The sequence below is a fragment of the Mytilus californianus genome, unplaced genomic scaffold (assembly GCF_021869535.1).
Source record: "Mytilus californianus isolate M0D057914Y unplaced genomic scaffold, xbMytCali1.0.p SCAF_4, whole genome shotgun sequence".
Classification (NCBI taxonomy): domain Eukaryota; kingdom Metazoa; phylum Mollusca; class Bivalvia; order Mytilida; family Mytilidae; genus Mytilus; species Mytilus californianus.
Genome location: NW_026262690.1, coordinates 106,782,627 through 106,843,574, shown reverse-complemented (window position 1 = coordinate 106,843,574; position 60,948 = coordinate 106,782,627). Strand labels below are relative to the sequence as shown.

The following is a 60,948-nucleotide window of genomic DNA, read 5'->3' as shown; positions in this document are numbered from 1 at the left end:
ATAAATCCAAATTGGGTTTAAGAAAAACTCCAACATGGCTATTTTGGGATTCCAGACATTAGATTCGTGGTCGCAATTCTTTTGGTATCACTCAGGGGTAGTGGGTGGAAAATTAGCCAAGGATCTTATTTTCATTTCTCTTTATTATTCGTAGGACCAGCTTCAATTAATTTCGATAAATAAATTTAACAGTTAGAAAATGTAAGATAGCTTGGGCACACTATAATGTCTGAACATTGTAACATTTGGTACAAGGAACTTAAAAGTCCTTCATTTTTTTCTTGCCAGTGGTCTCATGGAAGTATGCTGGCTTCAGGCGTGAGAAGTAACAAGTTTGATTCATTTCAAGGATTTTCAGTAAAATGAACCCCAATATATCCATCCATTTATGACTAATTTACCCTCGAGCATAAGAGGTAAAAAGGTTGATTCATTTCAAGGATTTTAAATCTGGTGTTTTCTGCTTCTCTACTATGCACACTACTAGTAATCTCAGGAAGAAAAGATGCATGGTATTTGTCTGTGAACTATTACCTTGAATACTAGTTGTTAATATTCAGCTAAGACTTCTGCATAATACAAAAGTGTTCACTATATTGCTGGGTAACTGTCACTGATGTATACCCAACATCTGCTTCCACCCATGTTCATGTCAAATTTTGAATTTAATTGATCGAAAGACTGATAGATGGACTTTTTACATATAAAAATATATACTGGTACATGTACTAGTATATATTTACACAAAAGTGTATATGCTCAACACCTGAAGTAATTTTATAGCATATTGATTTACAATCATTAATCGTTATCCAACCAAGTGTTAGTCACAAATCCTCTTACCATATACAGACACTTATTGAAATTAAGGGTGTTCAAACAACAGTTTTAAATATTGTTTGTTTACTTTGCTTTGACATTATAAGATCTGGTTTAGTTATTTACTGTTGGATTTTTTATCCTACATCTAACAACTTTTTGCTATCAGATTTCCTCCCTTGATACACTAAAAATCGATTTGCTAGTGAAAGAAGGAATATGAATTGAGTGTATACAAGAAAAATAGCCTAATAAAATACTACTTAACAACTATTTAGACATGTCAATTTAGAGCTTGACACATTGTACAAACACTTGTCTATTGTTGAAGACCATAGTTGACCACTAAATATCTTTTTTGTTTTTATTGTGTCCATGGTTTGCTATACCCTACTTCTCCCGTTAATCATTGCCAAAGATACAGCACCTCTATGTTGTTTTCGGTCATTACACTTCAACCATTATTTTGAAAGTTCAAAGCCCTTACCTTGATCAACAAATTATGAAATTCAATTTGACAATCATTGATAAATGTTACCTATGTCCAGGGTAAATTAATCATGAGTGGATGGATGGATTGGGGTTCATTTTTCTAAATCTTCAATTTTCTGTGTATGTAGTCTTCTTCTTGTTCAATCTTCAGTTTTGTGTGTAGTGTTTATGGACTGCTTTTTTGTTTGTCTTTTTTTCACGTTATTGTAACTCTTATCTTCAATTTATGGTTCTTGATTGCAAATTGGTATCTTTTCCCCTTCAACTTGAGAACAAATTTTCATTTTATTTTTCAGTATATGTGTTCTGATTTCTGAATACATGTAGGTATAAGATTTTGTGCATATATTTACTCATAAACACCATATTTTCATTCAAGTTCATTCCCCTTCTGTAAATCTTTCTCCAGTTTAAAATACCATGAAGGTTTTCAATTTCTTGATAACATTACAAGGATACAGAAAAATTTGAAGTCTAGTAAAAAAAAAAATTGTTCATTAGTCTATAATTGACATATATTTGTAATTATTATTTCTTGTTCTGATAATGCGTGTCATTATTTAGTACTGGTGCATGTATTTTCAACACTAGAAATCAATTTTTTTCTGTGCAGAAAAATTAATCAATGAATGATTGTTTCTTCAAGGAGAAATTAAGTTCCCATTGAAAGAACTCCATAGAATGAGGGAAATGCTCTTGTATTTATTCAACAGAACAGTTCACTTTCCAAGAATTTAAATACCCTGACCAACACCAACTAATTCTCGTGAAAGGTTTTATTTCCTTCACAATAATGGTAACAAATCACACAGATGCTATCCGACCAATATACAATCTAAAGCATACTGGTATATAAAACTATAAATAAAGTTTGCGAATTAACTACAAAAACAAAAAATGAGCTGTGAAATTGTCATGGTTTTTTGTATTTTGTAGGCACTTTCTGGTTTGTTTGACCTGTCATGTTCTGTTCCTATTTCCCAATCTATCAAGGACCTAGGTCCTGAACAGCAGAAGTAAAAATCATCAATAACAACATATCAAAATTTGGAAAGCATTGGTTGAATGGTTCATAATTTATTACACAGAAACAAAAAAGTGACGTTTCAAAATCTATCAAGGACCAAAACTCCTGAGCAGTTAAAACTGTTGAGGTAAATCCTAAATATACTTCTACCATTGGCCTTTAACTAGCCAGTGGCTTTTGTAAAGAGATCAACTACAACGAAATAGGCCACAACTACCAACAAAACAGAAAACTTAAGCTAATAAAAGATCTGAGTAAGATTGTAAAAATGATAATTTTATTGTACAATGAAGTAAAATCAAGATCATGATTTAATGTTTTTGCTGATTGTTTGTAATTTTATCTATTCCCTTCTCTTCTGTTTACTTTTACTTCCGTCATAGTCTCTACTCGATCGTGAATCTTCTCCCGCCCGCTTCTCACCACGTTTAGCTGTTTTCAAGAACTCAGTCAAATTGAAAGGATCTTCTTCATCAGCCTGTTCAAATTGAACTGGTCCTTCACGTCTACGGTTCCTATCTGTACCGGCAAACTCCCGGTCAGGAACAAACCTGAAAAAAAAAGAAAAAGCCACTATAAACAGATGATAAGGTTAGCAAGTCAAGTAGTTACTTAGAACATTTATAATTTTTACTGACCACTGAAAAAAAGCAAGATAAAACAGGAAGTCAATGAGTCATGGACGTGAAAATACATCACAAGGTATTGTATGCTCTGATTTGTAAGTTCTGAGTAAAATGAAACAACAGTTTCATGGGATATATGGACAAATAAATGTAAAGCACTTTATCTGGCCTCCTTTACATTTCTAGGAACATCATTGGTTAAAAGCTACCACGTGGAGACCGTGTATATTTCATATGGGGTTAGTAGGCAGGGCTTATTCTAATACATGGTTAGTACCGGTAGTGGTTTTACGTCCCTTTATAAAAACAACACAGTGTTGAGGAAAAATCTGAAACGTTTCAACAAACAAAGAAATTGATGATGAACGATTGAAATGAATGCAGAAAACACATTAAAAACTAACAAGTTGTTATTGTTGGCATTTGTTTTTGTATAGATCAATGGAAGTAAGTTCTTTATATTGAAGACTTGATCACTTTGATTGGCCACTAGTCTAAATACCACATGTTAAGATAGTCGGTAAGATAAATTTGTTACACAGTGTGCTAATGTGCTTCGCTCTCACCCCATATGGAATTTACTGACTCCATACCCCATATATATCGTATTAGGTCACTACCACACTATGTAACTAATAATACCCCCTTCCTCCTAGGCAGGGTACAAGAATGAGAATGCTATCTATTTCTTAAACAATTTTATTGCAACTTTCATTTTCTGAAATCATTGTGAAATAGCTTTAAATTTCATGCATCCTCTATATCCACTTAATATTATTGTTTTTAAAATTTTGTTTGCCATATTTCGATTCAAACTGCCATGTACTCTGAAGTCTTCAACTTGGTAGTATGAGTAAAAGCAAGGGTCCGGAAACGGTCATATTTGCCAGTCATGTCCTAAGATGAAACTATTTGTCCTAAACGAGTAATTGGGATTTAGGACAAATTTTATTTTTTTACAGAAGTAATTTCAGTCATTTCATTGACTCAATGTTTGAAATCGGATTTCTTAATCACCATTTTGCACTTGTGATCACTTGTTTTTGTGTATAATCCCTTTCCTTTAACAAAACTGCCACTACATTAGTTTGATAATCCTGAGGGCCCTCCTAATATCTATATCAATGCCTCCGGGAAACATTGGCTAATGATCGCTAATCACTTTTTACCTGTGGTTTTAATTCACACCTGACAGTGATCACAAGCTCAGAATAATATCTTTAAAACATTAGTTCCCTGACAAGTGTAATCATTATTTATTTACTTTTCATCAAAGACAGTCATCAATTCTGATTTAAAAATTAAATCTAAATTTACGTAGAAAAAAGTATTTTTTCATGAGTAACACATGTGCTTTATTTACTATGTAATACGCATGCGTGAAATTGTCTTCAGCAAATATAATATTTAAATCGTAGAATGCAAATTGATTTCATGCTAAATTAAACCAGTGCAACTATTATCTGTTATATTCAAACACTTTTAAAGGTAATAAAATAAAAAAGCCATAAAAAGCCGGTGATTTCCTGTCAATTTGATAAACAAAACAAATCCCGGAAATGAATCCTGAATTATTCGTACTTTAAAATATCGCAAACTTCCGGTTTTAACTTTTGTCAAATCGAAAGAAACGTAAGCAATGTCTGAGAAATTAACCATTTTGAGCCATTAAAATCATTTCAATTTTAGACTGTTGCCTTCCCTAAACTGTCCTTCATGGTAATGGTTAGACATTTACTTAGTAAATGCGATGAAACAGCAATACAAGTTCGTCATGTTCGTTGATGCTATGAATATAGTCAAGTTGATATCGAAAATTTGAAAAGGGGCACCAACTTTTCAAACATCTCAAAATGACCGAAATTGTCTGGAAAAATTTCCGGATCCTTGAGTAAAAGTTAATTTTACTTTATTGATTTTTCAGCATTTTACATTATCAAAACCCTCTAAATAACCCAGTTTATTTCAATCTTTGACAAGCAACAAACTACCACACAGCATCGCAGAAAAATATCATCTAACCTGTTTGTTTTCATTAATGAATCAAAGTCGTCTCCGTATATGTCTTTGTCCACATTCTTTGATGGTCTGTAAATGTTGTTGGCTATGGAACTCTCCTGTCTGAAGGGTTTGTCATACACATTATATGCATCATCTTCATTGAAACCACTATCCATGCCCTGGAATAAATAGAAAATTACTGAGTGAAAACAAATATGTTAAAGTAGTACACTTCAAAATATACAAATTAAGTATAGGGTAGATAACTTTGGGTTTTATGACGGTGTGATCTTTTTATACTGGGTGACAACTACTTGTACAGATCTTTGAAGCCCAGTATCTTTATATATTGATCATCAAGTACCTGTACAGTTCTTTGTAGCCCAGTATTTCTATAGTAAAGGTTTTATACTTACCACAATTATTTACAACAAGCATTCTGAGAGTATTGCATGGCAATACATAGTCCCCTACCAGGTAAAAATTCATTATACAGGAACAAAATGCTAACTTGTTCTATAACTTGTCATGGTGTAAACAAAAAGAAAATATCAAGTCAATATCTTCAAGCATGACTAAAAACAGTTTGGAAAACTGAATATATTAGTGAATTTTTTTAAGTCCAAGGACCATAACTCTGCACAAAATTATCAGACCGAAACAAAAATTTGAACTTGATCTGTAACTTGTCATGATAAAACTATATACCAATTGTCAATCAATATCTTCAAGCATGATGAAAAAAAGTGTGGAAAACCTATAACACTGTAACATTAGATATGATTAATAGTTCTCTAAAATTAGATATGATGTAATACAATGTATATCTATTTTCAAATTACAATCAAATATTTTTTCTTTCATTTGTCACAAACTAATATAGATTTGTAACTTATCTATAAAATGTCAACAACTTTTATCTACACAATGTAATGTAATGAAATATATACCTTAATAAAAATAGATTATTATCTAATTAAAGGATTTCACTTAATAAAAAAAATATATATATATATGTAGCATTCAGAAAATTAGTTTATACAAAATAACATATAAACCTGCCACAAAATTCCTCAAACAATTTACCATTGAATGTCTCTTCAAAAATAAGTTATCTCCCTTTGTACAGATTATATGGTTTAACATAGTACTCTAACATTAGTTATGGAGTTTTTTTATGGACCATAACTCTGGACTAAATCATCAGACCGGAACAAAATTCGAACTTGATCTATAACTTATCATGATAAAACTATATACCAAATATTAAATCAATATCTTCAAGAACGAAGAAAAAAAGTGTGGAAAGCTGAGTTGCCGGACTGACGGATGGACAGACGGACAGAGTGCAAACCTAAAGTCCCCTTCGACTTCGTCGGTAGGGGACTAAAAAGGAAAAAATTACATGGTAAAGATATGTAAATAGGTAATTATTTTTGCAGGTTTGTGGTTTCAGTTATTCCAACAATATAACTGAATACTTCAAAACAAAGCATATGACCCTGAACTCTGACCTTGATATAAATAAAGTTCATCCTTTTTTCTTAAAAAATATTGTTTCATATTTCCCGAGGTCTGGTTCAAGAGTTAAAAGGTAAAGTGTCCCTAAGGTGTAATACAGATTAACAAATGTGTTTAACTATATACCTTTGTTGCATGGTAAAAATCCAGTTTCAAACATCAAACTCATGTATATATATTACATTACCTTAGTTGTATTAAATAATCTTTGATCAAACATGGTTTCCTGGTTACCAGCACCAGTGTTGGGCATGCCCAGAGCTATCTTTTCACTAATATCCCTTTCTCTTTCTCTCTGTAGTCTAGATCTGGAAATATAATTTATGTATAATTAATGTCAATCAAAACTGATCGAATACATTGCACTATACCATATGATGAAACATAAATCCATCCTGGAATGGGGACATGACTTTACATTAAGTGAATGTATATCAACTTGATAAATTCTGACAGAGCAGTAACAATTGTCCACACAGAGAGTAACTTCAGACTCTCCTGTTGTGAGTGAGTTTCAATAGTTCTCCACTTACCATAGTAAAATTTAAGTTTTTCAATATGCAAGCTTTAGCAAGCGTTAAAATCTAAAATTCAACTAGAACTGTTTTTGAGCAGAACAAATATCCCCCTTTCCAAAATATCGATTTTAAAAAATATATTTTCAAAGTAATAATAGGCATGCTAATATGTATTTCTATTCTAATCTAATCATCAATAAGAAACCCATATTTTTGCTTTTGGATTCATAGAAAATAATTTAATATAATGATGTTTAGTTTGAAATTTCTTGGCAGGTGTAATTCTTTTAAAAGGTAATGATACTTATGCTGAAACCAATGACTTCAAGGGTGAATTTCATAAATACTTTTTTTTAAATACTTTAAAAATTTCTAAGTACAAAAGTGCATAACTCCAGGGAAATGTCATCCTCATATTAAGATCTTCCAATGTACAAAGTTTTATGACTATCTGATGAAGTATAAAATGAGGAGTTGCATCCCAATATTGCAAACTGAATGATATAGAAAATTTCTTTGTTCAAAGGGGCAATACTCTGGAATTTGTCAACAAACCAGAATACACTGCTAATATGTTCATTTTCAGGTCAGGATTTTACAATGCAAAATGTTTCATGAACATCTGATGATTGTTAAGTTCGGAGGGAATAATTCTGAAATATTTTAATGGCAAAAAAAACCTTTGTGCAGCAAAGTTGCCACATAAACTGTAATTGTAAAAAGTTTGGTTAAAATTGGACAAAGGACTCAAAATTTAGTTTGGACAGACAGATTCCTATAAATCCCCCCAAAACTTTGTTTGTAGACCTCTTGAACTCTTTGTTTTTTTTGTGTTATTAGGTTGCCGTCTCATTGATGTATTAGCCTCATCTCTTTCTATTATTATTTTCCTACCAATTAAATTTCTTCAGAAATATAACTTTGGTGGGTATCAAAGTGTTCTTAAGATTTACCTTTTATCTGGAGCTGCTCTCGATAAATTTCTATCTCTTTGTCTTTCTCTCTGTCTATCTCTTCTTAAATCATCTCTTTCTCCAAGATCTTCGTTCTTATCTTTGTCTGCAAATAGATTAATTAACTTAAATCCAAAGGGAATATACCTATGCGTTCATGATAGTTCTAATATGGCATCCTGTTTTCAATGTTTAAATAATACAGACAGAAACTGTTAGCAATTTACTGTCGTGACTTTCGCTAGTAGAAATTAATGTTTAACCCCGCTGCATTTTTGCGCCTGTCCCAAGTCAGGAGCCTCTGGCCTTTGTTAGTCTTGTATCATTTTTAATTTTAGTTTCTTGTGTATAGTTTGGAGTTCAGTATGACGTCCATTATCACTGAACTAGTATACATATTTGATTAGGGGCCAGCTGAAGGACGCCTCCGGGTGCGGGAGTTTCTTGCTGCATTGAAGACCCATTGGTGGCCTTCGGCTGTTGTCTGCTCTATGGTCGGGTTGTTGTCTCTTTGACATTCCCCTTTTCCATTCTCAATTTTACATATAAATTAACCGATTATGTCATACTAGGATCTCATATATAAATTGACAATCAAAGTTACATATCACAAAATGGTTGCCTAGTCAGCTAGAAAGGTTTAAACGTATATAAAGTGTCTGCGAAAGTTTTACAGTAACTTTTTTTGTTTCAGTAAAATCACTTATAGCCATCCTATATCATGTGCATATTAAAAGTCCCCTGTTTAAGTTCTTCTGATTCATATGTACATTTCTACCATCGTACTTAATGAAAAACATGGCTTCTTCATTTGATTAAAGATTATTTTAGGCTAATTTAAAACTCTCTAATAAAGTTTGATAGATTCACAAGTTTTCATTATTCATTTTCTTGCAAAATAGAAAAGTGTTACACAGCAAATACATGCCAGGCTCAAACCTACAACCTGTGATCACAGAAGAAAAAGTAAAGTAACTATTTATAAAATATTCAAAACAAGGAATTAAACATACGATCTCTACTCCTAATGCCAGCTCTCTCTTCCCTAGCTTCCTGGGCCAACTGTCTTAATTTTTCTTCCTTCTTTTTCTTTTCTTCCTGAGCTACCATTTCATCAATTTTTACTCTCATCTCTACTTCTTCTCTGGCCTAAGAGTAAAAAATATCAAAAGAATGAGTTCTCATTTTGAAAAGGTGTTAAATTTAGTCTGTTAAACTTAACTTCACAGTATTTGCAATTCAAATGATAATAAACTGCTTCGCTGAGCGCAGCTGGATACGCCCGTAGAGGTCTAACCCTGAACAGTTGGGGCAAAAATGGACACAATATTCAAGCTTGATACAGGTCTGAATTTGGATTGTAATTAAATATTTGACATACATCTATTATAGGTTTCTGAATAAATGTAGTCAAAGAACTTGAAATTGGTTATATGAATTGAATTTATATTCAATTAAAGATTTCTTGCTGTTGTGCAATACACTGTGCTGTTGCGCAATACTTAGTAAATCTGTTGTCAGACTATAAACAAATAAAATTTATAAAATTCTAAAGGGAGCTTACATCAATAGATATAAACAGTTCACCAAAGTTTCATACGAATTGCTGAAAGCATTTTTGAGTTTTTGTCTGAAAACAGGAAAATCCCCCCTTTTTTAATGAATAAACCCCATAATTCGGAAATGTAAAATCTAAAATTTATAAAAATCTAAAGGGAGCTTACATCAATAGATATCAACAATTAACCAAAATTTCTTGCAAGTTGGTGAAAGCATTCTTGAGTTATTGTCCGAAAACTGGAAAATCCCCCTTTTTTTAATGAATAAAATCCCATAACTCGGAAACGTTAAATCTAAAATTTATAAAAAAGAAAGGGAGCTCACGTCAATAGATATAAACAATTCACCAAAGTTTTAAGCAAATTGGTTAAAGCGTTTTTGAGTTAATGTCCGACATGTTGAGGACGGACGGACGGACAGACGGACGTACAACGGTATACCATAATACGTCCCGTAAACGGGCGTATAAAAAAGAATTGAACATAAAATATCAAGTTGCTAGGAACAAATTTTCAAAGGGCTTAACTAATATGTTTCATGGAACCTTTCTAACGATTAAATTACATAATAATTTTTTGTTTGCTGAAAAAGGTAAACAATTCATCAGTCTTTTGTTTTTTATGTTGTGTTTTGTATACTGTTGTTTGCAATGGTGTTTTCAGTTTGTTTTCGACTTATGAGTTTGATTGCTCATTTGGTATCTTTCACAACTCTTTTGCACTAAATTTTGTAATAATTTCCATATGAAAAATAAGGTACCTGATTTATGAAATATGTATAACTTATAAGACGTTTTTATAGCAGAAAGAAACTTTGACTTCTGTCTGTAAAAATGCAAAAAATTATTCAGAAACAGGTGAAAATGCCACACATTGTTCTGAAACGAGTAATAATGCTAGATAACTCAGAAACTGGTTAGAAAATATTTCATATACATATAAATGTTATTTTAGGATTACCTTTCTATCTGCTATATACAAAGCTTCTGCTAACTTGGCGAAGTTTTCATTGATATGTACACCTTGTAACCCTCTTCCATCAGCTGCCAATCTTTTATCTAGAGGTATTGTGTATCCCTACAATTAATACAATACAATATATACCTGTACTTATTTTTGGCAGTCTGGTTAGGAATTGAGTTTTAAATTTCTATCACCAGCTTATACTAGCACTATAAATGCAGGAATCAGTATTAATTATGTATTTTATAATTTACTAAAATATACTATAGTCAACATTCAGAATTAATGTAAATTCTATATTTTTCAAAACTGCTAAAATTATCAGATCATGTGATTTTTGGCAAAAAAAAACCCATAATATTTACATGCTAGAACAGTGAAATCTGCCTAACTGAACCCTTATGGGAATGCAGACTTTATTCAATTAAACAGGTGTTTGGAATACACAGGTAAAATGTTTTATTGCATGTCTTCATACAAGAGTTCAGTAAAGAATATTTTCTGATATACAAAGGGTTCCATTAACTATTTCACTGTATTCACATATTTAAAATCATGCAATAATGATCAGATTATTTTATATTCGTAAGCAAAATCGGGTGTTTTGTTTCCCATTTCTAAGCAATCCAATAAAACAACTTTCATAGAATATTTTCAGCCACATATTTTTTCGATCATGAACACTGAAATGAATTTGAAAGAAAAAAACAATGTTTGCATCGTGATCAAGCTTACCTTTGCGTTTTTCCAGTTAGATATACATGGTGGGATTTTCCACTCCTGTTGTTCTTTAACTGTCACCTAAAATGAAAAAAAATATAGAATTTATAACATCATTTCATATCATGAGTTGTCACAAACTATAGTGTGATTAGAGATGACCTACAACGTTTATTTACATCGCATATAAGAGTTCCAACATTATCATGATTATGGAGTTCATAACTCTAAAATATTTCTGTAAGTTGCAGATAAAAATGTAATGGTGTTTCGTGAGGAAGGAAAACCAACACCATCTTGAGAGCTATATAAAATTCTATATAGTTTATGGTCAAAACCCCCTAAAAATTTGATTCCTGTCTTGAGATTAGCACACCATACCCTTATTCAAAGATCAGTGTCAAGGTTACATCACAATATAATTCTTTAATCAACACTTCATCTTGTGGCTCTGGCAACTGTACCAAACATATCACAATTCTGAATCTATTTTCACACTAATAATTATTTCAGAATCTTTAACTGACAACCTTTCATGAAGGATTATTAAGTGCAAAATGTAAATAAATAGTGTAAGATGGTGGACAAAAACAATGGACCAATCAGAAATGGGGTTGTACTATGGAAAGTTACTGTTTTAGACATTTAGATCGGTGCAGGCATCATTTATGAGGACACTTAGAGTGCAAAGTGAAATTTCAATACAAGAACAGAAATTGACTTTCTGCTGAATGGTAAATTTAAAAATAAAACATTGTGGTTAATATTCTGAAAGTGGAGAAAAATTAAAAACATGTCAGTTTTTCCTCTTATGGGGCCTGTAATACTTATAACAACTTACCTTTCTATTTGGCGAATGCATAACAGGTGCTGGCGGTGATGGTGGACCTCTGGGAATTTTTTTATTTGTTCTGCAAAACAAATGTTTTAAATGCTACAATAATGTATTATATAAATATTTAATCATATTGCAATTTTATTTGTTTTTAAATATTTAAACATGAAAGGCTAATATTAAAAGAAAGTAAGCATTCAAACATTTATACAAATGGATATTCATATTTTTTTTCAACTAGATTTTGAATTTTAAAACATTCATACAATGTTAATTAACTTTATGAATATGAATTTATTTAAGATCTTATTGAAAACATATTCCTTTAAAATATAAAAGTTTAGATATGTTATATCATTATGTCATTTCAACATGCAAAGTATCTAAAACAGCTATTGTTCAAATCTATGATAATTTATTTTGGGAACATTTCTGTTTTTCAAATGGTTGACCTTGAGACCATACACACATATTGAACTAAAAATGAAGTAGTTATTAGAATGGACATGGTATTCAGTTTGACTCTTTCTCATATTAAACTTACTTAAATTTTGGAGGTTCCATTGGATCCTTTTGTACTTCCACCATTCTGATGACTCTTTGTTTAGCTCCTGAATTGAATGCCATACCTTGCTGTGAAGGGGTGTATCTAAAATTAAACAAACAAAAAAATGACTAAAAACAATTTCATACATATTTATATAACGTCTTTCTCATCTTTTCTTCATGCCTATTGGTAGAGAAATAGTCTCAAGAAAGACACATCACCTTACCATGTTTATCATTATTTGGACATCTTTTGCCATCAGCCAATAGTCGTCTCACTCTTAAATGCTCCATAAATTGCACAAGAAAAAAAGAAACAAATATCAGTTTTTAAGTCTTTGGTCTACTAAGCCATAGATTCCAAAATTAAAGATCTAATTACCTTTAATATGTTCTCATATAACCTTTTTATCTTTTTGTTTAACATAGTGTATGTTTCTGGACCAGGTCATGTTCTCCTTGTGTACATCCCCCTGGATTTGGTGGGTGATGTGTTGCTCAGTTTTTAGTTTTTATGTAGTGTATTGTAGACTGTTGTTTGTCTTTTTGTCTTTGTTTTTTTTTACCTTGATTATGTTGGTCTTTCTTCGACTTACGAGTTTTGATTCTCTCTTTGTATCTTCCGCCTCCTTTTTGAAATTTTCCTGTGTTGTGTTTTTGCTGACATTTGTGTGTCTGTAAGTGATTTTTTTTATTAGGCCATAGGGTTGTGTGTCTTTTTTCAATAATTTTTTGTATTGCCCCTTCAGTATCCTCTTCCATCTTTTATTTGACAGCCATGTTTTGGTACAAAATAGTTTTCTCTTTTTCTACTTTTTAAGCTTTTTATACTTTCCATACCTAATGTATTGTGCTGGTGCCTGTTTGTCAGCAGCTTTTACAGGCATGGCTGCTGATATTTTGGTATTAACAAGTTTCTCCAGAGCCTGTCTAGTAGCTTCTGTTGTGTCTTGTATCTGCTCCTCGTCTGGTTTCTGTATTTCTGGATCATCCTCATCATATGCTTTGGGTACCAGGTCTTGGAATTTGGAATGTACTACCTACAGACAGAAAAAGAGACTAAAAAACAAACAGAGATAGTCTTGATATTTTCGTCCAAAAACACTATGTTATGTTGAAAATGTCTCTGGCAGTAAGAAGAGTACTTAAGCTCCATTTAAAGATAGAACATTTCGAGGTTAACAGAAAATATAATTTTACTTTTTTGCTGTTTGTAAATCTGTAAATATGGTAGACTATGACACAATACTTTTCACATTTCCTATTAAAGGGTGTGGCATTACATATTTCTGCAATAAACATGGGCTCTATATCAGTATGACATTTTTCTTTACTTCAAAACTTAAACGTAATGTTTCGCTTCTATGTATTGGAATGGCCTTTATTAAGATTTTTTCTCATTAAAAGATTTAGTTCTCCTTTGTTTACTGACTGTGCTAGACCCTCATGGTTTGTCAATTTAACACCACCCTAGTTTTTTTTTACCAATGATACATGCTATTCATTGCACTAGCAATCTGTAAAACCAAGGACAGATTACACAGAATCAAACCTACCTTATCTTTAGCATGACCATATTTGGCTATAGCATCATATTTAATCTTCCCGTCATTTCCAAGCTGAACCTGTAGTGCGTTAGATGTACTTTTCTTCATTCCCATACTTAATGGATACTGGGCTACGTGGATCTCTGGAAACGCTCCTCCATCTCCGAAATCCTGTTAAAATAAAATTTACTTTCAAAAATATTTTTTTTTATTTCTGGCAAACTGTAAACATGGTAAATGAACAGTGCATGTAAAATTATTAGTTTAACAAAAAATAAATTTGAAGAGTAGGGATGAAAATCTCACAAAATTTGCTGCTTTGACATACATGTATCTCTGTATTCCCTAAACACTCTTTATTCAAGTAAACTTCATTGTTTTCACAACTTTATATTCTGAGTTGAAATAGGAATATTTAGACTACAAATGTGTTGTGATGGTATAAATAAGATAAAGGAAAATATATGCTGTTGTGTTGGTATATAGTACACACAATGTGATTCAATAGAAAAACATGGTGATGATTAATTTTTCACAGAAAATGCTGATTGTGCATATATCACCCTGAAAAATATATCTGTATATTCATTAGGAATCTAGGATTATTCATATTATGCCAGGCCTAATATCAAATATTAGAAATATTCATATGTAAATATTTTTTTAGTCCCTACATCTTGTGTTCTGGGAATCCATCCTTTCCTGTGACCATATGGTGGCGCTGTTCTTTTTGTAACTGGTGCAATCTAAAAATGAAATGAAACAATTAATAATATACAAAATGTTAGGTTTGGAACTTTTGAACATCATTCGGATAATTCAACACAATGTTACTGGGATGTTACTTGAATTTTACTTTTTCCACTAACAGTGAAAATGAGCAAAGGGCGGAAAATAGTTTTAGCTTCAGCACCCTATGATAGGAACAGTTTGAATCATTTGCTCTTTCAGAAGACTTTCAAGTAAAATTCATTCAAAGAAAATCAGATGAGCATTTGCAATGATTTTTTACAAATTAAAAAAAGAGAAAAACTTGATTAAATGAGTGGATTTTTTTCCCCAGCTGAAACATGGACTCAATAGTATTGTTTTATATTTCATCTGAATAAGATATAGGAATCTCAAATGTCAATTTGTATCCTGCAGTAATTACTACCTGTAGCATTACCACAACACCTGACATAAAGAACATTTAAACTCAATATATGTATACTGTCTTAATAAAAGAAAAAATGTTACAAATTTTCCCACACCAAAACTTCCAACAAAAGTGATAGACTGACCAAGCAGCCAGAATCTGATTTTCTACAATAAATATGTTCCTTGTTTTTACCTGCATTTGTTGTCTAAATGACCTATCTTCATCTTCTCTGTCATATCTTTGCACCGGTGTTGGCAATATACTGAAATTAAAAAACAATTATAATAAAGATTGACTTGTTATTGTTATAGAAAGAAGCAACAATTGTAGGGAAAAGAAAGGCTACATCCCATTTATTTTTTAACCATTTGTAAATGTTTTGCTGAAAACAAATGAATTTAAACCTGTTTCTGTTGGGAAAGCTGTTTTTATGAATTAAATAAATTAATAGGGTAAATAAACTTTAACAGTCACTAGGATATTTGTTATGTGTGGTTCAATCAGAAATCTGAAATCACCATAGGACCACAGCTAAGATTCAACAGCTAGCTTGTGCCACTAGGGCATCTTACAATTGATTAATAGGTCATCTGAGATTAATGTGTCCCTTATCTTTAATACTACAGTAATACCCTAGGGCGCTGTCATGTTTGATCTACATCATATCATCAATGACCTCCCAGAAGCAACAACATTAACGTGAGGGTACCCAAATTGCACCTATTTTGACAGTTTTTTCACCTACATTTTTTTATAATCTAGACATAAGTTTCCATTCTGTGTTTATTTTGTAGACATATCCTTATTTACAATGTAGTTACACCAATTTAATTTTGAATCCATATTGAATCATAGAAAAATGGGTTTGAACCGACCTCCAAACGATCCATGATTCTGTAATGAGTACCCAAATTGCATCCATGCTTAAATTCACATCCTTAAAAATCGAATTACAGATGTTTTGTTTTATTTCTTCAAATATTTAGAACAATTTGACATTAGTCCATGCTTACTATTCTTTTTTTAAGAAATGGATGCTCGTAACATATTTTAATTTGCTCATTATTTAAAAGATGACTTTTCATGCTTTTTGTGAACATAGCATGGCGATGTTTCCAAAGATTTTACTTTTTCCAGTGTATGCTTCATCTGCTGATACATGAATATAAGTGCGAACGTTTTGTGTATATTTAAATATATTTACATATGTCGAAAGAAGTGTATAATGTCAAATCATAAAAATACAAATTGTTTAGTCTCAAGGAAAACTTGTAAGGTTTCCGCAGCTATTTTTGTTGAATAGGTGCAATTTGGGTACTGTGACGTTAAGCACTCAAAAGATGACTGATCAATCTCCATTTTCAACACATCAAGAAAACTGAAGATGCTGACTTGTTGCAGAAAGATCTTGCCTCGTTGGAAGAATGGGAAAAGAACCTTTGGAATTTCAAATGTGTTTCCATCCGGATAAAAATGTAGTCAACCAGTCAGTGGATGGCCAAATCAGGAAATTGCTTGGACAAAGAATTACAAAAAGTTATTAAGGGTTACATGTAATTGTATATAGTGAATGTTGACCTCCATAATCTGATCATCATGATAATGCAACCCAGGGAAGTAATTCTAACTCAAATTTCGTTTACAATGAAAAGTTTAGATTTTGACTGTACACACTTACAAAAATTATGGGTAATGGAAGCTTTAAGGTCTGGATGGGGTTTAAAGATAGAGAATAATATTAGCCAAAAAAAAACTGAATAGTGAAAAATAGAAAATAATAGCCAAAAAGTACTGAATAGAACATGTAGAATAAAATAGAGAATAATAGCCGAAAAAAGAACTGAATAGAGAAAAATTAGCCAAAAGATTCAGGGGTTTTTCTGGGTATTTTGGGAAAAAGGAACCTGGCCCCTTTTGAGAATTTTTTTACGCGATTTTCAATGAAATTGGGAAAACAACAAAAATACCAGATGCGAGTTTTAGTGTGTTTAGTTCATTAAAAATTATATTTTTTTGTGAAAATAAAGGAAGAAACTACATGATTGCAATTTATAATTTCATTTTCTGTTCTTTTTATTTTTAAACTTCACAACAAGGCACTCAAGATTATTTTAGTATCAAAATAATGAGTTCTTAAAGCATACATGTGATTAAAATTTACCGCCTTTTTTATCTTCAAAGACAGTTACAGTTAACATGGTTAATATAATAAATAATTTAGGGATAGAAATAAGATGTTTTTTAACTGGCCAAGCAGGCTAACACTTTTTGAAATTCACTTGCTCTTCCCAATCTTTACTGGCCCTTCAAAATTGAGAAGAAATTACCTCTTGGATCTGTAGTTATATGTTTACATTATAAAATCATCTAATATCAACATTTTTCTTCGATAAAGAAAAGTACAATTTAATGTCACATTTTATTGGATTTTGACATGAAAATTTGTGAACTAAAATCAAAATAATTTTGAGTTTCTGTATAAAATATTTCCTGTTTCTTCTTTCTTTTTCATATATCTTTTAGTTTTCAATTCTAGTGTTATATTTCATAGCTGTATTTTGTGACCTGCTTGGATTTTTTTTTATTTATTTATTGTATTTGATCGGCAAACCCTGAATTAGTCTTATCCGTTCCCGGAAACTGATCCGGTATTGTAATTGACCTACATTTCCGGTTTAAGGCAGCCATTGTTGTCAATGTTGTTTTTGTCAATTACATGTAGATATGTTTTTACTCGGATTTACACACCACTTGTTGGCGATTTTCGGCATAAAGCTAGCAGTTGAACAACATAAACATCACTGTCGTGAATAATAAAGATGAAAATGAACTTTGAGATCGATTGGGAATTTTGCTCCCAAAATTGTGAAAAATGTAGGGTTTTTGCCATTGGGAATGTGTCCAAATATCGGACCCTGTGCAATGCTAGAAAAATCCATGAGATTATAGAATAGGTAATAATGGGGTGCAAAAAGAAAAAGAATACATGTGGAAAATTAGTGGGGTACCACGATTTCCAGAGAACTCCCAAGAACTGAATGTTGACAGCTAACCGATCTATGTTGGCTGAAGACTTTATTTTATATGGTGTTATAATGCATGGTACCGAAATTTAAGTATTTTGTAATAAAATTCTGATAATTCACAGAAATGAATACACGAATAATGACTTTAATGCACAGAATAAAGAAATCATATAATTACAGAAAAAATAAAAGTACAGTGCAGTCCGCTGTATCCGCGCACCTAAGACTTATGACTTCACTTCATTCCACTGATAAAACCAATAATTGGATAATATTGTGTGAACACATTCATAACATACTTTCATTTCACAAAATCTTCTGTTTGTATGGTTTCACCCTCAGGTTTTGTGTAATGCGTGTCCAAAATTAGCTTACTTTGAATAAAGGAAAGATTTTATACTATGAAATATACATGTAGCTGAATTTAAACCAAACACACTGCCAAGGATGCAGAGCAAAAAATATTTCAATCTGATTTAAATTTGACTAAATTAAAACAAATTTAATCTGATGATGTAACTTTTTTAATGGAAATTGGCCAAATATTGTAAATCCTGAGATTGCAGTAATTAATTAACTCTTGAACTTAACAATTTTATTCTTTTTTTATCCCTTCGGCTTCGGAAGGCTAAAACAATAACAAGAACGATTTTATTTGTGTTACTGTGTTGATATGACGAAAATTATCAGCTAATGCGCGATATCACCAGCCGCGCGGACACCGGGGACTCCACTGTACTATCATTTACATGTGGATTTTACGAAATAAGCGTAATTTTAAAGATAAAGAGAAAAGCCGTAAATTTAAAGAATACAAAAATAAAGAACCACTCAACACCCATCCAGACCCTCATAATGGTCTATAAGACCGGTTGTAACGCGTATTTTATTAAGTTTGCCGGTGAGAAGGGCCTTAGATTCAAGATTTTTACAAACTTCGGTAAACTTATCATGTTCCTGACATTTTGCGATAATTGTATTGACCATTATATGATCTGTTTTGTAAAAACAATTTGGAACTTACTCCACAAGTTTCATCGCCATCTTGTTTGTCGATATTACGTATTTTTTCCCTCCCTTTGTCCGATTTTCGAAAAACAACGAAAAAGTCAGTCAGTCATTCGGAATTCACTATGACTTTTCATTCGCTGTGTGATAATGTTCATGATGATTATGAAACAGACGAACTAGAATTGCCAAAGACAAGGGTATTGACACTGGCGTTTATTTTGTCACTTCAAAATTTACATATTCCAATTCTGTATCATACTAGAAACCTATTTCACCCATTTCAGTAGATATTTCCATGAGAATTTCAAGACAGTGGTTGAATCTGTTTCAGATTTGACCTTTGGCTTTGACATATTGCCTATTATTGGCTTTGAAATCTGATTTTATTTGTAATTTTCAGCTTTTATGATCATTCATTGCATAAAAAGTAGGTGCCTAAAAAGTAAGTCTCCATGTAGATGAAAAAAGCTCACTGTTGTATTTCTTAAACTATTTGCATCAAAACGATTTTTAGCAATAAATGATTTAGTTTGTCAAAACAATGTTAATAAAATTGAGAATGGAAATTGGGAATATGTCAAAGAGACAACAACCCGACCAAAGAGCAGACAACAGCAGAAGGCCACCAATGGGTCCTCAGTGTAGTGAGAAAATCCCGCACACGGAGGTGCCTGAGGTGGTCCTCAGCTGGCCCCTAAATAAAATTGTGTGCTAGTTCAGTGAAAATGGATGTCACACTAAACTCCAAAACATATAAATGAACTAAAATTAAAAAAACATGCAAGACTAACAAAGGCAAGAGGCTCCTGACTTGGGACAGGCTCAAAAATGCGGCGGGGTTAAACATGTTTTGTGAGATCTCAACCCTCCCCCTATACCTCTAGTCAATGTAGAAAAAAGAAACACATAGCAATACGCATAGTAAAACTGATTTATGGTCAGATCATATGTTTTCGTACGTCATATGAATTTGAATTCATACTATGCATGCTTTTTCAATGGAAATTGTGATGTAGCAATGCATTCTTAAAAGCAGGAAAATCCATGAGACGAGGATAGTACGTGTTACTATTAGCGAAAAAATCTAAACCAAATTTGTTTACATTTTTGTTTCACCCTGATTCCTGCTTCCAACAAGTAGCTATGATCCAGGTCATTTCAAACTGAGTCGCTTCACTCTAGGTCAGTTTGCACAAGTTGCTTTGTTCCAGGACAGTTCACACTAGGAACTGAGTTGGTTTGCCCTGGCTGATGGCCTAGGCCCCCATTTAAAGCGTAGATATATATCATGTATAGACGATTTTTAAATTCATGAACTTTTCCGTAAATTTCCTATGTCACAATCTTATGTTTTTTAAGTCACAGTAAGAACTGATTGTTCGATGAAGTTGTTTATGTTGCTTAACCTCAAGTCAATTGATGTAACTCATTCATAAAAAACAACTTGAGATTTGTGTATATATGAAGAAGTAAATCACATTTATTTTTTATTAAAAAAGATAGAAAAAATAAAGAATTTTAAAGCAGTTGATTTTTCGTTTTGAAAACTGTAAAAAAAGATTTTGTTTCTGCCTACTCAACCAAATATATCAGTATATTACCCCTGAAAAGTAAATGAAAATATCTGCAGAGTAGATTTAATTTTATATTTGAGTTTTTATTTACCTTTTATATCCAGGACTTTTAATTAACATGTTTTGATATGTTAGTTTGAAATTCTCAGTTTGGTTATTGAGTGACATGTTTAATCTGTTACCTAATTAGTGACAATATGCCTTTAAACATCAACTCAGCACAAAGCAGTGCATGAAGACACAAAATACGGACTGAGAGTACTCTCAGTTACCGAAAGCTAGTTCAAAGCCAATAACAACTAACAAAAAAAACATGTATCTAAGACCACAAAGACTAAAAATGTTCACACTATATTATCATTCTGAGTGATTGATTATATATTCTAGATTGGTAATTGATTCAATTACCTGTAACTTTTATTAAATTGGAACTGATCAAATATGTGTCAACAATAAAACAATAATCAACAATTTGATAGCTAAACTAATCACTTGTTTATTTTCCTTGATGTCAGAATAATCAAAATACCTTATTCTTGTCCAAAAACCCATAAAAACTTAACAATTCATAATCTTGCCCAACAATATATATTGATTCAGAAAGTCAGAATGAAATCACTCAGGACGAAAGGGAATCGGGACAAAATGACTTTGGTAGCGAGCAGGAATCGTGGTGAAACAACCCAAATTTGTTTACATTACATGGAGTTAAAGTTAGCATACATGTGTAAAGCTTGTTAATTAATTCTTCCCAAAGCTTTAAAAAATATGAAGTGATCCATTTTTGTACCAGTTATCCGATGGTAGTCTAACACATCTACTTGTAGAACTATCTTGGAGAAAACTACTTTAACTCGAAGATTCTTTGCCATTAAATGTACACATATTACACATAGTACACATATTACACATATGCTACTGTCAAGTCAACATCTGGTTTTAGAAAAGGTGTCCATTTAAACAAAACTAGTTTCTTGGAGTTCCGTAATTTTGTTATTTTACTTTTTATCAGATTATTATTGCATACATTTACATTATAAAGAATAAAGCTGAAAGTTAAGTCTGCTGATGTTCCACACATAAAATGATGCACTGTCAGTTAATTGAACCATCCATGTAAAAAATTTAACGATCAGTTCTTGAAAGTAATATATCGAAAGTACATAGTTATCATTTCAATGTGTTGTTACCAAATTCATGAAGGTATGGATGGGGTTTACAGAATAGAGAATAATGGGCCAAGTCTACAGAAAAATGGACCAAAAAATATTACGAATGAGAAAAATAGGGCAAAAAAATAAAGAATATAGAATAATGGGGTGCTAAAATATAAAAGAATAGAGAATAATGGCCAAAAGAGGTAAATAATACAGAAAAATGACCTAATAAATTTAAGAATACAGATATGAAAGACCCATATATCTAGACCCTCATTCATTGCCTTGATTGTCTTGAATTCCAAATTCCAAATTATAAAGGGATTGTTTAACTTTGGCTCATCTGAGGTGCGTTTGAACAAAAAAATATCTAATTGACCATTGTGTTCATATGAAATTTTATTATCTAATGCATTATAAAAATAAGAAGATGAGGAATGATTACTGATGAGACAACTATCCAACAGAAACCAAAAGATGTAGATGTAGGCAACTAAGTTTGGTTTCTGTTCAGAACTATAGATCACTGTATGGCCTTCAACAATGAGCAAACCTATAACTTATAGCGTAAAAAGTATAAAAGCCCTGACATGGCAAAATGTAAAAACTAATTCAAATGGGAACAGCCTGATTTATGTACAAAACAATATACAAAAAAACAATATAATAGACAGCAACCAACTACAACCACTGAATTACAGGCTTTTGACTTGGGATTTATTTTTTTCAGTTGTGTAGAATGAGTAGACACCTCCTCAAACGAACCTTGAAATATCTGACTGTTGGAGGCCTGGGAACAGGATCAGGCTATTTTCTGTATAAAAATGATTGGGAGGTTTCTACCATTGGAGTAGTAAGATTTGGACGTGCAGCTTTTACAGTAGGTATTTTAATCAATTTTGTAAACTGTATTGAAGTTTTCTGATCTCAACATGCTTGATTTAAGAAATAACAAGTATACATATAAATGCCATATAAAGAAGGTCAAATGAATTGATATAAAAGTGGGCCGACACAAGCAAACTCAAAACATGAATACTATGAATAAAGGAGATGTGTTAGAATTAAAATTACAGTTCTTTAACTTAGATTGAGATAAAATTTGCTTCAACTTTTTAAACACTTAGTTAGAGATCAATGGAAATTTGAAATATTACCTCTTTTTTGAAGATTTATGATGACTATATTTGAGCTTCATTTTGGTTACAACAGATCTGTATACTTATGCTATGCTGCGTTCACACGTAATTCGAATTCGATTCGCATTAACTAATTTGAATTAGTTTAATTCGCATTCGAAACGTTTAACGTCCAAACGTAAATTCTAATTCGAATTGCAATGCACGTCAAATTCCCTTTAATGTCCTAACGACGTTAACTTTTAATTTGTATTAACAAAAACGCATTTCTAATGCGAATTGGATAATGCAATTTAGCCAATTCGAATCAATTCGAATTATAAAAGAAGAGTGTGTGAACGCGATTAGCGAATTCGATTCACATTCGATTTGAATTCAATTCGAATTAAATGTACGCGTGAACGAGGCATTATTCAATTTCATAAATTTTGTTGTATTTTTATTCATCGGCCAATGTTGCAAAGGAATGTACAACACAAACAAATGTAGATTGAAAAAAAAAATTATTCCACCAAGAATTGAAATTTGTGGCTTGAGAAGATGTATTATATTTTGAAAATAATATTTGCATTATTTGATTTTGTAGGCATTCTGGATTGTAGCTGATTATAAAATACATTTACGAGGAATTGATAATGAAAGTCCAGAGTATGAGAAAGTGAAATCAGAGGTAATATTTAATTGATGTAGTTGCTTTAAAATATAATAGTGTAAAAGTATATTGCTTTTGAGGCAAATGATTTTCACGGTTTTAATTGTAATGTCTTTTACATATTTCTGATAATTATTTTACTGGGAAATTACAGTTTTTCTCAAATATTTTATTTCATGCTTTTTTTATACTACGAAAAAGTAAACAATTGTTACTTTCATACTAATAAATCACTTAGTACTATAAATAACTATTTAGAAATATAGAATTTGATAGAATGTATTGTTTACATCTATATCAGAAGTCATACTTTTTGTATTAAACAGTCTAATTCTTGTAAGAAATCACACTAAATTTGTAATTATCTCCCTTTTACATATCTTACAGAGAGGACTATATTTAGAAATGTATTTTTGAAAATGTTATGAAATTAACTCTGGATGCATGACATAAGAAATATAGATACTGCCATAAAACATTTAAAACATTCAAGCCAGTACTATCAGAAATTTAGATATTTTAAACTTTTCATAAATTATTGCTTTTTCCTAAAATTTCTTAGATCTTAAAAAGTTTATTTTCTGAAAAATACGAATGTACTGCAAAGCAACAATTTTGGCCATTTTCAAAGTAATTATAGAATATAAAAATAAATGCGTATGTAATGAAATACATGTTTGTACATGTGATATTATTATAAAAAGCTTTGACAAACAAAATTGTGTTTGTAGAAGATATTTTTGCTGTGACATGTCTCTAAATAATGAAACTTAATCAAGCTACTGACTTGGTAAAAACTTGACGATGGAATTTTTTTGTTTTCAGATTCATTGCAGATCTGCATTACGTCTGCGTGAACTTTGCTGTTCCAATGGAGGAGGATATATAAAAGTCGGACAACATGTAGGATCACTGGAATATCTATTACCAATGGAATACGTAGAGACAATGAAAGTTCTACACAACCAGGCGCCACAAACACCTGTTACAGAATTATTTAAAGTATTGGAAGAAGATCTTGGACAAAAGGTGTTAGTTTTTTCTTTAACTGGTACCGGTACTCTAATAGTTATATTTATGTGTTGTCCTATATTATTACATTTTTTTTATTGAAAATATTTCTTCTGAACTTCTTGTGACATCAAATTTCCATGATGTTTTCTGGTTTTACCATTGTGGGTCGACCCCAAACCATTAGGGGCTGAATAAGAAGCTCATGTTCATGTCTTGTTTTTTTTAGGTACAGGACATATTCGTACAGATAGACCCTGAAGCGTTAGGTGCTGAATCATTAGCTCAGGTTCATGCCTTGTTTATTTTAGGTACATGACATGAATGTACAGATAGACCCCAAACCATTAGGTGCTGCATCATTAGCTCAGGTTCAAGTCTTTATTATTGTAGTATCAGGACATGTTCGTACAGATAGATCCTGAACCATTAGGTGCTGAATCATAAGCTCAAGTTCATGTCATGCTTATTTTAGGTACAGGACATGTTCGTACAGATAGACCCTGAACTATTAGGTGCTCCATCATTAGATCAGGTTCATGCCTTGCTTATTTTAGGTACAGGACATGTTCATACAGATAGACCCTGAACCATTAGGTACTGCTTCATTAGCTCAGGTTCATGTCTTGTTTATTTTAGGTACATGACATGTTCGTACAGATAGACCCTGAACCATTAGGTGCTGCGTCATTAATAGCTCAAGTTCATGTCTTGCTTATTTTAGGTACAGGACATGTTCGTACAGATAGACCCTGAACCATTAGGTGCTGCATCTTTAGCTCAGGTTCATAAAGCAACTCTTAAAGATGGAACAGTTGTTGCTGTAAAGATTCAGCATCCCAAAGTGAAGAAACATTCATTTGTAGATATAAAGACCATGGAGGTAAGATCTGGTTTGGACAGAACAGGTTCATTTTTTATTCATCACGATTTAACGAAGATTTTGGGAAACATCTATGAGACAGCAATCCAACAATTTTTGTACACAAAAATAAACATCACATATTCTAAGGCCGTTATCGCTCTGATTTCACTAATGTATTCAACAAAAATGATAAGAGATCAGGGCTTCTGGTCATAAAACTTTACTCAGTTCTCATAGTACAAAATTTGTGCTCAAAACACCAAATCCAGTAATTTGATTGGTTGATTTCTGAGTCTGAGTACCATAATCATACACAATAGTGTTATGACCACAAGTATGCAATACACATATTAGTCTTTTCTTTGTTGTACAAGTGGTGCAATGATTTGAAAGGGAGATAATGTTGCAGCAATGTAACAATGTTTAGAACAAACTACCAGTAATTATAAAATGTAATTATGATATAATTTTAAAAATATTTACTCTGGTACTATGACTTGTTATTAGCTATTTCATTTTTCCAATTTTTTGTTTAAAACAGACAGTCGTTAGAATTGTATTGTGACAATAATTTTGATTCTACATCCGCTTTATATAAATTACAACCTGTCTTTTGCCATGGGCTGATATTTTTCACTCGTTGATCAGTATGAAGAATTCATAATGCAACTTAAATTTTTATTTAGCAATTTGGTATTCTAGAGAGCCTAAGCCTCTTGCAAATGCACAGTAATTCTGTTTTTTTTGTTTTTATAGCTTTTAGTACACGGTGTGGCTTTTGTATTCCCTGGTTTTCAGTATAAGTGGTTAGCTGAAGAAACTAAAAGGAACTTACCTCTAGAGTTAGACTTTCTACACGAAGGAAGAAATTGTGAAAGAGTACAAAGGCTATTCAAACATTTTAAATTTCTGAAGGTTATTATATATTGTGCTTTTGTTTTATATCCTCTTGAAACAGTAAGAGTCACACAGGCAACACTGTGACTTAAATTGTTATTAATCAATGTTTTCGAAAGCTCTAAGATAAATTCCATAGAATTAAGAAATAAGTTTTGGCAACACCCTGGTTTTGTTTTAAATTCTACCATTGACAACATGGTAGAAGCAGAACCAGACCTCAATATCTGAAAATATAGGGCCTACTGATGGTAAAATCAAAATAAACCTCAGGATTCAAAACATTATTTTGATTTTTTTAGGAAAATGTACAAAAAGTCAATTAGAATTAATGTTGCATTAGACAACATTATTTGAATATGACATTTTCTTCACAGAATGTTTTTTTGAGTTGTTCAGGTTCTGTTTGTCATGGTTTATTGAGTATTTTGACATTAAACAAACCACAGAGTGAAAACAGGATGTCATGTTAGAATATATGAAATGCTGATCTTACTTTAGAACAAACATAATATTAAGGAAATTTTTCAAGGTCGAATTTGGTTCTTTTGTATAAATTATATTTTAAAGTTTTTTTTTCTCTACATATGACCTATCCTTTTCCGTGTGACAAGTATGCAGGTTATGAAGAAAGATGAGGATATGTCAATAAGACAGCAATCCAAGAATGTGAATTCACAAAAAAAGACTCTTAAATGTTTTTATATATTTCAACAATGGACAAGAGTCTATACTATACCTTATATGGCCCCAAGTCTAAGCAAGTTTTTAACAAATTCAAAGTGGTTTGTTATCAATTCAAAGTGGCAATTGTTCAAACAGACTGAATTAGGGTTCTTGGAATAGAGTTGTAATGAAAATCCAAGAATTGCTATGGTTTTATTGATAGATTCCAAAGATTTACTGGGACTTGTCATCAGAGAGAGTCCTTACAATGGAGTTCTGTGAAGGAGGCAAGGTGGATAACAGGGAATATATGAAACAGCATAAGATATCTGTTGATGAGGTTGGTAGTTAAAAGTACTGAGAAAGTACTTATGAATTTGGATGCCAAATTTTGTTGAAAAATCTTTTGTAAGTGTTCACAAATGTGGATCTTAAAGGAGGTATATATGCAAGAAAGAAAATAAGATAAAAGTTTTACTTTCATGGTGAATGCAATAATTAAAATAATTAGTAGTGCATTTATGTACTTTTGCACCTCCTATTTCATTTCTTCATCTGAATGATTGTTGGGATTTTCTTTGGGATGACATGTACTTTGTCATGTCTGCACGGAATTATTTTGGGGGCTTCTTTAGCAAATCATGGATTTTGCAAGGGTGTCATTTTGTGAGCTTTGCTAGCAGTAACTCTAGTTTTCTGTACCTTAATAATTCTAATACATGCAATGCAACAGGTCTCTAGAGATTTAGGCATGTTGAACTCTGAGACAGTATTTGTAGATGGTTACCCAGTGAGTTTGTGCTTTCAGATTCACATACAGGTAATGTTTAATGTGTATTACAGGTTTCCAGAGATTAATGCAAGTTTTTCTCTTGGGATAATATTTGTTATGTCCATTCCATTCAAATCCAGTTTTATATGCATTACAGGTGTTAAGAGATTTAGGCAAGTTGTATAGTGAGATGATATTTGTACATGTTCATTGTTATCCACATCACAGAGTTCTCACACTCTTTTTTCCTTGATGGTCCTTGAAGAAAATCTGCTGGTTATCAGTGCACACTATTATTTCTATTGAAAAATACCTAAATTACGTCGGTTCTTTACAAAATTTTGGTGGTCAAAACCTTCGGGCCACCACTTTTTAAGAACTCTGCATTATGTGTATTACAGTTATCAAAGAGATTTAGGCAAGTTGTACAGGGAGATGATATTTGTACATGAATGTGTATTACAGGTGAAAAGAGATTTAGGCAAATTGTACAGTGAGATGTTACATGTATTTTTACATGGATATTTTCATTCTGATCCACATTATATGTATTACAGGTGTCAAGAGATTTAGGCAAGTTGTACAGTGAGATGATATTTGAACATGGATATGTACATTGTGATCCACATTATTTGTATTACAGGTGTCAAGAGATTTAGGCAAGTTGTACAGTGAGATGATATTTGAACATGGATATGTACATTGTGATCCACATTATTTGTATTACAGGTGTCAAAAGATTTAGGCAAGTTGTACAGTGAGATGATATTTGAACATGGTTATGTTCATTGTGATCCACATTATATGTATTACAGGTATCAAGAGATTTAGGCAAGTTGTACAGTAAGATGATATTTGTACATGGTTTATGTACATTGTGATCCACATATGTATTACAGGTGTCAAGAGATTTAGGCAAGTTGTACAGTGAGATGATATTTGAACATGGTTATGTACATTGTGATCCACATATGTATTTCAGGTATCAAGAGATTTAGGCAAGTTGTACAGTAAGATGATATTTGTACATGGTTATGTACATTGTGATCCACATATGTATTTCAGGTGTCAAGAGATTTAGGCAAGTTGTACAGTGAGATGATATTTGTACATGGATATGTACATTGTGATCCACATTATGTGTATTTCAGGTGTCAAGAGATTTAGGCAAGTTGTACAGTGAGATGATATTTGTACATGGATATGTACATTGTGATCCTCATCCAGGTAATGTTTTAGTCAATAAAACAGCTGAAGGAAACACAGAAATAGTCCTGTTAGACCATGGCATTTATCAGGTAATTTGGAAATTTAATACTGAAAATTCAGAAATTATTGCAAGGTTTTTATTAATGCGAATTATACGACTGGGTTAGTATTGCAATAATAAGAACTCACATTCTGAAATCTGACACATACATATGTTTCCACGTTTCCTGTAATCCAAAGGATTATTCTCCCATTTTGGTCTGTCATGTAGAAATCACAATAATAAATGCACCCAATAATTTCTGAATTTACAGTAGTTGAATAAATACTCTACATACACACAAATGTTAGTAATTTGGAAATAGTAATGAAAATTTGCTACACATATGATTTAGAAATCTTATATACATAAAGAGACAATTGATAAATCATTCTTGACCATGTTAAAGACATAATCTTTCAATCAGTTTAATTGAGGTCTGGTACTGTCATGTCAGTAACTGCTAGTAGTCCTTTTTAGCTCACCTGGCCCAAAGGGCCAAGTGAGCTTTTCTCATCACTTGGCGTCCGTCGTCCTGCGTCCGTCGTCCGTCGTCCGTAAACTTTTACAAAAATCTTCTACTCTGAAACTACTGGGCCAAATTTGACCAAACTTGGCGACAATCATCATTGGGGTATCTAGTTTAAAAAATGTGTCCGATGACCTGGCCAACCAACCAAGATGGCCGCCATGGCTAAAAATAGAACAAAGGGGTAAAATGTAGATTTTGGCTTATATCTCTGAAACCAAAGCATTTAGAGCAAATCTGACAGGGTGTAAAATTGTTTATCAGGTCAAGATCTATCTGCCCTGAAATTTTCAGATGAATCTGACAACCCGTTGTTGGGTTGCTGCCCCTGAATTGGTAATTTTAAGGAAATTTTGCCGTTTTTGGTTATTATCTTGAATATTATTATAGATTGAGATAAACTGTAAACAGCAATAATGTTCAGCAAAGTAAGATCTACAAAAAAGTCAACTTGACCAAAATGGTCAGTTGACCCCTTAAGGAGTTATTGCCCTTTATAGTCAATTTTTAACCATTTTTCGTAAAGTTTTGTAATCTTTTACAAAAATCTTCTCCTCTGAAACTACTAAGACAAATTTAACCAAACTTGTCCACAATCATCATTAGGGTATCATGTTTAAAAATTGTGTCAGATGACCCCGCCCGCAAACCAAGATGGCCGACATGGCTAAAAAATAGTACATAGGGTAAAATAAAGCTTTTGGCTCATATCTCTGAAACCAAAGCATTTAGAGCAAATCTGACAAGGATAAAATTGTTCATTAGGTCCAGATCTATCTGCCCTGAAATTTTCAGACCAATCAGGCAACACGTTGTTGGGTTGATGCCCCTGAATTGGTAATTTTAAGAAAATTTTGCAGCTTTTGGTTATTATCTTGAATATTATTATAGATAGAGATAAACTGTAAACAGCAATAATGTACAGCAAAGTAAGATCTACAAATAAGTCAACATGACCAAAATTGTCAATTGACCCCTTAAGGAGTTATTGCACTTTATAGTCAATTTTTTACAATTTTAATAAATTTTGTAAATTTTTGTAAATTTTTACAAAATATTTTCCACTGTAACTACTGGGCCAAGTTCATTATAGATAGAGATAATTGTAAGCAGCAAGAATGTTCAGTAAAGTAAGATCTACAAACACATCACCATCACCAAAACACAATTTTGTCATGAATCCATCTGTGTCCTTTGTTTAATATGCACATAGACCAAGGTGAGCGACACAGGCTCTTTAGAGCCTCTAGTTGGTTATTATCTTGAATATTATTATAGATAGAGATAAACTGTTTACAGCAATAATGTTCAGCAAAGTAAGATCTACAAATATGTCAACTTGACCAAAATGGTCAGTTGACCCCTTAAGGAGTTATTGCCCTTTATAGTCAATTTTTAACCATTTTTCGTAAATTTTTGTAATCTTTTACAAAAATCTTCTCCTCTGAAACAACTAAGACAAATTTAACCAATCTTGTCCACAATCATCATTAGGGTATTTAGTTTAAAAAATGTGTCCGATGACCCCGCCCGAGAACCAAGATGGCCGACATGGCTAAAAAATAGTACATAGGGTAAAATGCAGTTTTTGGCTCATATCTCTGAAACCAAAGCATTTAGAGCAAATCAGATGAGGATAAAATTGTTCATTAGGTCAAGATCTATCTGCCCTGAAATTTTCAGACCAATCAGGCAACACGTTGTTGGGTTGCTGCCCCTGAATTGGTAATTTTAAGGAAATTTTGCTGTTTTGGTTATTATCTTGAATACTATTATAGATAGAGATAAACTGTAAACAGCAATAATGTTCAGCAAAGTAAGATCTACAAATAAGTTCACATGACCAAAATGGCCAGTTGCCCCCTTAAGGAGTTATTGCCCTTTATAGTAAATTTTTTACCATTTTTCGTAAATTTTTGTAATTTTTTACAAAAATCTTCTCCTCTGAAACTACTAAGACAAATTTAACCAAACTTGTCCACAATCATCATTAGGGTATCTAGTTTAAAAAATGTGTCCGATGACCCCGCCCGAGAACCAAGATGGCCGACATGGCTAAAAAATAGTACATAGGGTAAAATGCAGTTTTTGGCTCATATCTCTGAAACCAAAGCATTTAGAGCAAATCTGATGAGTATAAAATTGTTCATTAGGTCCAGATCTATCTGCCCTGAAATTTTCAGACCAATCAGGCAACACGTTGTTGGGTTGCTGCCCCTGAATTGGTAATTTCAAGAAAATTTTGCAGCTTTTGGTTATTATCTTGAATATTATTATAGATAGAGATAAACTGTAAACAGCAATAATGTACAGCAAAGTTAGATCTACAAATAAGGCAACATGACCAAAATTGTCAATTGATCCCTTAAGGAGTTATTGCCCTTTATAGTCAGTTTTTTACAATTTTCATAAATTTTGTAAATTTTTGTAAATTTTTACAAAGTATTTTCCACTGTAACTACCGGGCCAAGTTCATTATAGATAGAGATTATAGTAAGGAGCAAGAATGTTCATTAAAGTAAGATCTACAAACACATCACCATCACCAAAACACAATTTTGTCATGAATCCATATGTGTCCTTTGTTTAATATGCACATAGACCAAGGTGTGCGACACAGGATCTAAAAGAGCCTCTAGTTAATTTATGTTAATTAATGTTGATTATTGTCATTTTGCATAGTTTCTTCTGTTACCTATTCTAACATCAGACTCGGACTTCCTTCAAACTGAATTTTATGGTGAGTTTGCTGTGTGTTTGTTTATTACACATTGGATAGAGGTATAGGGGAAGGGTTGAGAACTCACAAAACATGTTTAACCCAGCCACATTTTTTCGCCTGTCCCAAGTCAGGAACCTCTGGCCTTTGATTAGTCTTGTATTTTTTTTGTTTTAATTTTGGTTCTTTTATATGTTTCGGAGTTTAGTGTGATCTCCATTTTCGCTGAACTAGTATACTGTGGATTCATTTATTTTCGTAGGTACCAATTTTCGTGCTTTGAGTAAAACTTGCATATTCGTGGATATTTAATTTCGTGGTTTTGGCAAAGTCTGCATACATTCCTTTAGAAAATTTGCAATTCGTTGAATATTTAAATTCGTGGTTCCCTTGTACCCACGAAATCCACGAAAATTGGTATCCGACGAATATTAAGGAATCCACAGTACATTATTATTTAGGGGCAAGCTGAAGCCTACCTCTGGTTGCTGGATGTTCTCGCTGTGTTGAAGACCCATTGGTGGCCTTGGGCTGTTTTCTGCTCTTTGGTCTGGTTGTTGTTTCTTTGAAGCATTCCCCATTTCCATTTTCCATTATATTTATTGTTAAATATAAACATAGAATCTTATTAATTCAACAAAAGTATTTTGAACAGAACTTTTTGCTTTTATTGTCTCGACTGTTAGAAAGCTGCAGAATGCGAGGCATAGGGTTCACCTGACATCGACCTCATTTTATGGTTCAGTGATCATGGTTAAGTTTACTAGTCAAGTTCATATCTCAGATACTATAAGCAGTAGGACCTCTATATTTGGTGTATGGAATGATTGTAAGGTGTACACTTCCGACTGGCAGATTTATCTTACCTTGATCTCATTACCATGGTTCATTGGAAAATGTTTAGTTTTGTGGTTTGGTCTATATCTCAGATTCTATAAGCAATAGGGCCACTATATTTTGTGTATGAAATGATTGTAAGGTAAACATGTCTGTCTGGCAGGTTTCATATGACCTTTACCTAACTTTCATGGTTCATTGGTCAATGTGAATTTTCATGGTTTTTGTCAGTTTTTCAGATACCATAAGCAATAGGTCAACTATATTTGGTGTATAGAATGATTGTAAGGGGTACATGTCTGTCTGGCAGGGTTTATATGACCTTGAACTCATTTTTATGGTTCATTGGTCAATGTTATGTTTATGTGGTTTGGTCTGTTTTCAGGGACTAGAAGAAGAAAAAGGACCACTATATTTGGTGTATGGAATGATTGTTAGGTGTACATGTATGTCTGGTATGGGTCATCTGACATTGACCTCATTTTTTCATGAATCATTGATAATGTTAAGTTTATGTGAAACTTATAGTAAAACCTTCATATTACAGACTTTCAATCATATCAATTTAAAGCAGGCGAGACATAATCTTGTATATTCCTGAAATTAGAACATTCACTCAACCATTTTTTATAAATAAAAAAAAAAATTTGGAAAGAAATTTCTCCAAAAAGAAGTACAATAGTAAAACCTGTTCACTAGTTCACCAAGTCTCACTTGGATGTGTTTAGCTTTAGCTGTCTTGTATTTCACTTACTTTTGATTATGTTCATTTTTTTTATTTCAGTCATTGACAGATGAGTTTCGTGTAAACTACTGTAAGCTATGGACATCTTTGATAAAGGCTGATTTAGAAGGTATAAAAAAGTATTCTACTGCTATGAATGCTGGAGATATGTATCCATTGTTTGCCTGTATGTTGACTGCCAGGTCATGGAAAGCTATATCATCTGGAATAGATAAACAACAGTACACCAAGTCAGAAGTAAGTTGTGTACAGAATGAAAATTATATCAGCAGAACCTGTCATCTATTACAGCATAGCTAGTGTTGATTAATTTATCATTAGGTACATTGTACCAATTACATATGATTTAATTGGTAAAGGTAAACCGTGAATTCAAATATTCAAAGAAGTATAAATTTCTATTGGCTTGTATGCAAACTTTGGCAAATTAATGAGTACACCTTTTCCCCCATCAATCCACAAATTGGTACCCACAAAATCAAGTAATCCACAATTTTTTGAGTGTGTTCTTAACACATACAATTTAAGCTGCTCATCATTACCACACAACAAAACCATGAACAATAAAATTGAGAATGGAAATGGGGAATGTGTCAAAAAGACAACAACCCGACCATAGAGCAGACAACAGCCGAAGGCCACCAATGGGTCTTCAATGCAGCGAGAAACTCCCGCACCCGGAGGCATCCTTCAGCTGGCCCCTAAACAAATATGTATACTAGTTCAGTGATAATGGACGTCATACTAAACTCCAAATTATACACAAGAAACTAAAATTAAAAACGACACAAGACTAACAAAGGCCAGAGGCTCCTGACTTGGGACAGGCGCAAAAATGCGGCGGGGTTAAACATGTTTTTTGAGATCTCAACCCTTCCCTATACCTCTAGCCAATGCAGAAAAAACAAACGTACAACAGTACGCACAGTAAAACTCAGTTCAAGAGAAGTCCGAGTCCGATGTCAGAATAGGAAACAAAAGAAAATAAACAAAATGACAATAATACATAAATAACAACAGACTACTAGCAGTTCCATAATCAGAAAAATGGGAATAGTTTTTTGTCGAGCCTGCAACTTTTGTCGCAGAAAGCTCGACATAGGGATAGTGTTCGGCCGCGGCGTTAACTAACTTCTTACAAGCTTTATATTTTAGAAGGTGGAAGACCTGGATGCTTCATACTTTGTATATAGATGCCTTATGTTACGAAGTTTCATTGCCCATTGTCCTTGACCTCATTTTCATGGTTCAGTGACTACTTGAAAAAAAAGTTAAGATTTTTTGTAATGTTAATTTCTCTCTTATTATGAATATTAGGATAACTATATTTGGTATGTGCGTACCTTGCAAGGTCCTCATGCCTGTCAGACAGTTTTCACTTGACCTCGACCTCATTTCATGGATCAGTGAACAAGGTTAAGTTTTGGTGGTCAAGTCCATATCTCAGATACTATAAGCAATAGTTCTAGTATATTTGGTGTATAGAAGGATTGTAAGGTGTACATGTCCAACTGGCAGGTGTCATCTGACCTTGACCTCATTTTCATGGTTCAGTGGTCAAAGTTAAGTTTTTGAGTTTTGGTCTTTTTTTTCTAATGCTATATGCAAAAGGTCAACTATATTTGGTGTATGGAAATATTTTATGACGCACATGTCAGTCTCGCAGGCTTTATTTGACCTTGACCTCATTTTCACGGTTCATTGCTCAGTGTTAAGTTTTTGTGTTTTGGTCTGTTTTTCTTATACTGTATGCAATAGGTCTACTATATTTGGTGTATGGAATGATTGTAAGGTGTACATGTCCAACTGGCAGGTGTCATCTGACCTTGACCACATTTTCATGGTTCAGTGGTCAAAGTTAAGTTTTTGAGTTTTGGTCTTTTTTCTAATACTATATGCAATAGGTCAACTATTTTTGGTGTATGGAAATATTTTATGATGCACATGTCAGTCTCGCAGGCTTTATTTGACCTTGACCTCATTTTCACGGTTCATTGCTCAGTGTTAAGTTTTTGTGTTTTGGTCTGTTTTTCTTAAACTATAAGCAATTGGTCAACTATATTTTTTGTATAGAAGGATTGTAAGCTGTATATGTCTGTCTGGCAGGTATTATCTGACCTTGACCTCATTTTGTTGGTTCATTGGTCACTGTTAAGTTTTCATGGTTAAGTTTGTTTCTTAGATACTATAAGCAATAGGTCAACTATATTTAATGCATAGGTTGATTGTAAGGTGTACCTTTCTGCCTGGTATGGTTCATTTGACCTTGACCTCATTTACATGGTTCATTGGTCAATGTTTAGTTTTCTTGGTTAAGTCTGTTTCTTAGAAACTATAAGCAATAGGTCAACTATATTTAGTGTATTGAATGATTGTAAGGTTGATAGTTGTAGTAAAGCTTTATATTTAGGACTATCAAAATAATATCAATGGTTAGTAAGGAAGGCGAGACATTTCAGCGTGTGCACTCTTGTTTTATAAGAAGTGAGGTAATACTGGTATATAATACTTCTTTGTGTGAATATAACTTTTATATAATATTTTGATTTGTTCCATTCATTATTTCTTATATCACATTCTAATTTTCAAAAGATGCCTGTATGATATTTAATAGAAATTCATTTTTTTTAGCCTTGCCACTTTGTATTGACACTTTATTTTCAGTCAAATTTGATAATGCTCTTTGATGTTGCAACAATTGTGCATGTTTATTTGACCTTTCACACATATACCTGTTAAAAATGAGCTGATTTCATTTTATTCAATGCATCGAATTTTAGAGTACATTACAAGAAATTCCATTTATTTCTTTTTTAGGATGATGAAATAAAATCAAACGCTGCCAATTACCTCATACAGATCTCTGAAATTCTGAACCGTGTACCACGACAGTTACTTCTCATCCTTAAAACAAACGATGTGTTACGAAGCATTGAGTATACGCTACAGACAAGAGCAAGTTCAACATCATTTATAAACATGTCACGGTGTTGTATTCGTGCTGTGGCTATGGACAGTGAGAGGAAATGTAACACTTGGACAGGGTGGCTTCAAATTAGATTAGCCAAACAGTGGCAATTATTTAAAATTAATATATATGAGTTTTTTTTATGGGTACAGACTTCTTCAGTTGTTCGGTTTATGAGTAGAAAAAATAATGTCATAGCTTTATGATGAAAGCTTTTTCTTAGGTTTTTAAAATATTGTTCTGTGATACCAGTATTCTTAATGTGTCTATAAAACCTCAAAAATGATTTTGATGAAAAATTAACATTGAATTTATGATTGCTTTTAAGATTAGAAATTTCATACAAAACTTTAAAAAAGCAAAGAAAATTTAGCAACAACTTGTGAGGTGACATCATTTGTTTCAATGATATATAACAAAAATTCTGAGGCTGCCACTTTATAGAAATGCAAATTGTATTTGAATATTACCGAAGACAGTTATAAGCTATTAAAGGTGCATTAGATGTCAAATTCATGTACACCGATTTTACCCAAATTTTCATATTTTATTTATAACATAATAAATCGAATATCCTAATTATAAAAATTCCAAAAGAAACAATGCATGGGCTCGCTATAATGTATCAACATTTAGTACGTTTTTTAGACAAGACACCATCTATTTATCCATCGAGATGACCTCCGATGACTACATACGGTCATTAAAATCAATATTTACATAAATATCAATATAAGTAGATAGCGAGCAAGTGCAATCAGATTTTTCTAGGTCTGTTTGATTTCATGTTAAGGTTAAAAATATATGTAAATGATTGTTTTACCTGGATATGATTGATTTTTTGTGGGCCAGATCGGTCATAGAAATGGTTATTCCTGGTGGCTCCCTTGTTTCACTTTTCAATGTTGACATTCTTTCTTTTCAATGAATGAGCCACATTATGAACAAATAGCACCCATCTCCAAATTCAAGTTAAAAGGTTCATGCATACGAATTCAAATGAGTTGAATTATTAACTTGCAAGTCAATAATACACCAGTGATGTTTTTTAAGCTTATTTTGGCGAAATTGGACCAAACTGACTGCTAATAGCAAATTATTATTTCATTTTTCCGCTCTCATAAATGTTTTTATTATTTTGTCGAATTCATAGCTAATGCCCCTTTAATGTAGATAAGTATTTAGGACTTACAGAAAATTGAAGGTATATAACATTTGCTAACTGCTGTATGTTGTTAGTAAGGAAATTATTACACAGTAGAAAATGATGAACACTACTTTTTACTGAATTGCATTGTAAGAAATGTTTGAAATTGTTTTAATAAATCTGTAAATTTTTTATTTTCAATATGAATTTATAATTTTTATTACTTGTTTACTCTTTTTATGCCCTGCCTTCAATAGAAGGGGTCATGTTGTTTTAAGGTCAGTGTGTTTGTCATGTTGTCCCTTTGTCTGTTTAATATCAGGCTATAGTTTTTTGGTCATTGATTCATCATGGATGTTATTAAAGAATTGTATTAATACATACAAATTTTTTACCAGTTTTAAAGGAAATGAGTCTTCAAATCATAATTGTTTTATGACGTAAGAGGAGTGAAAATACAGGATTCATTTCACATGGAAAACATTGTTTCTTATTGTCCCTGGCAATCTGTTTAGGGGACATAGAAATACTGAGTGTCCGCTGTGTGTCCATCAAGTCTTGTAAGTGTATTCTCACTTGTACAATTATTTTCAGATTTTTATGAAATATATAATGAAGGTTTATATTAGCAATGTTGGACAAATTCGAAAATCAGTACAGGTTTAAAGGAGTTTTGCCACTTGGTAATATAAATTATATGGACAATTGATTGTAAGTGCTTTCAAGCCTACATTGCTTGTAGGATTGTTATGAAATTGTCTTGATATCAAAGTTGAGTATGAATATTAATGCTGATCAACTATTTTTTTACAGGAATTATGTCCCTTTTAAATTTAATGTATATTAAAAATGTCTTATTAGCTCTCTCACATGCCTACATTTCTTGTAGGGTATTTACAGGAAAATTTAAAAGAATCCAAAAATACTTTTTTAGAGTTGTTGCACTTGGACAGAGAAAATATATATGCATCGGCATCAATATGTATTTATTGAACATGTTGGTTTAAAATTTTAAACATGCCAGCTCCTTCAAAGTGAATTAGTTAATAACTCCTGAGCTGTGAATTTAAGGGGATAAAATACAAAACAGATTTTAAAGGTAAGTTATATTTACCTTGAAATTTTTTTCGAAAAAAAATTGATATGTGGTCTCTAGTTTTACTCACTTTTCTTAGATATATGTAAACTCATCATAGATACCAGGATTAAAATTTTGTACGCCAGACGTGAGTTTCTTTTACAAAAGACTCATCAGTGACGCTCGATTCAAAAAAGTTAAAAACTCCAAGTAAAGTATGAAGTTGAAGAGCACTGAGGACCCAAAATTCCAAAAGGTTTTGCCACATATTAGGTTGAATTTGACATATTGGAGTTATGAAAAGAGATATTTTAACTTTTTATGCTCGCACAAAATATTTTTGAGCATTATGTAGTTATCAGTTTGTCTGTTTGTCCGTGTTTCCAAAACAAATGGTTTCTGGATGATAACTTTAGTGTCCATTGCTTGATAGGAATGAAACCTATATAGTTAGAAGATTTAGAAAAAGGCAAGAAGCCTATTGATTTTGGAATCAATAGGTCGAATGTCAAAGTTACTGTCACTAAAGATAGAAAAAAAGAATGGTCACTTGAGTTCTTTGTCTTGATTGGAATAATACTTATACATATGGAAGACATAGGGAAGGGGATGAAGCATATTGATTTTTGGGGCCATATGTCAACATCACTGTTATTAAACATATTTTTTTGGGGAAAAAGAGTTTCAAGATGGTTACTTGAGTTTCCCTTAAATTAATGGAATTAAACTTATACAGATGGAAGATAAAGGGAAGGGGAAGAAGCCTATTATTTTTGGGGGTCAATAGGTAATGGGACATTATCACTATATATGAAAGTAAAATTAAAGAACTTTGCTAGATGCTTTTTCTTTTTATCTTTGAGAAGGGTATATAGGAATTCTGCTTCAAATGACTACAAAACAAATCGGCCATTAGGGTTGCACATTTAGTACTCATTGAAATATCAATCCAACAAACTCAACAACTACGTTGTCCATCAAAAAGTCCAGCATTTTGATGATTTAAAAAGAAGATATGGTATGATTGCCAATGAGACAACTCTCCACAAGAGACCAAATGACACAGAAATAAACAATTATAGGTCACCGTACGGCCTTCAACAATTAGTAAAACCCATACCGCATAGTCAGCTATAAAAGGCCCAGAAATGACAAATGTAACACAATTCAAACGAGAAAAACTAACGGCCTGATTTATGTACAAAATAATGAACGAAAATCAAATATGATATACAGCAACAAACGACAACCACTATATTACAGGCTCCTGACATGGGACAGGCGCATATAGAATGTAGCAGGGTTAAACTAGTTTGAAGGCGCCAACCCTCCCCTAACCTGTGACAGTGGTGTAACAGTACAACATAAGAACAAACTATAAAAATCAGTTGAAAAGGGCTCAACTCATCAGATGAATACAAAGCAGAAATACATCTGACAAAAACCCTTTAGAGTAGACGTGGCAGGTACTTATACATCCCCAAAACAAAAAGACACTAAGTTTAGATTTGAGAGTACTTGCAGTTACTGACAGCTAATTCAAAGCCAACAACAACTAATAAAAAAGATCTAAGACTAAAATATCAATCAGTACACATCCAACGTCCAATGGATTTAGTGTAAAGACGTTATTAACAGTCCGAGAAAAACATGACCTTGTGCAATGCCAAGATACAGGTATTGACAGATTGTAGAGCCATGAATGTGCATATGTATATAAAAATTATATTTAGTTTGATTTTAATTTACTGATAACAAAATCAATACTAATACCAATAAAAACAATATTCAAAGATCTAATTATAGTGTTGAATTGGTAACCAAACTTCCAAACTAAATCTTTATATCTATGGAAGAATTTAGTAAAGGTTTTAAGTAATTTGTGGATTGAAGAGTATATATACATCTGCTGTAGGTTTTACAAATGCACAGAATGGGGTCATAAGACGAGCTCCACATTTCCTTATAATCCATATCAGTGGATCCCAGACTCCCAAAAAATTGCTCAAAGTAACCCGGAGTCAATAATATGGAGCCTGGAATCCAGAGCTCATGTTTTCTCCAAACAAAAGGTATAGAAAACATGCTTAATAGATGTGACACAAACCAAACTAATTTGCATTTGTAAAATAGGATAAAAGCAATTAAGGGTATATTTAACTTTGAAACTAAAAATAATGATCGGTTTATATAATTATCAGAAATACTAACTTACCTTATACATTTATTATGTTTCCCTGCGATGAAGGGAGTCACAAGTAGTTAGTAGTTATTAGTCATTAACATTCAGAGAAAAACATGACCTTGTGCAATGCCAAAATAAGAGATCGACAGATTGTAGTACCGTTAATGTGCATATGTATATAACAAAACTATGTGTATGATTTTGATTTACTGATAACAAAATCAATATTTATACCAATAAAACAATATTCAAAGATCTAATTACAGTGTTGAATTGGTAACCTTTTAGAATAAGTTTATTTAAAGGATTGATAAGTTTACCCGGATCGTATATAAATTTCCGGGCTCGGTAAGCAACATCACAGTAAAATTTAGGATGTGCTATTCCGTCTGAAATATGTTTTTTTTACAGGTAAAGCCAAACTTGCAAAACAAATCTTTGTATCTATGAAAGAATTTAGTAAAGGTTTTAAGTAATTTATGGTAACGAAATCCCTGACTTAATAATTTACCAGTAATGCATAGATTACGCTCATTGAAACCCAAAACGTCACTACAGACACGGGCATAAAGAACGAGGTGGGATATATAAACACCGTAAATAAAGGCAACAGTAGTATACCGCTGTTCAATAGTCATAAATCGGTTTAACTGAAACAAATCCGGGTCACAAACCAAAACCGAGGGAAACACATCAACTATAAGAGGAAAACAACGGAACAACAGAAACTGAACTGCTACAAAAACAAACGCCAACATACATAGAAACGGACTATTTGATAACAACTGCCATATTCCTGACTTGGTACAGGACATTTTAAGAAAAAATGGTGGGTTGAACCTGGTTTTATGGCTAGCCAAACCTCCCGCTTATATGGCAATGTTAAAAATACAGCTAAAATGACAAAATTACGTGACAGGAATACAGTACAAATAAACGCAAGAACACTCAGGACAGAGACATACATAGATAAATAATATAATAGTACATTACAACATGTAAACCACAGAATAACAACGGAAACCTCCCATGTACACCACAATAGAATTATGTACTGTGCGTCACACGAATGTATCAACGCCACAAAAAGTGACGTCACAGGTAAATTTCTAAAAATAGAATATGAAATTGGGATTGAGTTTGTAATGGTGCCAGAGGAACATCACCGTCCAAAAAAGGAAAATTAACAATAGAGAAAGAAAAATCATCCCTTTTGTGGTAAGTTGTGTAGAGTTTCTAGTGTAAAACTGAAATATCTAAATCTAGGAAAGAACACTTATTGCTGTTAATATTGGATTTATTTAAAGTAAGTTGTTGTGGGTAAGTTTCGGGAGTATATTTAGAGAATTCTTGATTATTTAACGAAAAAATATCATCAATATAACGGTAAGTGTTGTTGAATTTATCAATTAATTTACTGAGTTTGGCCATAAACTGATTCATGACAGTACAAGAACAAGTCTGCTATTAAAGGGGCACAATTGCTGCCCATAGGAATACCTGCAATCTGTCGATAAACTTTATTGCCGAAACGTACATAAATGTCAAGGAGAAAATTTATGGCTGTAATCATCTCATCACAACTCCAGTAAGTATATCTAGCATATTTACCTTTCTCGTTTGAGAAAAAGGCTTTATATGAGTTGCAGCAAATAAATTTGCAATTAGATTTATCGAACGACCATTTAATTAAATAGGAAAACTTTTGTTTGATAAGATTGTATGGAAGTGTAGTGTAAAGAGTGGTAAAGTTAAACTGTCAACTGAATCAAAAGGATGATCAAAAGCACGTAATTTTCTAAAACATCCAAAGAATTGTTTTCACTCCAAAAATGGTTAATTCCACTATTTTCATATGTTTATTACAAAAAAATAATGATCAGTTCTTTGATAGTAGTTAAGGAACTCGTTAAAACCACTGACATTCTAGTAGTAGAACACTTACTAGAGGCCGAGATGAAACGATATTTTACGTTTTTTTTTGTGTAGTTTAGGTAACCAATACATAGTGGGGACCTTCAATTGTTCAGAAGAGGCCTTAAGCTGCGCTGTGGTTGTGACATGATTTTTAATTATATGACTCTCTGTGGAGCGTACGGCCTTGAATGTAGTTGAATGTATAATTTCATTCTTAGGGACCGGTCAAAATTTATCAAGGAATGGGACCGGTGCAAAGCTAAAATGAACTATAAAAAAAGTTGCAGTCCCGGTGTCCCATGTTGTTATAAAAAAAGTTACTTCAGATGAGAAATTCCAATTTTTATAGTTGATTACCCCAAACCGACAATGACTAAATCAAATATATTAGAGTAGACAATTGAAATTATATGGGCAACTATTTCTATAATTTGGTCTTTTAAGGTGTGAAAAGTAAATGAAATATATAAGGTGAGTAAAATAATAAAGAGTGTGTTCAAAGAAGTTACAATAGGGAAGAAATACCATTTTTTATAGTTGATAATCCCATACCGACAATTACTAAATCCATATATTAGAATAATTTAAGGACAAAATTGAAATTATATGGGCAACTATTTATTATAATTTGATCTTTTATGGCATGAAAAGTAAATGAAATATATTAGATGAGTAAAATAATAAAGACTTTGTTCAAAGAAATTACCATGGAGGGGAAATCCCCATTTTTATACTTGATTATCCCAAACCGACAATGACTAAATCCATATATTAGAGTAATTTAAGGACAAAATTGAAGTTATATGGGCAACTATTTATCATATTTTGGTCCCTTTATGGTGTGAAAAGTAAATGAAATATATAAGGTGAGTAAAATAATAAAGATTATGTTCAAAGGATTTACAATAGAGAAGAAATACCCTTTTTATAGTTGATTCTCCCATACTGACAATGACTACATCCATATATTAGAATAATTTAAAGACAAAATTGAAATTATATAGGCAACTATTTATTATAATATGATCTTTTATGGTGTGAAAAGTAAATAGAATATATCAGGTGAGTAAAATGATAAAGATTGTGTTCAAAGAAGTTACAACAGAGGAGAAATTCCCATTTTTATAGTTGGTTCTCCCGTACTGATAATGACTAAATCGATATATTACAGTTATATTGGGACAAATTTAAAATTATGTGGGCAACTATTTCGATAATCTGATTTTTTAAGGTGTGAAAAAAATATATAAGGTGAGTAAAACAATTAAGATTTTATCAGAAGTTACCTCTGACGAGGAATTGCAAGTTTTATAGCTGGTTCTCCTATACCGACAATGATTAAAACCGAATACTTGAGTTATGTTAGGACATAACTGAAATTATAGTGGTAACTATCATTACAATTTGGCCTTTTATGGTGCAAAAAGTATATGAAAATGGAAAGCAAGTAAAATCATTTTATAGATTTGGTTTACTACTATTAACTACTAGTACAATGTATTTTGTTCAAACCATTGGATATAATACATCAAGATTCTTAATATCATGAGTTATAAATAGGTTGTATTGCCTTTTGATATGTTAACATTTTTTTTGATTCATTGATCTTGTGTAAAAAGTGTTCAGGCCCCATGCACATTTTGGTTGAAGAAAATCCTGGTCCCATGCCCTGAAACTTTTTAAAAAAGTTCATGTCCCACTGCTGTTTGCACCGGTCCCATGTTTCAATAAATTTTGACCGGTCCCTTAAGGACTTCCGTGTAGTATTTACGTCATACCACCACCACATTGGTGGCTGCTTTGTCGGCCGGTACGAACACAAAACGCTTTGCGAGTACTTGAATTTTGTTTTAAATCCTAGAAATTGGCGTATCACTTATTCTTTTATTTATTTCTAAATTATCTTCGAAATGTGATATGTATCTGATGTAACTGACGTATAATTAAAAATTAAACTTCTATTTTTTTTATACGAATAAGAGATTATAGGTGGCTCTATGTTATCAAAATATGGAGGTATAAAGTTTTGAACGGTAGAGTCATGAAAAATACTAGACAAAATAATAAAATCAATATCTCTATTAATGTATTTTATTTTAATGAAATACTTTTTATGATACTCAGGTTTGTCAATTTGAGGGAACAGTCTATGGTGACAAAAGGTTGTAATATTTCGTGCACACTCATATTTCGGACTGAAAAACGATAGTGTATCACACTCGTTATAAATATCATGTAATTTACTAAATAGGTATTTGACCCAGTTTATGATGTCTACCATTGTTTTTAATTATAGAAAAAAAAATCATCAACTGTAAAATTAGAACGACTGTATATTTCGTTGATTGCAGTTTAATGCGTTTGCCATGAGACCTATGATTACGTTGTCTTTTATCAGCAATAGTCATGATATCAATAGAGGAAGTTTTATAGATATGTTTCCTTGGCCCATGATATTGTCATTTAGACCTGGGGGATACGCTGTCTGTAGTCGTTTAATCCAAGACAGTTCGCAAAATTTACGGGAATCTTCAAACTGTTTATGTGATTGTCCTGGTTGTTTCTGGTTTGAAGTGGTTGGAAATTTATAAATTTGATTTAGTGTTTGTTTTTTTCTAAATGTTGGTAAATTATACTTTGAATTTCTTAGGTCTGCGGAAGCGGTATAGATGTTCTTGTGTTGAAAAAATTACGTGTTGATTAGTTACTCTTAGTTTGTTGTGTCATACTAATTGCCACTCATCTGTGTTGATTTGTTATTTTTAGGTTGTGTCATAATTTTTGCCCCACAACAGTGTTGATCAGTTACTCTAAATTCCCTCGTGAACTGAAATATCATGAAAATGTTATTTCGTCTAGATAGTGAAAATAATTTTGAATTTTTAAAAATAACGATGGAAATGCTACAAAAAGGAAGATAATTTTATTATTTGATTAAACACTATGCACATATATATAGACATAGATGTAAAAAATGAGGGAAACTCCAATGTTTTAGATTTTAAAAACTAAAGCTGTATCAAAGACTTTATCGTTACTATCATCACTTGCTTCACATGACACCAACATCATTCCTGTTTCTCTGTCGATGTCTATTGCCTTAGGATGTTTGATTCCATCAGCCTCGGACAGTATTGTCTTACTGGTTTTACCATCGGGTGATACTACCACGATACTGTGGTTTCTATAATAACATATATACACAAACCCTTTCATGTCTAAAGTAATTCCGTGTGGACTAGCAATGTCAGGGTGCATAAAAGTCCACAGAAGTTCTCCGGTACTTTTGAAGCAACAGACGTTATTTTGGAAGGAATTGGTTCCATAGATATACCCATTCAATAATGCCATACGATATGCCTTCACGGATTTTAAGATTGTACGACAATACTCATTACGATTCACTAATAAAAGTACTTTCATCAACACAGCTGATGACCAATAGGTTATTATCACTTGCAACTCCATTACAAATATGAGAAAGTTTAAATGTTTGAATAATGTCATTCTTTTCTATATCTAACAGCACTGTCTTGTTAGCTATTCCTCCTTATGTGACAGCCACAGTATTTTTTCGGACAAAGCAGGCATCATATTAATACCCTGTGAATGTAACTACTTTTCTGATTAAGATGCCGTCATTATTAAACAGCAGTAGATGATTGCTGTTGTGATCAAGTATTATGAATTTACCATCAGGTAAAATTAGACAGGCATAAACATTTAAAAACTTCATATCTTCTGGAATTGTCAATCTTTTCAACAAAGTTGGCTTAATTTGCTCAATACCATCTGTGCTTGGAACCAAGTGCTGGGGTTGATGTTTTCTTCCGGACTTTAGACGGAGAGTAGAAAAGGTGGTATTAATATTAATATCGCCAAACGACTCAACATCTTCTAATATTGATTTAAAATCACATGAGATGAAACTTCTAAATTCTTCTCATCAAAGTGGCCTCCACTTTCAAAACTTTCTATGTATTTTGCTGCTTCTGATGTAGTTGTCTCAATTTCTTTCAGACCACCATACATTTGTAGCTCAGTTGCATACTGTGTCATTTTGGCAAAGTCGCTCTGCATTTGACCTATCTGACTAGCTCGCTGTTCCATTTGTTGTACGTTTGTACAATTTGCCAAGATGATGGAATTTCTAACGAAACAGACACGTGGTGTACAGAATGCGAAGTTTTCTTTTGTGGAGACTGCGAAAAACTTTACAGAAAGTATAGACTGTTCAATAACCATAAAACCATGTCAGCTGAAGATTATCGAAAATTACCTGTTTTCATGCAAGAGATAAGTAGTCAGTGCAAAGACCATAAGAAGAAGTATGAACTTTATTGTTCTCTCCATGCCTGTTCCTGCTGTGTCCAGTACATCACCGATAAAACCAGAAGTGTCAAGACTTGAAACCACTGTCAGAAATTCTGAAGCAAGTTAAATCATCGGCCTCAATTGAGCTTTTGGAAATAGATTTGAAAGATGTAAAGGAAAACTTAGATAAAGCTATAAAATACATTAAAACCTGGATAAGTAGATGCGATATCCAGAAAACAAAAGCCGTTGAGGAAATCCGCAGTATGAAGAAGTCGTTAGTTGACTACTTAAACAAATTAGAGCAGCAGATAATCGCTGACTCGGGGTCTAAACATAAAAAGCTCATATCCAATATGTGTACTCTCGTGCTTGGTCGATGAAGCCATTATAATTTTCTCTTCAATTCTGAAATGTATGATTGGTTTTCTCACGAATTTCAGTATTATAATTATGAATGGTTGCTTCATGTCGATACACTACTTGCATATTTACGACGATATCATGTAAATTTCAAATGATTTAAATTTGCATTGTACTAGATCACATGATGAGTCGTGTTTTTAAGCATCCGTAAAAGATCTTCATTTAACTATCAAACTAACAGATGTCCTTTGGTTTTGTATAATACTTGCATATTCACAAGATAACATGTTAATTTCAAATGATTTAAGTTTGTACTTGATAAAATGCTGAGTTGTATATCAAGCATTCGGGAAAGATCTTCACTGAACCATCAGTAGTATAGATGTACTTTTGTTTTTGCGTCGTTGGGTTGCTGCTTCATTGACGTATACACACCATCTATCTTTCGTCATATGTAATTTGAAGTAATGAACCATATTGGTATTCGATATTTTTTTTTCAGAAAAAAAAAATATCCAGTGAATTTCAAAGAGAAAAACATCCCTTGAATCATTTGATGAAACCCAACTTGTTTTCAGTTCTAATTCAGATAACAAGAATCGTATACTAAAGCAGTTTTATATTGGAGTTTATATTGCAACTTTAGCATACGTTATAATGAGTATTACGTTGTACAAAATTTTATTTGAATTGACAATTGAATAAATAGTTCTGTTCTTGTTGTTTTAGTGAAAAAGGAACTATCTTCAAAGAAAATTCAAAATTCAAAATTCCCACTGTAATTTACATAAAATTGTCCTTCGGATGCAATCTAAAATAATAATTGAAAACTACAGCAAATTATTAAGGACCAAGCGGTAATCTCAGTTACTTAAATATTTTATTTCACGTTTTATTTTAATTGAATTCCCATTTAGAGTCAGTATAATTGTTTATTCTCAAAAAAATTCTCAAATCGTGGTCTTTTTGAGTCATCACATTGTATACATTAGGTACCGAACATTCATCTTTGGTGCATGGGTGGTTTTTTTTCTCTCATAGGGAAACAAATTTTGTTCAACTTCAGTCAAACGCAAAGTATTCTATCAATTATGAACAGATAAAGACATATTTTATGAAATATCTATGTGGTTTTCATGTTGAATTGTTTCAATAAGACAATAGGTTGTAATTTTTTTTTTGGAATACAAAATTCAACAGAAACAAAAAATTATTAATTTCTTTCTATTTATTTCCATTAGAAAAAAAAACATTTCCCCTTAAATAAAAGAAAGAAAAAAGAAGACAATAAACGAAAGAAGAATTGTCGGTGCCTAACTGAGACATAAATATTTGTAATGTAAAGTCTGTATTGCTTTTGAATAAAAGACTCAGTATTATTATGAAAACAGACGAAACGTATGGACAAATATTTAGGCCTTAATTGTTACATTTTTCTTCAGAAAATATTTATATTCATAGTTAAAACAATTTAAAAATATTTAAATTTGTACTTAAACTGAAATGTACTGGTATGCAAATAAGCATGATGTTTCTGGCTTCAGAATTTACTCATCATTGAATAAATTAGATTCAACGATGAATTTAGAATTGGATGGATCAGATATTAAACCAGAAAAGATAAGGACATCTATATTTTAATATAAGCATATATTATTTGCTTATATATATATTTCTCTTATTATTATCAGATTTATCCGTTTCCTGGCCTGTTGATTATTTTTATTTAATCAACGTGTAATATGTTTGATCTCAGTTCTTCATTGGTCAAAATTCAATTATGACGTCAAATTTTCTTGCTTACTTCTAAATTTCCTATTGTGACGGTATGAAAAAGGCGATTATTCTTGATGACGTTACATTCAAAGAACACTTCTTTTTGCAGATCATTTTAAAAGTAGGATTAGGTTGGTCTGCATATCGGCTAAAAATCATTAGATTAACAGATTCTACCACCAAATCTCATGTGATACGATATTTTTCTACTCTTTGACAGTTATATTTTAAATACTAGACTCGCGTTTGTAATATAAAACGTAACTGTTTCTAGTGGAGGAATATCGTATCACACTCAACGCAGTGGTAAAATCTTTATACATATATACAAAGCAAACAGGATCAGCCACGAGTTATCATAACTTACATTGTCGTCGCATAAATATAAAGGAGAGGCAGAAGAGATCGAAGACAAACTGACACTGCCTGACAAAAAAACGAAAAACGACCAAAAGACAAACAATAGTCTACATAACAAGACATAAAAAACTAAGGACTAAACAACATGACCGGGGTTGATCCAAGAAGGTTAATAAATTATGCTCCGCATGTGGCTACCATCGTGTTGCTCAAATATGTGCTTTTTCGGTAATAAGTCTAATTCGGTGACGTCACATTCGAGGAAAAGAGTTTGCGACTGTGGATACTACAATTGGACCACATCTGTCGTCATCTGTGAAACAGATATTTGACAACAATCAACCAAGTCGTGAGTTGGCCCGTCCATGTTACAACGGCATTTTGTGAAATAGTAATAGAAAGAAAAATGTTCAAACTTTCCCAAAGCAACCACAATCCTAAAGTCAATTAATTTGGTCAAATAAAATAACTGTACATCTTCTCAAAAAGATTTCATAAGGAAAAAGGAAAACATCAAAGGGTCAAAACGTTCATTCGAATAAATTCCAAAGAGTCTTTTAAGAACATATTCTATTATGAGTTTAATTTACGTTTGATTTAGTAAAGTAACGAGGTCTAAAAGAGGAACAAAATATAGTTTTTCAAAAAGATGAATTCTGTTTTATGCATGAAACGCATCCAAAGCAAACATGAAACCTGTCATCAGTCAAACTTCAATACCGACAGCCTTTATTGTATTGAATCTTAACTTCCCATTATTACAGGTGAACATGAATGTCGAAGTCTTGTTTAATATAACACTTACGTTCTCCAACACAATAGTGTTTTAATAAGGAATTTTTGGATCGGCGGGATTTCAATACATTCATACAATTCTGTTATTTTCAACAACGGACGCTTGGGGCATTGACCCTCCTCCTTCTAAAGGAAAGAAGTAATATCTTAAAAACAATATATGTCGCTATCAGATTGAAAACATCAATATGTATGTCTTTTTAATCATATTTGGGCAAAGTAATCTCGACGTCAAAAGTTTGACAACTTAATAAATTGAGCACATGCACTTGGTGTCTATTAAAATTATACATATATACATTTAATTGACTTGTAAAGGTTCATATATATCTATTTTTTGTGAATTTAAAAAAAACATATAGAACATATACAATGTAACACAATAGCAACTGGGAAAAACGATTGTAGAACCGGGAAGAAATGTCAATGATAACAAGGATATATCAAACAGTTAGGGACGCAAACCCTTTCGGCTCGTATAACTATCTTTTTTATTTTCAATATGCAATAAATATTGTGATACTATTTTTAATACTAGTACATTATATTTTATATACAGAAAATTCGTCTATCGATACTTTATTATGCCTATAAATCTTTGACCCTGCATTTGTGTATACCAAAATTGTATTAATGTGATAACTGAAATTTCTCTTGAAAAGTGTGAATGATTATATGTTTATATCGGTCGAGATAATATAGCCCAAATGACCTAAATAAGCTTCAATGGTAGAAACAAAACGAAGATTTACTTGTAAAGACGATATTGAAAGGAATATTATAATGCACGATTGCAGTCGATATTTATCTTCCGTAAATTTGTCTTCTTTTTATCGTGTATCGTGCGCGATTGCAGTCGAGATTTTTCTTCCGTAAATTTGTCTTCTTTTTATCGTGTGTGGATATCGAGACAACACCGCCTGCACTGTGTCCAGCGCTCTAGAGCACACGGCCACCTAGACTAAACTAATGAATCAGCGTGTTTCTTTTTCTTGTTGGTCTGAATATTGTCCAATATTTGCATTCTATAAAAGCCCGTGAAAAATAGATTGATTCGTTCGTGTATAGTTTGTAATGAAAATCGAAATTTTTCACTAGTAAATATTTTTTATTCTAGGTCAATCAAGGCTATTTATCAAATTCACATTTTGAAATGTATCATTGTTATAGCATGGATTTTATCCAAAATATATGTTTTTAAAAATTTGACATGCTGAACCTCTCGAAATATAAAACAAACATACGTTCGAACATCAATAATTACATATTTTTCATTCAGTCGAGGAACAGGACGGCGTCAATTCCCAAGTTGTAATCATAGTTGAGCATTATTAAGATCAAAGCTTACCAAATCGAAAAGAGAAATAAGCGTCACTTAGAAACTATTTCCAGTTGTAAGAATATGCAAAAACACAATAAAGAATTTTTATTTGAATCTGTAACTCAGAAAATGTTCAATACCAAAGCAGCAACGAGACCTTACTATGTTTAAACTATCTGTTTAAAAAATTAAGGAATTCATATGTTACGTAATGCGGGACTGTTGTCAGAGTATTATATGAAGTGAATTTTGGTTTAAAATAAAACCAGGTTTAATCCACCATTTTCTACATAAGGAAATGCCTGTACCAAGTCAGGAATATGACAGTTGTTTTCCATTCGATTGATGTGTTTGAGCTTTTGATTTTACCACTTGATAAAAGACTTTCCGTTTTGAATTTTCCTTGGAGTTCGGTATTTTTGTTTTTTTACTTTATACATCAACTATTGCATAATTTGAACATTCTTACCATGAACATTTTGACTGAAAGGAATTTCCACAGGGAAGTAACATGTCCAGTATCTTGGACACTTACCTGTTCGAAATTATTGATTTAAAATTATACAATTGAAAAATAGACTGAGTGTCATGCACTTTTTCGGTTAACAAACATTTGATATGAATGATAGAATGATCTTGGAAGAATCGTCATTATTCAAACATATATGATACGCTGTAGATTCATTTTGCAATTTATTTGTTGTTTCATTTGTAGCAGTAAATGCAATGGTCTACTTAAGGAAATGCCTGTACCAAGTCAGAAATATGACAGTTTTTTCCATTCGTTTGATGTGTTTGAGCTTTTGATTTTGCCATTTGATAAAGGACTTTCCGTTTTGAATTTTACTTGGAGTTCGGTACTTTCGTTCTTTACTTTTTATTCAGATGAAATAAGCATTGATGCTTAATGGAAAAATTAAACTTATTATCAGTGCATTACATACTAAATCGGCAATGAATAGAATTTATATCATTTATTTCTGTCAAAGATACAACTGGATGACCATTTCACTAATTATAATAAAAATGCTACAATTAAATCTCCAGTACATGTATGTTAGAAAACATAGTGTTAATGTTCTCTCCGATGGTCCTTTTTTCTGCTCGTGCCTGGATCTGCCTGTGCCACAAACGTTCGTAAAAGGAAATATTCCTATAGGAGACGGTATTCATAATAAGAATTCGTAAGTAAGAAAGGAATAACTTGTGTACATTATTCATAACTATGATATGGATTTTTTCGTAGAAATACTTTAGATACATCAGACGATGATTCTGTACATTTTTGTCACTATAAGTTTTTACATTTTAGTAAGACTTCATACACATAGACAGCGGAAGCAAGGGATAGTAGTGGCAATTTAGCAACCTACACACTCTCAAATATTGGTATAGAAGAAAATGTCAGAAACAATAAAAGCACTTAATGGAACATTGAACACACTGTTTGGGCTGTTTTCCTTTTCATTTAATTTTTCTGAAATAAACATTTTGTTCGAAATACTTGATTACTTTTACATTACAAATAGTTACGACAAAGAGTCACGGATAATAATTCATATGCAAAGTAGGAGCTATAGAAAAAATATTTAACTGTAGATGTATACGTCAACTTTTTGTTATTAGCATTTTACCTTTATCAACAAGTATATAACACGAACCGAGAAACCAATAATCATAAACTTTCTGAATATTTAGTTTACTTTTTTGATGCAGTTATACTGGTTTGTTATCATTGCGTACCAAAATATCACACGTTTTCCGGGGATTTGGGAAGTCTGCTATCACAGATAAAAATGTTTCTCTAATTCTTGTTTGATTTAGAAGAAACACCGACATAGCTAAATAATACTATTAATTATCTAATTACTACCACATTTTATATTAATTAGTATTGTAATTTTGATTGTTATTAATAAATGTTATATGAGTATTTTAAACCAAATCTTGAATTCTATCCTAGTTCTATCCTATTTTGGGGAAATTTCAGTAATTCAAATGTGACGTCACTTTTTTTTGCGTTGATCTCTTTAGCTAACTCGGCTGCGAATTTTTATGTGCTGGTTTATGTTGTTTTATGTATTCGTTTTTATTCTGTGGTTAGTCACCACTTCGGTGTTATCATGTATATCTATTATATAGTCATTTGTATAAATTTACTGTTTTCAAAAGTATGAATTATTCATAATACTAAGGTTTTCTTATCCCAGACATATAACCTTAGCCGTATTTGGCACAACTTTTTGGAACTTTTGGTCCTCAATGCTCTTCAACTTTCTATTTGTTTTGGCTTTCGAAATTTTTTGATCTGAGCGTCACTGGTTAGTCTTGTGTGGACGAAACGCGCGTCTTAAATTTTAAACCTGGTACCTTTTGTTAGCTATTATTCGTATGTTTCTCTGTCCTATATGTTCTCCCATTTATTTGTATTGTAGTACTGTCATGTAATGTTGTCATTTTAATGTTATATTTAACATTGCCATACAATCGGGAGGTTTGGCTAGCCACAAAACCAGGTTCAACTCACCATTTTTGTCTAAAAAATGTCCTGTACCAAGTCAGGAAAATGACAATTGTTATCGTATAGTTTGTTTCTGTGTCTGTTGCATTGTAGTTTATGTTTTGTTCACTTCGTGTTTCTGTTTAGTTGTCGAAATGTACTATATTGTATTGTTTATTTGCGTAATTCTCTGTCCCGAATGTTCTTGCATTTATTTGTAATGCATTCCTGTCATGTAATGGTGTCATTTTAGTGTTATATTTAACATTGCCATAAAAGTGCGAGGTTTGGCATACCACAAAACCTGGTTCAACCCACCATTTTTTTCTTAAAATGTCCTGGAAAGTCAGGAAAATCGCCACTGTTATATTATAGTTTGTTTCTGTGTGTGTTACATTTTAATGTTGTGTTTCTGTTGTGTCGTAGTTCTCCTCTTATATTTGATGTGTTTCCCTCAGTTTTAGTTTGTAACCCGGATTTGTTTTTTTCTCAATCGATTTATGAATTTCGAACAGCGGTATACTATTGTTGTCTTTATTTCTTACACGATTTATCCTTTTCCTGACCTGTTGATTATTTTTATTTAATCAACGTGTGTTTCGTTTGATCTCAGATCTTCGTTGGAAAAAATTCGATTATGAGGTCAAGTTTTCTTGCTTTCCTCTAAACTTCCTATCGTGACGTCATGAAAAAGGGGACCATGCCTGATGACGTCACATAGAAAGAACACATCTTTTTGCAGACAATTCGAAAAGAAGGATTAAGTTTGTCTACATATCGTCTAAAAATCATTAGATACAAATTCCACCACCAACTCTCGTGCAATACGATATATATCCACTCTCGACAGTTAAATTTTAAATATTTCAAACGCTCGGCCAGCCTCGCGTTTTAAATTTGAAAATTTAACTGGCTTGAGCGGATAAATATCGTTTCACACTCGATGCAGTGGTTTAATCTATATGTTTATATTCATTATATTTACTTAACAAGTATTTGCTTCCCTATATTATTGTCTTTAACTATTGACCAGTAGGTCATGTAGGTAGCTAGAACTGAAGGTAGGCGGAAAATTTTAAATGCCCATTAGAAATGATGGTATTTCAAATAGGGTCAGAATTTTAATTTTTCTCCGAGAGTGGTTGCAAGGCCATTGTAACGTGCAGAGAGCGTGACACTCTCCCTACCGTAGTCATCAAATACAACGTCACCATTCCGATAGTACTTGGCTGCGTATCAATATATCCCGAACAGCCAGCAAACGGGAGATGACTGGTGAAGTCCAGAGATGACCATATTTCTATACCTGGTCTATGATGTGTTTCTGATTAGAAATATTTTGGAATATTTATTTTCTTCCAAGAAAATAGGGAATTGTTTCAACTTGCAATGAGGAGTGAACATTTCTTTCGTGTTGAAGGCTAACTGTGAATTTGTGATGAACAGTTAAAAGCGCTGTTGCATGGTTTTGACAGTCCTTGATTGCTCGGGGGATGGCTGACGACCCTTTTAGGACTTGACAGGGCCGTGGGACGTCAGAGCGCAGTCCGAAAAGAACACATGCAAATTTCTTTTTCAAAATCGTAATTAATCCATTTTCAAGTAGATAATTCTTACATTATTTTATTCATTATTGGCCATAAGTGAAAGTCAAGCCTATAGTAAAGCAACTACTTGTTCAATATATATTATACCATTTTAAAACAATGTTATCTGTGATTGCAGACTTTCCAAATCCACAGAAAACGCGTGTTATTGTGGTACTTTATTATGATTATAATTGCATACTCAAATAAAACCAAATATTCCGGAGTTTGATAAATTCAAATCATTATTGTCATCAAACAAAATAAATTTGTGCCAACTATAAGACAAGAAATACAATTTAGATATACAGTAAAATATAAATTAATAATTTAAGTAAAAACACGTATATAAGATGCAAAAAAATCATACATTTTGCACCTACACTTAACTTTTAAAGCCCATAGAAACAGATGTAAACAATTCAAATCTACCAACTTGGCCTTTGTTACCTTCTGTAATAAAGAGTTCTATTTCATTTGTTTAATTGTAACTGGATATCAGCCTGTTGGTTAATTTTACAATTAAATACAAATGTTTTTCATCTAGTGTTCCACGAAAATATTGAAATGGTTTGCCCTAAGTTATCTGAGTAAGATCACATATTATGATTGATATGGTAATAATTATAAATTAGCTGTTTACAAAACTTATAATTTTTCGAAATACTAAGGATTTTCTACACCAGGAATAGAATATCTTAGCTGTATTTGGCAAAACATTTAGGAATTTTGGATCCTCAATGCTCTTCAAAATCGTACTTTATTTGGTTTTTTTAACGTTTTTGATTCGAGCATCATTGATGACTCTTTTATATACGAAACGCGCGTCCGGCGTACAAAATTTAAATCCTGGTATATATGATGAGTTTATGTATACTGATTCCAAGGACATAATTAGTTATCAAAGGTACCAGGCTTATAATTTAATACGCCAGACGCGCGTTTCGTCTACATAAGACTCATCAGTGACGCTCAGATCAAAATAGTTATAAAGCCAAACAAGTACACAGTTGAAGAGCATTGAGGACCCAAAATTCCAAAAAGTTGTGCCAAATACGGCTAAGGTAATCTATGCCTGGGATAATAAAATCCTTAGTAATTCGAAAAATTCATACTTTTGTAAACAGGAAATTTATAAAAATGACCATATAATTGATATTCATGTCAACACCGAAGTGCTGACTACTGGGCTGGTGATACCCTCGGGGACGAAACGTCCACCAGCAGTGGCATCGACCCAGTGGTGTAAATAATTATCAAAGGTACCAGGCTTATAATTTAATACGCCAGACGAGCGTTTCAACTACATAAGATTCATCAGTGACGCTCAGATCAAAATAGTTATAAAGCCAAACATAAAGTATCGATCGAAGAGATTCAGCATTTGATGAATGCTTGTAATGAAAGCTTGTTCAAAGCAGCTTTTAACTAAAAAATGATCATCTTTAACCAGACTAAAGAATGTATATGTACACATCCACCCAATTTAGTGTAAAGACATCATTAAAATTCTGTCTGAGAAAAGCATGTTAAAATATAAGTAACAAGAATGTGTCCATAGTACACGGATGCCCCACTCGCACTATCATTTTCTATGTTCAGTGGACCGTGAAATTGGGGTCAAAACTCTAATAAGGCATTAATTAATTAGAATTAGAAAGATCATATCATAAGGAACATGTGTACTAAGTTTCAAGTTGATTGGACTTCAACTTCATCAAAAACTATCTTGACCAAAAACTTTAACCTGAAAAACTTTAACCTGAAGCGGGACAGACGAACGAACGGACGCACAGACCGAAAAACATAATGCCCCTAGGTGGGGCATAAAAAGAACTTTTTATTGACAGTTTGTAGGATTTTAAACAAAGGAAGACAGGAAATTGTGCCATACAATAACTGTATATAATATTCATTTTCTTGCCATAATAAAACGTATTAGTTTTAGAATGTGTTGCTTGGACTTTTTCACTGGAAAGACTGAGGGGGAGGGGGAGACATTAGTTTTAGTTAACTGAAACGTCCCACCTAGTTTCAAGCTTTGGTTTTATGTCATACTTATAAAAAATCCGTTTGTTTACATTTTACTTCAAATTCTCTGGAAAAACATAGTCACTCTAAAAAAAAACCGTTCACATCACGTGAAAAAATACGAACCGAGTGGGACACTTTAGCTACTGAGAGTGCGTGTAGCAATTTTCTGTCATGATTAAATATACTGCAGTAAATCCCTTCTTTGTGAAGAAAACATATGATTGACATTTTTATAAATGATAACATCTGCATTCCATTCTAAAGTCAATATCTTTAACTAGCATTTCACGATTCAGCTACTTTTTGAATTACTAAATTTTATTTATTACTTTATTTCTCAGACATAAATTAACTTGCAATCCTGTCATAAAGTATAAAGATCCATTTAACTGCTTAAATGAGCCTTACATTCATCATGTGTAGCCTTTATGACTTACATTTCAGTCTTTCTTGTTTCAAAGCTATTGTAAAAATAAAAGAACGAACCAAATCTATATTTGAATGAATTTTCAACATTTCTTTTATTTTTTCTGCATTGAACTTCTGTAAAATTTGATGTGCGCTTATTTTCAGTTTTGCTATTTCCTGTTGTAACTGGCTCAAATTGTTCAGGGTAATCTCGAGAGATGGCAACATTGAAGGTAATGGACGTGGAGCCTGACTCTGTGACATTTGATAAAGTAAAGTAAGTCTTTGAGGTCAGGGATGGACTTAACATTACACAAGATCGTGTATTCTTGTGCAGTTTATTACGTTGCTGTATGTAATTGCTTATGCATTACACCATATGAGAGTGTGGAACAGAGTGATTTGATATCGGCAGATTGTGTGGTTTTAACTGCTTTCAGTAAATGAAAGTATTGTTTGACACGGTATTATATTATTTGCGGCATATTACTGTTTTCTATTTTTTTATGCTGTGTGTTCTATCGTTGTTTTTAAGTAACTTGCTTTTCCTGTACTTCTTTTTTGCATTTTTTGCATTCTTTTTTCCCTTTCGTTAGTCCACTAAAAGAGATTAAACAGTGACGAGGAATTAAAGCTACAAAAATAACTTAGTTTGCCTTAGACGTATTTACCACAACTTTCGGAATTTTACTTTTCCAATGCTCTTCAACCTCGTATATGATTTAGCATTCCAACTGTTTTGATCTCATCAATTGAGTCTTATGTAGACGCAACGCACGTCTAGTGTACCAAATTATAAGCCTGGTATCTTTGATGATTTTTTTTTTAAATCCCGCCACTTATGGCTGTCCCTACTATGTAACGTCGTTATTGGTTGTTTTATGGTATCATAATTATACAATATAAGTATTATATATGTCTTTAAAATTACGCTTCCAACAACAATTGTTTCCTGAATTTCGCTTTGAAAATATTCACTGCTGAATTCAGTTTGTGAAACAATCATTCTAAAATTATCAGGCCTAATAAATGTTTAAGTAAAAATTTAACTTTAAATATTTTAAATAAAAAAATTAAATGGAAACCAAAATCTTCCATCCATGAAAGACTTAAGAATATCAATACATTAGGGATCTTTCTGTGATACATTGGATATTCCCTAGTATCTTATTAAGCTTTCATCTAATTTTTTCCCGCGCGACGTGTTGCGGGGGTATTGAAATAATGGGCATCCGCCCATCCGTCCGACTGTCTGTCCGGTCTTGCAATGTCTCGGGCAAGTTTGAAAATAAGTGCCGATCAATTATTTTTAAAAGAGTTATGTTTGTTGTGTCATACTAGTTACCAAACAACTGTGTTGATTAGTTACTCTTATGTTGTTGTGTCATACTATTTGACACTTATCTGTGTTGATTAGTTACTCTTAGTTTGTTGTGTCATGATATTTGCCATAAAATTGTGCTGAATAGGTACTCTTAGTTTGTTGAGTCATACTATTTGCCCCACAACTGTGTTTATTAGTTACTGTTTTTTGTTGTTGTGTCATACTAGTTGCCAAACAACTGTTTTGATAAGTTTCTCTTATTTTGTTGTGTCATACTATTTGACCATTATCTGAGTTGATTAGTTACTTTAAGTTTGTTGTGTCATAATATATGCCACACAGTTGTGCTGTATAGGTACTCCTAGTTTGTTGAGTCATACTATTTGACACTTATCTGTGTTGATTAGTTACTCTTAGTTTGTTGTGTCATACTATTTGCCCCACAATTGTGTTTATTAGTTACTCTTGTGTTGTTGTGTCATACTAGTTGCCAAACAACTGTTTTAATTAGTTACTCTATTTTTGTTGTATCATACTTTTTGACACTTATCTGTGTTGATTAGTTACTCTTAGTTTCTTGTGCCATATTATTTGCCACACAACTGTGTTTATTAGTTACTCTTGTCTTGCTGTGTCATACTTGTTGCCAAACAACTGTTTTGAATAGCTACTCTTATTTAGTTGTGTCATATTAATTGACACTTATCTGTGTTGATTAGTTACTCTTAGTCATAATATATGCCACACAATTG

At 32.3% G+C, this 60,948-nt stretch overlaps 2 protein-coding genes across 2 annotated transcripts; one reads left to right on the top strand and one right to left on the bottom strand.

The window, feature by feature from the left end:
* Window positions 1-2,593: 2,593 nt before the first annotated feature.
* LOC127739020 (SNW domain-containing protein 1-like) lies at window positions 2,594-19,390 on the bottom strand. Its single transcript, XM_052250580.1, has 14 exons — window positions 19,319-19,390; window positions 15,461-15,530; window positions 14,802-14,873; window positions 14,137-14,298; window positions 13,421-13,620; window positions 12,579-12,683; window positions 12,041-12,110; window positions 11,215-11,280; window positions 10,477-10,593; window positions 8,971-9,106; window positions 7,958-8,063; window positions 6,674-6,794; window positions 4,987-5,144; window positions 2,594-2,889 (listed from the first exon to the last, which is right to left on the bottom strand). The coding sequence occupies exons 1-14, from the start codon at window positions 19,336-19,338 to the stop codon at window positions 2,682-2,684; spliced, it is 1,611 nt and encodes a 536-aa protein (XP_052106540.1). The 5' UTR covers window positions 19,339-19,390; the 3' UTR covers window positions 2,594-2,681.
* LOC127739019 (aarF domain-containing protein kinase 1-like) lies at window positions 19,373-38,452 on the top strand. The gene is made up of 10 exons (XM_052250579.1): window positions 19,373-19,502; window positions 22,767-22,916; window positions 23,762-23,845; window positions 24,653-24,856; window positions 25,563-25,721; window positions 26,460-26,618; window positions 27,490-27,606; window positions 29,190-29,336; window positions 34,157-34,354; window positions 36,935-38,452. The coding sequence occupies exons 1-10, from the start codon at window positions 19,428-19,430 to the stop codon at window positions 37,289-37,291; spliced, it is 1,650 nt and encodes a 549-aa protein (XP_052106539.1). The 5' UTR covers window positions 19,373-19,427; the 3' UTR covers window positions 37,292-38,452.
* The last annotated feature ends 22,496 nt before the right edge of the window (window positions 38,453-60,948 follow it).

Bases quoted from the DNA above. Each gene is read 5' to 3' on its own strand.
- LOC127739020 (XM_052250580.1), bottom strand. From the start codon at position 19,338: ATGGCGATGAAACTTGTGGA. The intron at 12,111-12,578 runs GTAAGTTTAATA...TTTGTTTTGCAG, and splicing joins ATGGAACCTCCAAAATTTAA to AACAAATAAAAAAATTCCCA. The intron at 10,594-11,214 runs GTAAGCTTGATC...TATTAATTGTAG, and splicing joins CTAACTGGAAAAACGCAAAG to GGATACACAATACCTCTAGA.
- LOC127739019 (XM_052250579.1), top strand. From the start codon at position 19,428: ATGACTTTTCATTCGCTGTGTGATAATGTTCATGATGATTATGAAACA. The intron at 26,619-27,489 runs GTTATTATATAT...TTTTATTGATAG, and splicing joins AACATTTTAAATTTCTGAAG to ATTCCAAAGATTTACTGGGA. The intron at 27,607-29,189 runs GTTGGTAGTTAA...TGTGTATTTCAG, and splicing joins ATAAGATATCTGTTGATGAG to GTGTCAAGAGATTTAGGCAA.